The sequence below is a fragment of the Oncorhynchus mykiss genome, chromosome 13, assembly GCF_013265735.2.
Source record: "Oncorhynchus mykiss isolate Arlee chromosome 13, USDA_OmykA_1.1, whole genome shotgun sequence".
Taxonomy (NCBI): domain Eukaryota; kingdom Metazoa; phylum Chordata; class Actinopteri; order Salmoniformes; family Salmonidae; genus Oncorhynchus; species Oncorhynchus mykiss.
Window position 1 is genome coordinate 58,052,699 of NC_048577.1, and position 60,948 is coordinate 58,113,646.

Here is a 60,948-nt window from a genome sequence, read left to right on the forward strand (position 1 = left end):
GGCGGGGAAGCCGACAGCGAGATAAGTCTCAACCACACTCCGCTCCGTCCCACCTGGATGACATCACTCTCTTACACAGGCAGCATCTGAATCCCTCACGGACCGTGGCTTACCACAGGTTCGATTTGATAGGGAACATATTGGGCCATTCTGAGGCTGCTAAACTAATGATCATTTCTAAAAAGACAGCAGAATAATTGTGGTTGGTGATCTGATTATGGTGATGATGTCAAGGTCTCTCATGCCCACACTTTGTTTTGTGATACACATGGCAGGGGTTATTCCTTCCTTCATGAGAGAAATTAAGTTAAGTGACGAATTAAGAATCATTGTTCCAAAACCGAAGCCAACAGAATGATGGAGGTTCCTGATCTGATTATGGTAATGAAGTCAAGGTCTTTTATGTCCACGTCTTTTCTTCTGTCTTGCAACCTTTGACAGGGATTATTGATTTGTTCAAAAGAGAAATGAAGTTATGTTGCTGCTGTCTCCTTGGCACAGATCAAGAGGGAGGTAAAAGTGAAAAATGGATGAGGCAGATATAGAGAGAGGGAGAAGGGAGAGTGGGAGAGAACGAGAGAGAAATAGAGATAGAGAAGAGGGAGAGGGAGATAGAAGGAGAAGTATATAGAGAGAGGAGAAGGAGGAAGAATATGAGGGTATATAACAGTGAGAGGGAGTTAGGCAATGCACTGACAATATTTAAAGGGATCATTGTCCTTCAGTTGAGACAGCTGCTGCTGTTGACACAACCATGCAATCTCCATAGACAAACATTGGAGTCAATTAATCAAAACAATTGTACATCTCGGTGAACTCATTTTTCATTATTGTGTTAAACTGCCCTAGTGGCACCAGTGAATCCAAATGTAATACATTTTGTAAATGATTCCAAAAATCATTTAGAGTGTTACATTCAAAGTTGGTATGGTACACTCTGAACTGGGGCAGTAGTATGCATATAAGTAAGTAAGCATTTCACGGTAAGGTCTACACTTGTTGTATTCGGCGCATGTGACAAATAAAGTTTGATTTGATATCATATTATCTTTATCAACCAGAACACTATTCGATTTCCATTTTCAGTGGAAACAGAATAGTTCCTCTACAAATCCTTTGCCTACCACTCCTCCCCCTTCCCTCCATCTCTTTCTCTCCCTTTCTCAAGAACATGGATGAGGATATTAGTCAATAGCCATCAAGTGTCAAAAAAGAGCTTAAGTCAAGTTAGGAACATTAAACTGAACAAACGTGAGGTTAATTCGCAAGCCTGGGTTTCCCTGGTTGGGGATGTGCACTTGGACCAGAGCTGGGTGCAAATAGTATCAGAAATCTTTCAAATGCTATAGTTGTGCTTGATTGAGCTTACCTGACACAATGGATCTAATAGAATAGTCCCAAAGGTGCGAACCCCACTGTCTTTCCAAGTAGACTCAATCAAAGTATTTTGAAGATTTCAAATCTTACTTGAACCCAGGTTTGATATGGTCCCACTCCCAGGGATTGGGTCAGTATTGAAGTTTACCTTTGACAGAGACCAGAGTCCATCATGTGTGGTGTGGGCGAGCCAGATAAGACTGGGTCGTAAAACGTGCAATTAAGCCAAGAGAGGGAAGGATACACCATAGAAATAGAATGAACAGAACGGGCTTGGAACCTCTAAACTCATGGGTACACTCGCAAAGGCTGCCTGGTATTGTGATGCAATTATTTCCAAGGTAATTATTTCCAAGGTAATTATTTCCAAGGTAATTATTTCTAAGGTAATTATTTCCAAGGTAATTATTTTCAAGGTAATTATTTCCAAGAATGTTAGTTGAAATGTTTTTTTAATTAACCTTCATTTAACTAGGCAAATCAGTTAAGAACAAATTCACAATGACAGCCTAGGAACAGTGGGTTAACTGCCTTGTTCAGGGGCAGAACAACAGATTTTTACCTTGACACCTCGGGGATTTGATCTACCAACCTTTCGGTTATAGGATTAGCATTGAAAACATGACCAGAGGTGGGGAAATCATGTTATAAAGTGGCTGTAGATAACTTTAAAAACGTTTAAATGAATAAAATGACAGTAAAACAGTTCATCTATTTGTTTGCTGAGTAATAGTCTGAAATTCACTTCCGTTGTATTTATTTTCCCCTTTGATGGTGAACTTTCTGTACTGTTACCATTCTCTCCCAGTCATTTTCATTCAGGCGCTGGTGCAATGAATTTGTTTATTTTAGAATGCTTTTGCATTTAATTATTAAGCTATCTTAACCTCTGTTATCTTCAACCTAGCCTATGAGTACACTCGCAATGGCCGCAATCATTGACATGAATGAGGAGGCCCGTTCTATTCACTCTATTTCTATGGGCTACACACCATCATAAACACAGGAGGAGTTTGGCTCGACACAGGCATGCTCTGGTCTCCACAGCATGGGGAAGGAGACTTGGATAAGGCAGGAATGAGAGAAGGTCTTACCTCCCTTGAAATTGTAGTGCTTTACTGGAAGGTCCTTAGTCGGCAGGGGAATGCACAGAGAGACAAAGACGGTAGGAGAGTTAGGAGGAGTGGAGATGTCAATGTGACACAGTGGAGAAAAGAAAGTGACGCAGCAGAACATTACTGGGTGAGCTTCCATGAAGAGGAGAATGTAAGTCTTTAAGAGGCAACAGTAAATGAACACAGTTAATTGAATCAGTGATTCATTCAAATGTGAAATATGTGAGAGAGGAATATGAAAGAGAGAGGAAAAAGAGAAACTTTAGCCAAACAAAAAGTCAAGGAGTGAACAGTCACCCAGAGTCCCTAGATAGGTCCTTCAACAGTATCTCATCATGGTGAACCTGGACCTGAGGTCTCTCACCCTGCCGGTGGGCATCATCCGTATGTTGGAGGTGGTCCTCACCTGTGTCTCCTTCAGTCTGGTGGCCTCGGCAGGCCATGTGCTCTCCACACACTGGGACTGGTGCATGTTCACCTGGTGCTTCTGCTGCTTCTTCTCCCTCTTCATCCTCATCATGGAGTTCACCCGCTTCAGTGCCAAGGTGGGGGATGTTTACTGTCTGGATTTGATGGAATAGATTGGTGGGAGGGGAATTTGTGGCTCACGTGTATCGTAGCTTATGTGTATCTGTCTTATATATTTCTAATGTCTATTTCTATTGTAAAGCAGTAGTAGCAGTTGCACATTTTTCAGGAAAACATATTTTTCAGGAAAACTCTTGGCCCTAGACATAACCTTTCCTCACATCTCCCCTCCTCATCATCTCAAGGTGCCCATCTCCTGGGATGACTTCACCACGGCCTTCGCCGTGCTGGCCGCACTAATGTGTTTCACCTCCTCCGTCATCTACCCCACCTTCTTCACCTGCCCCACCTGCTACCGCCAGATTGCCGCCACCGTCAGCTCCCTACTCTGTTTCGGAGTGTACGTCGGCGAGGTGGTGTTGGCCCGCCTCCGGCCCGGTGGTGAGATCAGTGGCTTCCTGTCCACTGTCCCGGGCCTCCTGAAGATCCTGGAAACTGTGCTGGCCTGTATTATCTTTACGTCGCTGGATCCGGCAAGGTTTCTGTTTCATCCGGGACTGCAGTGGTGCGTGGCGGTTTATTCCCTCTGCTTCATCTTCGCACTCGTCATCATCTTCCTCACCGTCGGTCAGCTGCTGTCGCTCTTCCCCTTCTCGTTTGACAAACTGCTCACGGTCTATAATATTCTGGCCACCATGATGTACATGACTGCCACGGTCATCTGGCCGCTGTATAGTTTCGAGAACAACCCCCGGCCCGTTCCGTGTTCCCCCTGTCCCTGGGACAATCTGGTTGTGGTGACGTTCATGACCGTGATCAACCTGGTGATCTATATTTTGGATACGATCTACTCGATAAAGGTGGTCTTCTTCACATTGGATGAGGAATAGGCCAGATTCTCAGGAACCTTGACTCCAACTTTTCCAGAACCGGTCAATGACTGACACACTATCATATTGCATGGAGAAAATACTGTTTACTGAATAAGAAACTCCAGCACGCTGGTAATCTTGATTCTCCACATATGGTTGAAAAGATCCATTTCATTTCTAGAGAATGAAGAGTTTATTTTCAAATCAATGACTGAGAGCTTGGAAGAAGAACATTTGCAGAACGTTGGCAGAACATTTGCTGATGTCTTTTGCCTCAGACATGTGGAAGATATTTAGTTATTCCTATAACACTGTAAATGAACTCTTATTGCAGATGAGGATTCTACAGGCAAGGACACACTGTTTATCACTTGTAGCTATTAAAGTGTGCAGTAGGAAGCTGAGTTAATGATTGATCGTATCGATTTCATAGAAATTAAAAATACAGAACTTTGGATCCTGATGCAAATACAATATGAATGTCTAATCTGGCAACATGGTATGTATAACCTAAAACCTAGTTCCTTTGGGCCAAAGGCACTAGCAGCAATATAGATTCTGCCAATTGCAAAGGATTTGTGATCTTATATTCATGTTGACCACTTCTTTCTTGGTTGTTAGACATGTTCTCTTGTTGTACTGCTAGTTGGCTCACTAACTGCCAGATAGTTGATTACCTGCTGAAGTGCTATGTGGACTGCACACTATAAACAAATGGTTCTACAGTATATAGTGCCAAATAATAGTAATTTGGCTCATAATGATAGTGTATCCTATTTTGGTACTATATAGAACCCTTTTTTGAAGGTATATTTATATACCTAGGTATATATTTATTCTGGTTAGACATATACTGTTAAAATTCCATAGGTGTCGTTGAATCAGGTGTGATAGCTCTGGAACAGCTGGGGGGCTCTGAGGAGAGAATTGAGAACTGCTGGTTTAGGTATTTTTAAAAGACTGGAGTTGGAAGGGGACTCAACTCAAGAACTGATCTTTCATTATGATGTTGACCTTTTCTTACAAGCCCATAGAATAGGGAGAGGTAATCAGATAAAGTTTGTGTACAGGACAGGGGACCTTCTCCATTGAAGTGTACCATCTTTCAGATGCAGACATAGGGTGCATTCAAAATGTTCAGTAGTGCACTATATAGGGAATAGGGTGCCATTTCGGAAGCATCCATAGACATTTCATTCTGTCTGCTTTTGAATGGGCTTGACGATTATATCCTCAAATTCATGAAAACACAGTCATGTAAGATATATAAAAACTGATATTCGTGTTTGTGGATTAATTTACTTCTGCTAGATGCCTTTCATTAACCTCTATGGGATCGGTGACCCACCCTCAGGACGGTTGAGCTAACGTGCGCTAATGTGATTAGCATGACATTGTAAGTAACAAGAACATTTCCCAGGACATAGACATATCTTATATGGGCTGAAAGCTTAAATTATTGTTAATCTAACTGCACTGTCCAATTTACAGTAGCTATTACAGTGAAATAATACCATGCTATTGTTTGAGTGCACAGTTATGTACTTGAAAATGTATCAATAAACCAGTTAGGCACATTTGGGCAGACTTGATACAACATTTTGAACAGTAATGCAATGGTTCATTTGATCAGTCTAAAACTTTGCACATGCACTGCTGCCGTCTAGTGGCCAAAATCTAAAGGGCGCCTGGACTCCTAAGTTATATGATGGCCTTTCTCTTGCATTTCAAAGTTGATGGGACAAACAAATTTGAAAACTCATGTTTTTTCTTTGTATTATCTTTTACCAGATCTAATGTGTTATATTCTCCTAAATTAATTTCACATTTCCATAAACTTCAAAGTGTTTCCTTTCAAATATGCATATCCTTGCTTCAGGTCCTGAGCTACAGGCAGTTAGATTTGGGTATGTCATTTTAGGCAAAAATTTAAAACAATTTGCCTACAAAATACTTGCACAGCGTATAGCAATGATTGACAACCAAAATCTACGGCAACATGCTAACAATAGAGATGTGTGAATGATTAATGACACACATGAACCTTTGTTCCCTCTCAGCTCACTGTATGATTGAACCAGAGAGTGTTGGACAAGGGCTGTGCAACTCAAACAAATGTTCAGATATATATAGATTGTGTAAAATGTATCATTAAGAAAAGGGAATCGTGTCCGTTCTTGTCAATGTCTATCCGCAACAGTCCTACTGGATCACGTCATTCGTTACACTCCCTGGTGTGATCATGTTAATCATTACCCAAAGGTTGTGTTGATGTGGGTTGCTAGGCTGTGTTGCCATTTGTAGTTTATGACTCAATAACAATAGACCTACGGATCAACGTAACCAACTTGAAAATAGCAGAAGTGATACTGTATTTTGCTCAATAAAAAGAAGTGACAGATTTCACAGTTGTAACTTCTGTCTGCTGAAGCGTGAGCTAAATAGTGGCTCAATCACATGACTGAGAATAAAAAAAGCAGACTCTCATTGTACTTCTGAAAAGTTTCATTAAGTTTGATGTATAAACCAGTCTGGAGCGAAGATAGATTTTAAATATATGTCATTAGAGAGAAAAGGGCTTGTCCTTGCAGCATTGTCTATTGTCAAATAAAAAATGATTTGTCATATGCACAGGATTCAGTGAAATGTAAACAGTACAGTGAAATGCTTGCAAGCTCTCCTGTCAGCTATTGTTGTTCTTCTGAATTGACAAAGACTGAGTTTTTTTCAGTTGTTGCTGTGTTTGAGCCGCTACAGTTAGTTTACATGCAAAATGTTGGGGAAGTGAGGTTTTGTGGTTTGTGCATAATGTGACTGACCGGACTCTACCTTGGATAATTTCTACAGAAGGCTACTCCGAATGACAAAGAGCAGGTAATAGTCCTAGGAAGTAAAAAGTTAGCAAAACTATGAGGTACTTAAGTTGGGACTAAAGACTTATGATTTATGGATACACTTCATTTCTCATAACTATGGACACACTTTCAAGGGGCATACTTGGACATCAGATATGCAAACAAAGTTTAAAATATTTCAAAGAATATGTTCACAGAATCCTGCTGTCTGGCTGGAAAAAGTAATTTTTTACAGATCTATTTCTTTAGAAATACGATCAAGTTCACAATACATGACAGTCAAACAACTGGGCCTGCAGCCAAGGACCAAGGGTCAGTGGCAGCCAATAAATGATGATATCATATATAATCAGACCTGCCTGCAGGCTATTTCAAGAGAGAAATTGAAACTAAATGTGGTGCCATATTTCCTCTGGCCTCTCTTTCTCTCCTCTTTGGTCTGTCCTTTCTCTCCTCTTTGATCTGTCCTTTCTCTCCTCTTTGATCTGTCCTTTCTCTCCTCTTTGGTCTGTCTTTTCTCTCCTCTTTGATCTGTCCTTTCTCTCCTCTTTGGTCTGTCCTTTCTCTCCTCTTTGGTCTGTCCTTTCTCTCCTCTTTGGTCTGTCCTTTCTCTCCTCTTTGGTCTGTCCTTATCTCCTCTTTGGTCTGTCCTTTCTCTCCTCTTTGGTCTGTCCTTTCTCTCCTCTTTGGTCTGTCCTTTCTCTCCTCTTTGGTCTGTCCTTTCTCTTCTCTTTGGTCTGCCCTTTCTCTCCTCTTTGGTCTGTCCTTTCTCTCCTCTTCGGTCTGTCCTTTCTCTCCTCTTTGGTCTGTCCTTTCTCTCCTCTTTGGTCCGTCCTTTCTCTCCTCTTTGGTCTATCCTTTCTCTCCTCTTCGGTCTGTCCTTTCGCTCCTTTTTGGTCTGTCCTTTCTCTCCTCTTTGGTCTGTCCTTTCTCTCCTTTTTGGTTCGTCATTTCGCTCCTCTTTGGTCCTGAGCACACTTGTCAATGGAAACTTTGATTCATGTATACATTACACTGTGAACAGCAGCTCTGATACCTCCATGGGACCAGGTTGATGCAAATAAATCAGCTTCGTGTCCGGAATTCTCTTTGTCTGTCTGGGACGTTGGGTGTGGGGGAGGCAGGTGTGCAAAGAAAAAACCTAGCATCTCCAAAAAGTCCATTTGCAGTTGTTTTCAGATCTAATACCATTGAGTCTTGGAAGTTGACACTGTGTTTCGGATGTTTTTAATTGATCCTTGAGCCATAAAACATTTACAACATATGCATGGCAATGACTACTTTCAATTTATGTAAAATAATCCAAATTGACAAAAATGTAGATAGAAGGGTTTTCAGGGCAGCCCTTGGTGTGTAGGGATAGACTTATGCTGGGGCATTTTACATGGGTAAGGGAGTTGCCTGAACCTTTGGACACAAAGGAGGTCATAGGTTGAGAGAAAACTGACTGTCCCTTGCTGCCTGGGACTGACTGTCCCTTGCTGCCTGTGTGTTCTGAGTGAACCTGTCCAGCATAATCAAGGTTGGGGAGGAATGGATTACATGTAATCTGTTACATATAATCCATATGCACATACAGTGTAGGAAAGTATTCACTTTTCCACAGTATTCACTTTTACAGCCTTATTCTAAAATTGATTCAATTGTTTCCCCCTCATCAATCTACACACAATACTCCATAATGACAAAGCAAAAACAGGTAAAATAATTTTTTTGCAACATTATATATGTATAAAAAAAACATAAATATCACCGTTATCATAAGTATTCAGACCTTTTACTCAGTACTTAGTTGAAGCACCTTTGGCAGCGATTACAGCCTCAAGTCTTTTTGCGTATGACACTACAAGCTTGGCACACCTGTATCTGGGGAGTTTCTCCCATTCTTCTCTGCAGATCCTCTTGGCTCTGTGGGTCATTGTCCTGTTGGAAGGTGAACCTTTGCCCCAGTCTGAGGTCCTGAGCGCTCTGGAGCAGGTTTTCATCAAGGATCTCTCTGTACTTTGCTCCGTTCATCTTTCCCTCGATCCTGACTATTTTCCCAGTCCCCACACCATGATGCTGCCACCACCATGCTTTACCGTAGGGATGGTGCCAGGTTTTCTCCAGGCGTGACGCTTGGCATTCAGGTCAAAGAGTTCAATCTTGGTTGCATCAGACCAGAGAATCTTGTTTCTCATCGTCTTAGAGTCCTTTAGGTGCCTTTTGGCAAACTTCAAGCGGGCTGACATTTGCCTTTTACTGAGGAGTGGCTTCCGTTTGGCCACTCTACCTTTAAGGCCTGATTGGTGGAATGCTGCAGAGATGGTTGTCCTTCTGGAAGGTTCTCCCATCACCACAGAGGAACTCTGGAGCTCTGTCAGAGTAACCATCGGGTTCTTGGTCACCTCCCTGACCAAGGCCCTTCTCCCCCGATTGCTCAGTTTGGCCGGGCGACCAGCTCTAGGAAGAGTCTTGGTGGTTCCAAACTTCTTCCATTTAAGAATGATGGAGGCCACTGTGTTCTTGGGGACCTTCAATGCTGCATAAATGTTTTCATACCCTTCCCCAGATCTCGACACAATCCTGTCTCGGAGCTCTACGAATAATTCCTTTGGCCTCACGGCTTGTGTTTTGCTCTGACATGCACAGTCAACTGTGGGACCTTACACAGACAGTGTGCCTTTCTAAATCATGTCCAATCAATTGAATTTACCACCGGTGTACTCCAATCAAGTTGTAGAAACATCTCAAGAATGATCAATGGAAACAGGATGCACCTGAGCTCAATTTCAAGTCTCATAGCAAAGGGTCTGAATGATTATGTAAATAAGGTATTTCTAAAAACCTGTTTTCGTTTGTCATTATGGGTTATTGTGTGTAGATTGATGAGGAAACGTTTTTATTTAATCTATTTTAGAAAACGGCTGTAATGTAACAAAATGTGGAAAAAGTCAAAGGGTCTGAATATTTTCTGAGTGCACTGTATGCACATATTACATGTAACAGATTACAGAAAAACTGTAACTGTAATCTGTCACGTTATCAGCTAAATTATTGTAATCAGATTACAAATACTTTTGAAAAACTAGAAGATTTCTTCTAGGATTACTTTAAAATTCAGAAACGATGTCTCTGAAAACATACATTATGACACCTTTCTGTTTTCTCGATGATACTCAAATCATCATTGAAAAAAGGTGCAAAATTAAGTTTGGTTCCGCCTGAGCGAGTCTGACCACAAGTCAGAGACCACTATGATGACTCACCAAATGCATTTTATAGATTGTTTCAACACCATTGTGCCCACCATCACTATGCTAAGGACCCTGGGATTAAAAACCTCCCTCTGCAACTGGATCCTGGACTTCCTGATCAGCTGCCCCCAGGTGGTGAGGGTAGGCAACAAAACATCCGCCATGCTGATTCTCAACACAGGGCTGATCGTGGACTACAGGAAGGCCCGATCCACATCGATGGGGCTGTTGTGGAGCAGATTGTGAGCTTCAAGTTCCTCGGTGTCCACAACACTAAGGAACTATCATGGTCCACACACTTCAACACAGTCGTGAAGAGGGCACGACCACACCTCTTCCCCCTCATAAGGCTGAAAAGATTCAGCATGGGCCCTCAGATCCTCAACAAGTTATATAGCTGCGCCATTGACAGCATCTTGCCTGGCTGCATCACCGCTTGGTATGGCAACTGCTTGGCATCCGACCGCAAGACGCTACAGAGGGTAGTGCGTAGGGCCCAGACATCACTGGGGCCGATATCCCTGCCACCCAGGACCTCTTACCAAGCGGTGTAAATGAAGGTCCTAAAATTGTCAAAGACTCCTGCCACCGAAGTTATAGACTTTTCTCTCTGCTACTGCATGGCAAGCGGTACAATGCTTACATGTGGTTTCCAAAGCATGTGACAAGTAACATTTTATTTGATTCATTTAGCTATTTGCGCCTTAAAGATTTTGGTTGTTTTGTATGGCTGTTCACAAATGTACAGTATGTGTGTATTTTAACCTAATAATGGTTGAATTGAAGAACATTAAGCTGCCTATCAATCATTGCTTTTGCGACCAGTGGACAGCCAGTGAAAACAGTGCAACAACTTCATAGTGAAGATCCCAGCCTATGGAACACAAGGTTGAGTCAATTCCTCCCTTCTAAACTCCTCCATGGTATTGTGCTCCACACACTGTCAGAAACAAGTTTCATTGACAAAGACCACGAGTGTGGCTTTTATTGCTCAATCTAATGAATGCTGATTCAAAAATAATGTCCCTAGGCCTAATGGACACATGCTCAAACTCACACATGCACTTTTGATAGATTTAAAGTGTCACCAACAAAAATGTAAACAATAGGCCGATAACAAATGTGGGATTCATTTTTCACAAGCAAATATAACTTTTTGGTAGTTCTCAAAGCCTGCCATTCCATGAGAGTAGAATTTATTTTTCAACAAAGCAATTAGCCCAATCAGTCAATCAAGGGGTATTAAATAAGGCTTTATTTTCTATAGTAAAGATATACCCTAATATAACCTACATAACCCGTAAGGAAAAATGCAACATCAATTTAAGGTCAGCTATGTAAACTCTAACATTGATTTATCCTGCAAAATATGTTGTTCAATTGATAATATTCATTTTTCTCTTCTTCGAATATCTCAAGGGGAAAGTAATCTGAAAGTAACTGAAAGTAATCAGATTACGTTACTGAGTTTGGGTAATCCAAAAGTTACGTTACTGATTACAATTTTGGACAGGTAACTAATAATTGTAACGGATAACATTTATACAGTAACCTACCCAACCCTGAGCATAATCAAATAGTTGTTGACTTTACCTCCCTGGAATTATAGCGGAAGAGGCTGTGTTGGTGTCCTCCAATGACTTAAGAGTTTGAGAGCCAGCTATGCAGCAGAGAGGTGGTCTTGCTTTGCAAGAAGAATGATTTTAATCCTGTTTACATGGACACATCTGAAATCAGCCTACCTGATGGAACTTAAATAAATGCACAAAATGATTTCCAAGATGCATATTTTCAGTTTTTCTGAACTCACTTCACTCACCCATAAGAGTGGGGCTTGTGCTGCTGGAACACCACTTACGCTGTTAACATGTCCTAATAAATGGAAAGACTGCTTAGAAAACCAGATATTTTAATCGGCGTATGCTTACTTCCATTTTGACCTGACTATTGCCATACGCTTCCTATTGCCATAATCAAATTATTATTGTGCCTGTAAACATGCTCATTGCTACATTATTAATGTCTCAGAGCACCATGGAATTCTAATTAGTCATGACATGTTTTTTAACAATCAAATCACTTGCCCTCTGGTGGATGAATGACCACCTCTGCTTCGTACTTGTAACTTCCTTGGACAAACGTTCAATAATGCAGCCAGCAGCTTGCTACAAGACTGGTTGTGAGTGTTCTCTCAGCCTTACCCATTCTGTGGTGATTCACCCACCAAGCCAAGGATAGTGTTTTATTCCAGCCCCGCCTGCAGGGACAGGGAGGAGGATCTATCATGGCTCCTGAGATCCTAAATTCACCACTAATGAGAGAAAGTACTTTTATAGAACTAATGACCAACAGAGGAACGAGGAGTGACTCACACTGTGCTGTATTGAGACAGACTTGTTACTGAGTTATTATTTGCTTGTGCGTTCATGATTGCATGGTTGGGTTTTGGTCAGGACTTAATAACCGTCCTTGGATTGGTTTTGATGTGATGACTGATGGCTGGTCATGTGGTCCTTTGTGATTTGCGATAGAGGCAATTATTTTCTCCATCCCACCTCCATCTGTCTGGTAGTTATAAGAGGTGGTGACAGTGCGGTCTCTCACACTGTGTGTGTTCACCCATGTTTATCTGTGACTGTGTTTTTCCTGCACGCACATGTGTGTATGTGTGTATTAGTGTGTGTGCACAGCAGTGTGTGTGTGTGTGTGTGTGTGTGTGTGTGTGTGTGTGTGTGTGTGTGTGTCTTTATTTGATAGAAGTCAGTTATTATTGTTTATATATATATACAAATCATGGAATGGCTAACATTTTAATATATATTTATACAATATATAATTCCACAATTTGTATTTAACCTTTAACTAGGCAAGTCATTTAAGAACAAATTCGTATTTACAATGACGACCTACCCAGCCAAACATTTTAATATATATTTATACATTGTATATATATATATTAAAATGTTACCCATTCCATGATTTGTATTACAATTTCAGATGACTTCACACAGTTAAGATAGAGGTCAGTTATACACAGAGGTTTGCTGTACAGACGTGCTTTGTTCTAGAGGTCTGAGTGGGTCCTGCAGTCATCCCTTAACTCTGTTCTTCTGCAGGTAGTTGATGGGCTCCAGCCATATCATTGCCAGCTGTCTGCTTCCCCAGGACCTACCAACCCAAGGCAAGACCTGCAGACTAGGGGCCTGACACTGGGTCTGGGGTCTGGGGGGAGATGGGGAGAGCTGGAGGTATGGAGCTACTGCAGATGTAGAGGGGTGGAATTAGTGTGTTATATATATATATATACATGTATATATATATATATATAAATTATATATATATACATATGTATATACATGTATATATATATATATCATTTATATATCTTATTTAACCTTTATTTAACTACGCAAGTCATTTAAGAACAAATTTGTATTTACAATGACGGCCTACCCAGCCAAACGGCCTACCCAGCCAAACCCAATATATATATATATATATATATAAATATATATATCATATATATACATACATACACACAAACAAACGTACTGCTTAAAGGGACATACACAAAATATGCATACTTGTGTCTGCAAGACCTATGTCTACTTGCGCACACGCACGCACGCACACACACACACACACACACACATACACACACATATGCACATAAACGCACACATACGCACACAGAGCAGTGGTTCCCAGGAAATGCTTTTCCTTTGTGATGAAGGTGAACCACAAACGCTAACATCTGTTAACATTCATCCCGGACGAGCCCCCATATGTTACGACACCAGTAACTAGCCCAATGATTTTATTTTGCTGCACTCGTCTGGGGGTCTTAGGCCTAGCTACATGGTATGTAACCTGATGTGATGTGTGCATAAATGTGTGAGGTAAGCGTATGCGACCAGGTGTTGAATGCATGTACCCAGGAGACAACAACCTTGCCTCAGGTCCAGAGCCAGCTCCTTCTTGACCTCTTGGTTGGCCAGTCCAAGTGGATTATTATTTGTTCGGATGGTGACAAAAATAAACATACACAAAGGAAAACTACAAACATGCATTCCCCATACTAAAGTCTCAAAGCCAAAGCCAAAGCTTATGGCCACCAAACCAGCCAGCAGCCTCATGGCCACCAAACAAACCAGCAGCATCATGGCCACCAAACAAACCAGCAGCATCATGGCCACCAAGCAAACCTGCAGCCTCATGGCCACCAAACAAACCTGCAGCCTCATGGCCACCAAACAAACCTGCAGCATCATGGTCACCAAACAAACCTGGAGCATCATGGCCACCAAACAAACCTGCAGCCTCATGGCCACCAAACAAACCAGCAGCCTCATGGTCAAAAAACAAACCAGCAGCCTCATGGCCACCAAACAAACCTGCATCCTCATGGCCACCAAACAAACCTACAGCCTCATGGCCACCAAACAAACCAGCAGCCTCATGGCCAAAAAACAAACCAGCATCCTCATGGCCACCAAACAAACCTGCAGCCTCATGGCCACCAAACAAACCAGCATCCTCATGGCCACCAAACAAACCAGCAGCCTCATGGCCACCAAACAGACCTGCAGCCTCTTGGCCACCAAACAAACCTGCAGCCTCATGGCCACCAAACAAACCAGCAGCCTCATGGCCAAAAAACAGACCAGCAGCCTCATGGCCACCGAACAAACCAGCAGCCTCATGGCCACCAAACAAACCAGCATCCTCATGGCCACCAAACAAACCAGCAGCCTCATGGCCACCAAACAGACCTGCAGCCTCATGGCCACCAAACAAACATGCAGCCTCATGGCCACCAAACAAACCTGCAGCCTGGGGATGCAGTGTGGAAGTGGTAGTCATGGATCTCCTAACATGAACCTTAGTTAGTATCATAACAATAAGGGACAACCAGGACTACGAGTCTACCTCCTCTCTTATAAGATATTATTTCTCCAGGATCCCCAGGATAGGAGAGCCATTCATCCATGAAGCACCTGAGCCGCGGTGGGCGAATTAATCGATGCCCTTCGACAGACTGATATATTACTCAGTGTCACATGACGTCATCTTCATTTGGACAGATCCACTGTGTGAGACAGACAGCATTGTGGCATTCAGGATGTGAGTAACCTGTCAATCAACACCCTGTCAATCAAGATGTTGTCGAACCTACTTTTATTGACAGATGAGGTGTCTTTAACAAATTATTATTTGCTACCCACACACACACATTCAGAACCAATTGTACTTGCATGCATGCACACGCAGGCACGCACACACATATACACACATGAACACACACACTTGCCTCATGGAAGGTTATTTGTGGCACCTTTCTCTGGCAGCCTGTCTCTATGCAGGCCACATTATGCCGGAAGATAAGGGGAGGCAAGGGACCCAAATCCAAGCTGACGCTGCTACTTCTGAAGTGTCAACTAATAATGAGAGGTCTTTTTTTGGGTAACCCCTGTCACACTAATCTTGGCACCACAAACCAAATGTCATGTGGCCAGCTAGACCACTGTCATACCCACCCAATATCAACATAAACCACTGACACATTTCAAAATGTAACTGATAATCACATTGAATAATTATTCTAAAACAATAGATTATTATTTCCTAGATAGTTGTCCTTGAAGGCTGAAGAACAAACCTGTTATTTTCGATGGACACATATTCAAGTGATTATCCTAATTACGGTTCAATTACAAAGCTGTCACTCAAATGTCTAAGGATGAAGGGGCAGAACATTCTTATAGAATATAATATTTTAATAATGTGTATATTCTAACTATAATTGGGTTTATAAAAAGCCTTTAGATGACTATTTTGAACAAGTTCATAGCTAATAGTGCTTAACTGACAGCTAATGTAATTTACATTTCAGATGATGACTGATTGATTAAAATGACCAATTAATGATCAATTCATGAATTAATTTGGCTCTCCAAGAAAGGAGGAAAACACTCTGTAAAGTAAAGTAATTATCTCATTAATTCATTGTTAAGGGCTTGTCTAGGCTCTCTGATTGAATCTCCACTCTGTGAAAAGTCCATCTTTTAAATTGGAAACTTGTGAGAAGTACCACTCCACATAATGAAAACAATGAAATATGGCCTGAAGGACTACAGTAGTACCATTACTTATAAGTGATGAAAAGGGAGATCTTCAGTACCCTAGATCTACCATGGAAGAGTAAGGAAAACGAGACTCACACAAGTGTAGCTGAAAGTCTGAATATATTGAATTCTGTATGTCTGCATGCGCCACTAGACACATCTATACACTGCAGAGACAACAGAGCCTACCACAACCAGCTACATAAAGACTATGAGGAAAGTGTTCATTTTTCAAAACAGCCACTTCCTCACCAGTTGCTTCCTTCATGTTTAATCAGTCAGCTCTTTGTCTTTGGGTATAGAGCTTAGAGGTTGGCCTTTTCACAGAGGGTTCTACCTGGAACCAATAAGGCTTCTCCAAAGAGTTCTGCAATGGGGACAGCCAAAGAAACTCTTTTAGGTTCTACAGTCGTGGCCAAAAGTTTTGAGAATGACACAAACATTCATTTTCACAAAGTCTGCTGCGTCAGTTTGTATGATGGCAATTTGCATATACTCCAGAATGTTATGAAGAGTGATCAGATGAATTGCAATTAATTGAAAAGTCCCTCTTGGCCATGCAAATGAACTAAATCCCCCAAAAACATTTCCACTGCATTTCAGCACTGCCACAAAAGGACCAGCTGACATGTCAGTGATTCTCTCGTTAACACAGGTGTGAGTGTTGACGAAGACAAGGCTGGAGATCACTCCGTCATGCTGATTGAGGTCGAACAACAGACTGGAAGCTTCGAAAGGAGGGTGGTGCTTGGAATCATTGTTCTTCCTCTGTCAACCATGGTTGCATGCAAGGAAACACGTGCTGTCATCATTGTTTTGCATAAAAAGGGCTTCACAGGCAACGATATTGCTGCCAGTAAGATTGCACCTAAATCAACCATTTATCAGATCATCAAGAACTTCAAGAAGAGCGGTTCAATTGTTGTGAAGAAGGCTTCGGGGCGCCTAAGAAAGTCCAGCAAGCGCCAGGATCGTCTCCTAAAGTTGATTCAGCTGCGGGATCGGAGCACCACCACTACAGAGCTTGCTCAGGAATGGCAGCAGGCAGGTGTGAGTGCATCTGCACACACAGTGAGGCGAAGACTTTTGCAGCAAAAAAGCCACTTCTCTCCAGGAAAAACATCAGGGACAGACTGATATTCTGCAAAAGGTACAGGGATTGGACTGCTGAGGACTGGGGTAAAGTAATTTTCTCTGATGAATCCCCTTTCCGATTGTTTGGGGCATCCGGAAAAAAGCTTGTCCGGAGAAGACAAGGTGAACGCTACCATCAGTCCTGTGTCATGCCAACAGTAAAGCATCCTGAGACCATTCATGTGTGTGGTTGTTTCCCAGCCAAGGGAGTGGGCTCACTCACAATTTTGCCTAAGAACACAGCTATGAATAAAGAATGATACCACCACATCCTCTGAGAGCAACTTCTCCCAACCATCCAGGAACAGTTTGGTGATGAACAATGCCTTTTCCAGCATGATGGAGCACCTTGCCTTAAGGCAAAAGTGATAACTAAGTGGCTCGAAACAAAACATCGATATTTTGGGTCCATGGCAAGGAAACTCCACCGACCTTAATCTCATTGAGAACCTGTAGTCAAGCCTCAAGAGGCGGGTGGACAAACAAAACCCCACAATTTCTGACAAACTCCAAGCATTGATTATGCAAGAATGGGCTGCCCTCAGTCAGGATGTGGCCCAGAAGTTAATTGACAGTATGCCAGGGCGGATTGCAGAGGTCTTGAAAAAGAAGGGTCAACACTGCAAATATTGACTCTTTGCACTTCATGTAATTGTCAATTTAAGCCGTTGACACTTATGAAATGCTTGTAATTATACTTCAGTATTCCATAGCAACATCTGACAACAATATCTAAAGACACTGAAGCAGCAAACTTTGTGGAAATTAATATTTGTGTCATTCTCAAAAATTTGGCCACGACTGTAAATAGCACCTTTGTGTATTCTCTCTGGCAGTTCAATTTATCCAATGAGTTTTTCACAGCTAATCTCCAACAACCACTACCTCTACCCAGCCCAGCTTCATCTCCATCCATAGGCCCTGGCATTGGACATGTATTCCTAATATGGACACCCATATCAGTGGATGTTTAGGAGGGCTTTGTCAATCAGAAAGAATGCAACTCATTTTCTGTCTTTATTTACTCCCTTCCCAGAGGAGTAGAGAGCAAGGACAGCACTGACCCTGCCCAAACCCTCTTCTTGTCCTCCTATCCTCGTCTCCTTTCCTAGTGGGTCCATTGTCGTCACTGGTCTGCTCCGTGCTCCAACCAATTGGCTGCTGTTTCTGTGAATAACAAGCACAGAGATGTATTATTTTTGTATCTTTCGTTCTTGCGTTCCAACTTGCAAACTGTCTGAAATTGAAACACCAAATAGACGTCTTACTTTTCCATATCAAATCCACCAACAGTAGCAAAGGAGAATACTATTATTTCTGTATCTGTATTCTTCAGTCAGAGTTATGACTAGTAGTGGAGGGCTACACTGAACATCCATAAGCCAACGAAGATAGAAGACGTGGGTTAAAATACTATTTGAAATCCTTTCAAATACTATAGCTGTGCTTGATTGAACTTGCCTGGAGCAATAGAATAGTCTCAAAATTGCAAACCTCGCCCATCTGGCAGTCCAGGCACAATAGAACACACAAATTATTTGAAAGATTTCAAGTAGTATTTGAACCCAGGTCTGGAAGATCGTATCTGTTCTGAGTTTCTGCTGTGTGTTTATTGGTCACAGAGGGATTAGACTTGTAATTACCAGACTGATTACCGCTGCGTAGGGAAAAGCCATGTAAGTTCGCGAGACCAGGCGGCTTGCGAGGCTGGGATTAGACAACATGGCTGAGAGAACACAGTTGATCAGGGGGAACCAGGAAAGACAAAGCTCAGAGGAGAGATTTCAGGAATATAATGTTGTGATGAAGAGAGGAAGGCTAGGGGAGAGCAGCTGATAGTGATGTGGCACATTTGGAAACAAAGACGATAAACTATTATTTTACAGCATCTGGTGGATGGAGAGGAAAGTGGGTGTTGTGGAAGCAATATTACACAGAGATAGCTAGAGAGGGAGAATGAAAGAGAGAAGGAAACAGACAGAGAGAGAAGGGCAAAGACAAAGAAACCCAGAGAGAGGGAGATAACCATTATAGAAAGAGAAAAATGGAAGACAGAGAAAAAAAATGGGAGAGAGAGGGAGAGAGATTGAGAGGGAAAGAGCAAAAGAAAGAAAAGGTACTACGTGTAACAATGTAACACACTATTGTCTATTGTCAAATTGACTGGGGCCAGCAAATCTGGGGCCAGCAAATCTCTTGTTGTCAAATTGACTGGGGCCAGCAAATCTCTTGTTGTCAAATTGACTGGGGCCAGCAAATCTCTTGTTGTCAAATTGACTGGGGCCAGCAAATCTCTTGTTGTCAAATTGACTGGGGCCAGCAAATCTCTTGTTGTCAAATTGACTGGGGCCAGCAAATCTCTTGTTGTCAAATTGACTGGGGCCAGCAAATCTCTTGTTGTCAAATTGACTGGTCCGTTGTTGATTGAACTCATAGCTTCTTTAAGTTTGGACAGGTCACCATACTCTCATCTCTTTGAGTGACGCATGTTCAGAGAGTGGACATAGACAATGTTGTCACACTAAGTCAAGTGAGGTGCCATGCGTCATAGGAGTCGTCAACCCCAAAGGTCTTTCCTCACCCTGTTAACGTTCACCACCGCCCACAGGCTTTAGAATAGTGCTATTTCTCTGTCTTTTTATGGAGTTTTTAGCTCTACCCCTCCTTCCCTGCCTCTGTCCTCTATATATCTCTTCCTCTATTTTATGTTTTTTGCTCCCTCTCTCCTTACATTCCTCCCTCTCCTCTCCTTGTCTCTAGGGAGCCATCAATTCAGATGCTGTTGAACACTTCTCCCTCTCCATGTCTCTCACTCTCTCTTTCTCCATCTCCATCTCTCTTTCAATTCAATGTCATTTCATTGCCAAAGCAAGTGAAATTAACAATAATTAAAACTGAGAAGAAACAAATGTAACAACATCAACAAAAAACTATTAACAGTAAACATTGCAGTCAAAAAGGTTTCAAAAAGATAAAGACATTTCAAGTGTTATATCATCAGTTATGTACAGTATTTTAGCAATGTGCAAATAGTTGTAGTACGAATAATAGTACAAATAGTACTACAAATACCACCAATACTTATAAACAGATAAATATTGGTGATATTTACAATGTTGTTTGTACTCCACTTGTTGCCCTTTTCCCATGGCAACAAGCCACACATCTTGCCACTGTGATTGCACATGGTGGTATTTTGTCTAACAGATGTGGGAGTTTATCAATGCTGGATTTGTTTTCAAATTCCTTGTGGGTCTGTGAAATCTGTGGGAAGTATGTGTCTCTAATGTGGTCATACATTGGCAGGAGGTCAGGAAGTGCAGCTCAGTTTCCACCTCATTTTGTGAACAGTGGAGACATATCCTGTCTTCTCTTGAGAGCCAGGTCTGCCTATGGCGACGTCTCTCAATAGCAAGGCTATGCTCACTGAGTCTGTACATAGTCAATGATTTTCTTAATTTGTGGTCAGTCACAGTGGTCAGATATTTTGCCACTGTGTAGTCACTGCTCAGGGCCAAATAGCATTCCAATTTGTTTGGCTGATTCTTTCCTACTACTGTCATTTAGTTATATTTTTGCCTTCTCACAGTTTGGTTGGGTCAGTTTGTGTTTGTGAACAGAGCCCCAGAACCAGCTGGCTGAGGGGACTCTGGGTTCATCTCTCTGTAGGTGAGGGCTTTGTGGTGGAATGTGTGGACATTGCTTCCTTTTAGGAGGTTGTAGAGTTGAACCGGTCTTTTCTGGATGTTGATAACTAGCAGGTATAGTCATCATTCTGCTCTGCATACATTGTTTGGGGTTTTGCGTTGAACACAAAGTATATTTTGTCTGAATTCTGCATGCAGATTCTCAATTGGGTTTTTGTCCCATTTTGTTAATTCTTGGTTGGTGAGTGGACCCAGACAATCTTTGTGTGCTCTAGGGCAATAGTCTCTCTCTCTCTATCTCTCTCTGTGTCTCTCACAGAGAGCGTCAAGAGATTTATGTCAAATATATCAAGAGATTTCCTTTGCCCACGAACACAACTCAGAGGAGTTACTTCAGCCTCAACTTACCCAGGAAAACTGTCTATTGCTCTAAATCAGGTCCCTGTTAGTAGAGAGAGAGAGGCCATGTTCACAATCTGTCCTGCCTACTACTTACAAAAATGACATACTGTATACTAATTGTACTACATACTATTTTAGAACGTACTGTTTAGTAAAAACAAATGAAGTAAGCAACACATATTACCACACTAGGCTCATACATACTGAGAATGCATCATCTAATGGGCAATTACGTTGATTCCCAGCATTAGTTCATTTTAGAACAGTGCATCCACTTATCTGATTATCAGCTTTAGTCAAACCCGTGGGTCTGGAAAGATCATTCTCTTCTTCAATAGTGTGCAGAAAATTCTACTAGATGAACAACCGAAATGAGTATGACATCCTGGCATTTAAAGCAAACTCAATTGTAAAAAATGTGCATACCGAAAATGCCTACTATTTAGAACACAGGTATTCAGGACACGGTCAGAGCGAGGGAGAGGGAGAGGGAGGGAGAGAGAGAGAGAGAGAGAGATAGAGAGAGAGGGAGAGGGAGAGGGAGGAGAGATGGAGAGGGAGAGGGAGGGAGAGGGAGAGGGAGAGAGAGAGAGAGAGAGGGAGAGGGAGGGAGGGAGGGAGAGAGAGGGAGAGGGAGAGGGAGGGAGGAGAGAGGGAGGGAGAGGGAGGGAGAGGGTGGGAGGGAGCGGGAGGGAGGGAGAGAGAGAGAGAGAGAGAGGGAGAGGGAGGAAGGGAGAGGGAGAGGGAGAGGGAGAGGGAGAGGGAGGGAGAGAGGGAGGGAGGGAGAGGGAGAGCGAGAGCGAGAGCGAGAGCGAGGGAGAGGGAGAGGGAGAGGGAGAGGGAGAGGGAGAGAGAGAGAGAGAACCAGAGAGAGAAAGGGAACGAGAGAGACAGGAAGAGAGAAATGTACAGTCACTCTAACCTATAATAGTCCTTAGTAAGTGGTGACACGTAGCTATAGTGGTCCCTTGACAGGTGCTACACATTGCCACAGCCTGGAGGCTGCCCCGGGGCACTGGGCAATCTCATGGTGGTTAGCGGCCCGTCTCAGGGCTACGGGACGCTGCCCCGGGGCACTGGGTAATCTCATGGTGGTTAGCGGCCCGTCTAAGGGCTACGGGAGGCTGATGGGGGCAGTTGGGGATGGTGGATTGAGAAGTAAGGAAAAGGGGGATTTGAAGACCTGGAATGGAGAGAATAGGGCAGTGAGGAGGAGGAGAGGAGAGGGAAGGAAAGGACAGGGAGAGGTAGGCATATGTCTACAAGAAGGTATAAGGTAGTGAGAAGGAGGGGAAGAGAGGACAGTTTACCTCCTGGGTAAATCTGGGCAATGGAGGTGGACTCTTAGACATATCAGTTCATTCATCAGAGTGACAGCTATAAGGTGACTAGTCGGCCATCTTGAGTCAGATTGTCTCAGGAGACATCGTTCCCACTTCCCAGGAAATCACTGTCACATAACTTCACCCTCCCTTTCCTCCCTCTCTCTCTCTCCCTCCCTCAGCCCTCTTTCATCCCCCTTTCCTCCCTCCCTCTCTCCCTCCCTCAGCCCTCTTCATCCCCCTTTCCTCCCTCCCTCTCCCTCTCTCCCTCCCTCAGCCCTCCCTCAGCCCTCTTTCATCCCCCTTTCCTCCCTCTCTCTCCCTCCCTCAGCCCTCGTTCATCCCCCTTTCCTCCCTCTCTTCCTCCCTCAGCCCTCTTCACCCCCTTTCCTCCCCTCTCTCTCCCTCCCTCAGCCCTCTTCACCCCCTTTCCTCCCCCTCTCTCTCCCTCCCTCAGCCCTCTTCATCCCCCTTTCCTCCCTCTCTTTACCTTGCCAAAGCAAGTGAAATAGATAATAAACTAAAGTGAAATAAACAATAAAATTAACCTTAAACATTACACTCACAAAAGTTCCAAAATAATAAAGATAATTCAAATGTCATATTATATCTATATACAGTGTTGTAATGATGTGCAAAATTTGCACCATTGTAAATACAACCTGTATGTCACACCCTGGTCAAAGTATTTTGTGTTTATCTTTATTTATTTGGTCAGGCCAGGGTGTGGCATGGGTTTTTGTATGTGGTGTGTATGTGTGGGGATTGTAGCTAGTGGGGTGTTCTAGCTAAGTCTATGGCTGTCTGAAGTGGTTCTCAATCAGAGGCAGGTGTTTATCGTTGTCTCTGATTGGGAACCATATTTAGGCAGCCATATTCTTTGAGTTTGTCGTGGGTGATTGTCCTTAGTGTCCTGATGTCATTAGTGTCCTGATGTCATTGTTCTGTGTTAGGATACACAAGTATAGGCTGTTTCGGTTTTCATTAAGTTTATTGTTTTGGTAGTGTTTGTGTTTAGTGTGTTACTTCATTAAACATGGATTGCAATAGACACGCCGCATTTTGGTCCGACTCTCCTTCTCATCAAGAAAACCGTTACAGAATCACCCACCACAAAGGGACCAAGCAGCGTGTCAACAGGCAGGAACAGCCCAAAGTGGAGTACAGTATGGACTATACTTCTTGGGAGGAGATAGACAGGTGGGCGGTCGACCCAGGGAGAGTGCCGGAGCCCGCCTGGGATTCGATGGAGCAGTGCGCGGAAGGATATAGGAGAATGGAGTTTGCGAAGCAAGCAAGGCGGCGCGGACGGAGGCCCCATAGTCAGCCCCAAAAATTTCTTGGGGGGGGGCTCAGGGAGAGTGTGGCAGAGTCAGGAGCCAGACCTGAGCCAACTCTCCCTGTTTATCGTGAGGAGCCAAGGAGGAGACCAGAACCAGAGCCGGTGTTGGAGGTGAGCGAAACAGAGACTGTGAAGGAGTTAATGGGGAAATTGGAGGAGAGAGAAATGAGGGAGTTGCTGTGTTGGTGTTTTAAACATGGAATTCGCCCGACGGAGCGTGTCGGGGATTTGATGGTACCTGGGTCAGCGCTCCATACTCGTCCTGAGGTGCGTGTTAGTCGGCTGGTTAAGATGGTGCCAGTCTCACGTACCAGGCCTCCTGTGCACCTCCCTAGCCTTGCACGTCCTGTGCCAGCACCGCTCTCAAGATCTCCAGTACGCCTTCACGGTCTAACCCATCCTGTGCCACCTCCACACCCCAGCCCTCCGGTAGCAGCTCCCCGCACCAGGCTTCCTGTGCGTGTCCTCGGCCCAGTACCACCAGTGCCAGCACCACGCATCAGGCCTATAGTGCGCCTCGCCTGTCCAGCGCTGTCGGAGCCCTCCTCCTCTCCAGCGCTGTCGGAGTCTCCCGCCTGTTTAGCGCTTTTAGAGCCTTCCTTCTCTACAGCGCTGCCGGAGTCTCCCGCCTGTTCAGAGTTGCCAGTTAGCATAGAGCTGCCAGTTAGCATAGAGCTGCCAGTTAGCATAGAGCTGCCAGTTAGCATAGAGCTGCCAGTTAGCATAGAGCTGCCAGTTAGCATAGAGCTGCCAGTTAGCATAGAGCTGCCAGTCTGCAAGGAGCTGCCAGTCTGCAAGGAGCTGCCAGTCTGCATAGAGCTGCCAGTCTGTAAGGAGCTGCCAGTCTGCAAGGAGCCGCCAGAGCTGCCTGTCTGCAGGATGCCGCCAAAGCTGCCAGTCTGCAAGGAGCCGCCAGAGCTGCCAGTCTGCAAGGAGCCGCCAGAGCTGCCAGTCTGCATGGAGCAGCCAGGGCCGCCAGTCAGCATGGAGCAGCCAGGGCCGCCAGTCAGCATGGAGCAGCCAGGGCCGCCAGTCAGCATGGAGCAGCCAGGGCCGCCAGTCAGCATGGAGCAGCCAGGGCCGCCAGTCAGCATGGAGCAGCCAGGGCCGCCAGTCAGCATGGAGCAGCCAGTCAGCATGGAGCAGCCAGAGCAGCCAGTCAGCATGGAGCAGCCAGAGCTGCCAGTCAGCATGGAGCAGCCAGTCAGCATGGAGCAGCCAGAGCTGCCAGTCATCATGGAGCAGCCAATCAGCATGGAGCAGCCAGAGCAGCCAGTCGACCAGACTCTTCCAGATCTGCCAGTCGACCAGACTCTTCCAGATCTGCCAGTCGACCAGACTCTTCCAGATCTGCCAGTCGACCAGACTCTTCCAGATCTGCCAGTCGACCAGACTCTTCCAGATCTGCCAGTCGACCAGACTCTTCCAGATCTGCCAGTCGACCAGACTCTTCCAGATCTGCCAGTCGACCAGACTCTTCCAGATCTGCCAGTCGACCAGACTCTTCCAGATCCGCCAGTCGACCAGACTCTTCCAGATCCGCCAGTCGACCAGACTCTTCCAGATCCGCCAGTCGACCAGACTCTTCCAGATCCGCCAGTCGACCAGAATCTTCCAGATCTGCCAGTCAGCCAGGATCTGCCAGTCAGCCAGGATCTGCCGAAACCACCAGCCAGCCAGGTAGATTCATCAACCTGCCTGAGCTTCCTCTCACTCCTGAGCTTCCTCTCACTCCTGAGCTTCCCCTCAGTCCCGAGCTGCCTCAGTCCCGAGCTGCCCCTCAGTCCCGATCTGCTCCTCAGTCCAGTGGGGTTCTGGGTGAGGACTACTAGGCCATGGTCGGCGGCGAGGGTGGACTATCCAGGGACGCGAGGAGAAGGGACTAAGACATTGATTGAGTGGGGTCCACGTCCCGCGCCGGAGCCGCCACCATGGACAGACGCCCACCCGGACCCTCCCTATTGTTTTGAGGTGCGTTCGGGAGTCCGCACCTTAGGGGGGGGGTTCTGTCACACCCTGGTCAAAGTATTTTGTGTTTATCTTTATTTATTTGGTCAGGCCAGGGTGTGGCATGGGTTTTTGTATGTGGTGTGTATGTGTGGGGATTGTAGCTAGTGGGGTGTTCTAGCTAAGTCTATGGCTGTCTGAAGTGGTTCTCAATCAGAGGCAGGTGTTTATCGTTGTCTCTGATTGGGAACCATATTTAGGCAGCCATATTCTTTGAGTTTGTCGTGGGTGATTGTCCTTAGTGTCCTGATGTCATTAGTGTCCTGATGTCATTGTTCTGTGTTAGGATACACAAGTATAGGCTGTTTCGGTTTTCATTAAGTTTATTGTTTTGGTAGTGTTTGTGTTTAGTGTGTTACTTCATTAAACATGGATTGCAATAGACACGCCGCATTTTGGTCCGACTCTCCTTCTCATCAAGAAAACCGTTACACTGTATTTGTTTATTTATTTTCCCTTTTGTAATTGAACTATTTAATAGTTAAAGTACAACGGGGAAAATAAATAAACATAAATATAGGTTGTATTTACAATGGTGTTTGTTCTTCACTTGTTGCTCTTTTCTTGTGGCAACAGGTCACAATGCTGCTGTGATTGCACACTGTTGTATTTCACCCAATAGATATGTGAGTTTCTCTCTCTCTCTCTCTCTCTCTCTCTCTCGCTGTCTGCTTTGTGATATTTTTAAAGTTGAAAGTCAAACACTGCAACTGCCACAGGATTACAAAGGATACTTTACATGTCATCATATAATTGGCTGTGTATGACCCAGGCCATTGCATTGTTATTTGGCTGCGTTTGCACAGGCAGCCCAAAACGGGTCTTTTGTCCAATCACATCAGATCTTTTCACATCAGATCTTTCTCAGAGCTGATCTGATTGGTCAAAATACCAATTAATGAAAAAAGTACCAGAATTTGGCTGCCTGTCTAAATACAGCCTTACTTTCTCTCTCTTTTTCTCTCTGTTTCCTATACACGCTGAGTGCACAAAACATTCAGAACACATTCCTAATATTGAGTTACACCCCCTTTCACCCTCAGAACAGCCTGAATTCATCGGGGCATAGACTCTACAAGGTGTGGAAAGCGTTCCACAGGGATGCTGGCCCTTGTTGACGCCAATGCTTCCCACAGTTCTGCCAATTTGTCTGAAAGTCCTTTGGGTGGTGGACCGTTCTTGATACACACGGGAAACTGTTGAGCGTGTAAAACTCAGCAGCGTTGCAGTTCTTGAGAAACCGGTGCACCTGGCATCTACCACCATACCCTGTTCAAAGACACTACAATGTTTTTTCTTGTCCATTCAACCTCTGAATGGCACACATACAGTACACAATCCATGTCTCACTTAAAAACCCTTCTTTAACCTGGCCAGTCATGGAAAGAGCAGGCGTTCCTAAAGTTTTGTACACTTAGTGTAGTCTTCCATATAATACAAATAACCCAAGGGCATACTAAACAATAACACAAGGCAATGTTAAAACACAGGAAAATACAAAAACACATCCCAGTAGTATAGGCAGGAAGTTGAGGGATGAGTCAAATATATAAACCGGTTTCTCATGGTCCTGTTCCTGCCAAGTCCAGACATATGAACATAATCAGTACAACTTTGGCCACATGGGATTGATAGATAGGCAATACTTAAACAGTGATGGAGGGTAGAGGTCAATCCCAGTCCTCTGAGAGAAGAAGAGGAGGGAGAAGGAATAAAGGAGGAGCGAGGAGTTGGAAAAAAACATTCTATTATGTTTTGTTTTGGAGTTCCTTGAAGTTGCTGTTGTTTTGTGTTAAAGTAAAATGTTAGAAAGGAAGGATAATCTCACATGTATGTGCTATGGTTTTGTGTTTTGCATTGTGTGTGTTTTGTGTTTCTGTTGTATATTTTCTGTTGTTGTTGGTGACTGTCATACATTCAAATTATAGAAGTAAAATCTTTGAAAAGAAGGATAATCACATGTATGTGCTATGCCAATAAAAATGCAGCCTGAGTGCCAGTCTGTTTGTGCTATCATGCCAGCTCATTGTCATTTAATGGCTGCATTTACACAGGCAGCCCAATTCTGATATCTTTTCCACTAATTGGTCCACTAAGACCAATTAGTGAAAATAAGATCAGAATTGGGAGGCCTATGTGAAAGCAGCCATTAAGTCAAATATAGACCAGTTTTTCATGGTACTCTTCCTGACATTTCCATTGTTGGTTCACCACAGAGGTTTGAAGTAAACCCAGACATATGAACATAATCAGTAAAACTTTGACCGCAAGGGGCCACAAGCATAAATCAACTGATGGGGGCTGTAGGTCAGTGTTTCCCAATCCTGGTCCCGGCCATGAGGACCATAAGGGGTGAATATTTTTGTTTTTACCATAGCACTAACACATTGAAACAAGTAATCAACTCATCATAAAGCCTTTTATCATTTCATAAAAGGCTGTGTTGGTGATAGGGCAAAAACTAAAATGGTTGGTTCCCCGGGACCAGAGTTTGTCATTTGAGAAACAACTGGTGCATGTGCTTTATAAGGATTTCAACTTGTATGTGATTTGTCTAGGCCCTACTGCAACAGAGACAGTAGTGGTTATACCAAGATGGATCATCTGTGGTTGTGGTTATTTCCTCTGGAAGGACTGGGATACTGTATGTCTTCCAGGGGAAACTTGATAGGTTTCTGTGCATCTGGATCCCCGTGGTTTGGTATATGCAGTGTTGAGAGGGGTTGGCTGACCTGTAAGAAAAGAAGACGAGGGACAAGGGAGGAAAGGAAGATTTTTCTTCTTCGTTTTCTAGTATGTTTTTGGAGTTCCTTGACATCGTTGCTGTTGTGTTGTACATTGTGCTTGTGTTGTATGTTTTCTGTTGTTGTTGGTGACTGTCACGTGTTTTAAATGATAAAAGTCAAATGTTTGAAAGGAAGGATAGTCTCACATTCATGTGTAAAAAAGTCATAGAAATTTAGCATGAGTGTCAATCTGTTTGTTCCGTCATGACAACTCCTTATCACTCATTATCATGGCAAACATGTTTGTCTTGACAATGAGCAATGGGGTTGGGACCAGGCTAATGCCCACATTCCACCCTGGCAATGATCTCTACTTAGGCCACAAGGGTGTGATAGAGGACCATAATCAATCATCTAATGGAGGGTATGAGTCAGTGTTTCCCAATCCTGGTCGTGTGACCCCATGGGGTGGATAGTTCTGCTTTTGCCCTCGGACTAACACATTTTATGGTTCAACTCATCATCAAGCCTGATTATTTCAATCAGGTGTGTTGGTGATAGGGAAAAAATTATCATTTTGGGTTCCCAGGAAAATAAAGTGTAATTTGGGAAACAATTATGTATTTTTTTTTAACTAGGCAAGTCAGTTAAGAACAAATACTTATTTACAATGACAGCCTAGGAACAGTGGGTTAACTGCCTTGTTCAGGGGAGGAACGACAGATTTTTACCTTATCAGGATTCATGTAGCAACCTTCCGCTTACTAGTCCAACGCTCTAAACACTACCTGCCACCCCATGTATGTGCGTAAAGGGTATTCAGACATGTTTGGCTTGACAAGCACACACACATAACTTGGACCAGGCTAATAGAAATTACTGGAATACATGTCCATGCAATATTGTATGTCTCAAACAAGATGAAAAGACCCCATGCTGGTAGAGGAATCAATTTTCTATCATCTTAGTTCATTAGTGTCTGACACCCAAACCATACAACCATTCATCTGTCAACATAAAACAACGTGAAAGCATTCCAAGCCAGAAATCACAGCCGTGGGTTTATCCTATGGGGAGAGAGTCTCAAATAATGAACTCTGTATTAGGAACATAGCCAATATAGTGATATAAACATCTTCCCTCTCAAATTAATGTCTTGAACCATATATCAATCCAAGTGAAGAATAATTTTTTTTTTATAGAATTCTGGATAGTCCTAGCCTAATTAAAAAACATATACATTTTAACAAAAGATTAAAAAAAAAAAAAAGGTAAGTCTGATAGTTGGAAAGGTGTAAATAAAGTTAATGATGCTAAAAACAGCTGCTGTGCAAAGATTTCATCAGTCAGCTTGGTCTCATAGAATAGACGTAACACAGTAAACGGAGATCAGAGTAACTCAATTTGTATGATATGTTACATTTGGTATAGTGACGTATATAACACGAATGTCTAGCACCCCAAAGGTTGCGCGTTCGAATCTCATCATGGATTTTGGCACTTACTACTTTACAACTACTTAGCATGTTAGCTAACCCTTCCTCTAACCATAACACTTTAACCTAATGCCTAACCTTAACCCTAACCTTAACCACCTAGCTAACGTTAGCAACAACAAGTTGGAATTCGTAACATATCATATGCATTGCAAATTCACAACATATTGTACGAATTGCAATTCTTAACATATCATATGAATTGTAATTCATAACATATCATACGAAATTGATGATAGATATCCACAAATGTATAAATACCATACCAAATGTTACATATCATTCTAATTTGAACATCCACGATTGTCCTTTACTATGTTACGTCTAACCCTGAGTCCAGGTTGCATCAGTCCTATTGCCTTAGCTTGTGAAACAGGTGAGTACTGTATGTATGGCTTTATGGTGGATCAGTAGCTATTGGTGAGAGACCTGCTCAGAAGCATAGTGACGTTGTCACGCTATTGTGATATATAAATACCAGCGCAGCAGCCAGCCTCCCTCTCCAAAAGGACTAGCCGAAAAGCTCCAGATGAATTAACTGCATTCCCACCTTCAAATGAATTCTGCACCCTGCAGAGCTGGAGCTTGCTGTTTTACTTTGCTAACAGTAAACGACACATTCATCACAATCAAACAAGATACTTTGATTTGATAAGAAAATGTATCTTAGTTTACATAACAATAATGATTAGATTGTGGGCGTTTTGAGATCAGCAAAGATGCAAAAACGGATTATTGAGTGTGTGCTGCTCCCGCTTGGAATTGAGACGAGGACTTGTTGACTTGATCGTTGTGTAACATAGTCAACTTCTTCAAAACATTTCGTTGCTTTGATACACGTCTTTAACAGCACCACGTCGATAAAGGCGCGCGTCTGAAGTGGAAAATATATGGAAATGCGCACTGCGCGAATGGCTAAACTCGGACGTGCCATGGACAGTGTATGAAACGCTCAGGTAAGTCTTTCAATAGAAATGAATAAAGTGAGCAAATATGTTAGTTTTTTCCATGGGAATTATTAAAACAAGATTAAAGTTACATTGTTTAATATGTCCCTAAGCAATGTAATATTAGGTTTGAATTATTGGTGTGCTTGGTGAAAACAAGACTACTCTAACACTTACAGAGGAGCTACTGTACACCTGGATGGCGCGTACCCAAACTGTGAACAGGACGTTAGTGCAGTAATTTGACACGCTACACCAGAGAGGGAAACAGATGCGTGGGTGGAAGCAGAATCAGTAGTACTAGATCTCTTCTGCAAGGAATCTCTTGATTTGGGGTCCAATGTGTGTATATGACGACAACCATATTTCTCATTACATCAAAAATAAAGTTGAGTAAAAATTCTACAACCATCTGCAGTCAATTCATTAACCTCATTCATTAATCAACAATTGAACAGTTGCTGGCTAGCTGCAGTGGTGGCCTGCCCATTTGGGTGTTAGGGGCAGAACCCCACATGTGATTGGTCAAATTGTAAAAATAAATCAATAATAATAATAATATATTTATATATATATATACAAATATATATATATTATATAATTCATGATTATGTTTTAAATGTTTCATAAAATTGTGGCAAATGTGTACACTTTCCTGTTTTAAAAATATATTGTTCAAAACAAGTGGTTACTACTCTGCTCCTCATCGACTCAGCAGCAGCAGCTCCGTGGGCACATAGGCCGTGCGAACATTGCTTGGATTGTTCTGCCACCTATTTGATATGAGGGAGAACTGCCCCAATGAAATCACAGAATTTTATAGCATACATTTTTACAGCGCTAAATAAATGGACCACCCTGGAGCGCTCAAATGTTCACTCAGTCAGAACTTCCGGGTCTGCTCGAGTCTTCCTCCCAATGAGTCTCTCGCACCAGACAGCTTACTTCTGCTTGAGACTAGATCTGCTCTATCAGGTACAGATGACGCTAAAGCAAAAAGCTAATTGTATTTAACTTGTAAATAATCATAACAGTCATGGAAGCCTGGGACCTGATCAACCGTACATCTACATCCAACAAGAGTGGAAGGACAGAGGGATACACTAGCTAGAACCTTCTCATCTCAGATCTGGTTGGGCAAAAAAGCATGACTGTGGCTGGTCAATTGTATTGTTTTCCCCATGGTGTTTATCAGGCGACATGTTGTGTTGACTTACACAGCGTAAATCTGGGTTTATCACAAAGCATGATCAAATTAATTAGCTTGTTATAGTAACTTTGAGAAACATTGTGAAATAGTTTGGTAGTGTCATGACATAAGGCGAGACACAGGAGGCAGATGGTTGGAGTCTTACAATGTTTATTAATCCAAAAGGAGTAGGCAAGACAGTAGGCAAGACAGTAGGCAAGACAATGGTCATGGACAGGCAAAAGGTCAAAACCAGATCAGAGTCCAGGAGGTACAGAGTGGCAGACAGGCTTGTGGTCAAAGTCCAGAAACAGGCAAGGGTCAAAACCAGGAGGACTAGAAAAAGGAGAAATGCAAAAAGCAGGAGAACGGGAAAAACGCGGGTTGACTTGGAAACATTCAAGACGAACTGGTACAGAGAGACAGGAAACACAGGGATAAATACAGTGGGAAAATCAGCTGCACCTGGAAGGGGTGGAGACAATCACAAGGACAGGTGAAACAGATCAGGGCATGACAGGTAGATTTTTGGGTCAATTGAACTCTTTATCTACCTTTGATAAGCAGATAGCTAGCTATAGCTAGCTGGTAGCTTGTTAGCTATTTAGCTCCCATGTCAATTTCAAGTCTTTCTAAACTAATATCTGACTAACTTGGAAATAGGAAGTTATTTCAGAATGAAAGTTAACTTGCTAGCACATCATGCTTTGTGACATTATGTTAGCCATCCCCAGTTAGATAATGTGTTTTCACTTATAGCATCTGCATGCTTGTTGCATTCTCCCTGGGGCACTTGTTCATTTGTGAGCTGGCTGCTCATTCTAAATAGAACCCCACCCCTGGGTTTCAACCAATCACAGCCGCCACTAGCTAGCTGTCTGTACTTTGAAGGCCAGAACAAATGCACATCAATTGATTTTGTTGACAAAACATACCTGGTTCTCCGAGGACGGTTGCTACAGCATTCCATGCTTTTTCTTTGGACAAAGCGTCCTTGTATTTGGGGTTGCTGGGGTCGTACAGCAAAGGGTGCTTCTCAACTTCGATGATCAAACGGGTGGCATCCATTTTGACAACTTTGTCCTGTCAAATTAGAATAACTTCTAAGGAGGGTTGGGGGAGGGTCTACTCTACAGCATCCTCTGCCTCAAAAGATGATACAAGGTAGACCATCAGCTCTGCACTGCCTTTCGGTTCATCAGCTGGTTTGAATGTTTAAATGTTTCTAATAAACCTATTGCTACTATACATATAACCTACCTCCAGTTATGAACTAGGAAGACAATCAATCAAATGTATTTATAAAGCCCTCCTTACATCAGCTGATGTCACAAAGTGCTGTACAGAAACCCAGCTTAAAACCCCAAACAGCAAGTAATGCAGATGTAGAAGCACCTTAAACTACAGTTTTATTTTTATGTGATTTTCATACAGGTAGCCTTCGACTATTGTCACGTCCGTCATATAGAGGAGACCAAGGCAGAGCATGACGAGAATACATTCTTCTTTAAATGAACAAAGAACACTTAACAAACTATACAAAACGAAATGAACAACAAGTGTCGCCACAGGCAACTATACATAGACATAACGACACAGGCAACTATCCAAGGAATATGGCTACCTAAATATGGTCCCCAATCAGAGACAACGATAAACAGCTGCCTCTGATTGAGAACCAATCTAGGCAACCATAGACATATATACACCTAGACTAGAAAACCCCATAGACATACAAAAACCCCTAGACAATACAAAAACTACACAAACCACCCTCGTCACACCCTGACCTAACCAAATAATATAGAAAACAAAGATAACTAAGGTCAGTGCATGACAACTATTGTGTTGATGTAACCTACTACTATTATTCATGTTTCTATTACATTTTCACTATGAAGCTGAGTGAATATGTTTTTTAAGTGTCCAAAAAAGATTTAGGCACTTTGTATGGTGTTTACGCATGTGGATCTGAGAAAAATAGACTCCAAACCTAATTTTAGGTTGCTGCTACAGCAGCTGCACAACACCTAGGCTTTATGCACGTGCTGATATAGTAAGTAACATTGACTACAGAATGACTCTTATCAACTCCGTATCAAGCAAGTCTCACGGAAATCCACGCGTGGCATAGCTAGCCGTTACATACTCTTATTATTATTAGTGTGCTTGCTGAAGGCAAGACCACTCTAGATCTCTTACATAATAATATAAATAATATTTTGGTTGGCATAAATTAACGTGAATGAGAACAATTGTAATACATTGGTAGGTATTCAACATTGTCCTGCTCCTAAGCCAATTAAGCTACAAGAACAACTTTAAAATGTTCAGGCTATCCTAACTACAACATTCTATAAAACCTTTCTAAACTACATTACATAAATAAATGTATTTGCATAAATTTGCATAACACTTAATGGATTCAATGCCAGCCATACGAACAAAGTGGTGGACATTTTAAAAGCTACCGCTCTTTAACCATTTCAGCTACAAACATTAAAACAACTTTAAAAATGTCAAAACTTTATAAATGATAACTATTGACATTTGCATAAATTACCCATCTAAAATAGTAGTAAATCTTGAACCGCTCAAGCTAGAAACACCAAACCAACGTTTACATATTTAGGCTATCAATAAATCAATCAATCAATCAATCAATCTTTCAATCTAGCTACTTTTTCAACTGTAACCGGTCACTACGGTTCCTACTGCAGTCACTAGCACTACCATAAATACTTCAAGACAAGCTAGCAAGCACACACATCTTCTTTAGGAAATGTACTTTTCTAGTATGTATGTGTTATTCTTTTCACATGGCTGAACCAACTTTATATGTATTATACAATTGTAAAATGTGAACAATTCACAGCATTAACATTTTTGCCTGCAGGCTTTTGCATTGATATGCAGCATTGCCTGTGTCTAGTTTTTTTATTGGTTCAATGACTGACTGTGAAACTATCTGACTTGACGTTAGGTATTTGCCCAGCGTCACTTATCATAGCATTTTACTGTGACTGAAGTCACCCGGAGATGAGCTGATTTATTGCCAGGACATCCATGTCCTTAAAGATAAGAATGTTCCAATGTGGTTAGCTAAAAATGTCATAAGATAGTTCACAAGGCCATCATCCAGAGTTTCAAATGAACAGATATGCCACTTTTCCAGTTTGTTCTTGTTGCAGGGCTCGTTGACAGGAATTAGAATTTGACTATAGAAAACCATGCCTTTGTTATGTGTGACATGACAATTGGAGAGAAAGAAGATTACACAGGCAGCCAAATTCTGATCTTTTGCCCAATTATTGTCAAAAGAGCTGATCTGATTGGTCAAAAGACCAATGAGCAGCTAAATATCCGAATTGGGCTGCCTGTGTAAATGTAGCCAAGGAAGAGGTATGGAAAGAATGTCACCATGCAGGTTTGCAGATAGTTACCACGTTTCCATCCAACCATTTTTCTGTGTAAAAGGTAAGTGGTATGTAGGAGGGCATTTTCATCTCCATGTGGATTTCCACAATGATCACATAACCTTTCACATGTCAAATCATGTGGTTTTGGAACACTTCATAAGTGATGATATTTCACATTAACCTTCACATGTGAATTAAAATGTTCACATAATGCACTGCAAGCAAAAATGTGTCGTTAGGATGTCCCTGGAACATCCTGAAATAGCCACAGTGTTCTCAACTTACAAATGTGATGTACATGATTACATTGTGTATGTATATTTATACAGTCATTATTAGTCAACATGTTCTCACCCGGGATTTGGACTCATAACTTCTTAGTTCCCGGTATTCTGATTCTCCTGCTATGCCACCATGGCTGTATGAATAACTGAGTTCACCTGTACACTGAGTTCACCTGTACACTGAGTTCACCTGTACACTGAGTTCACTTCCGACACTTTGGACTTCAAAGTAAATCTCAGCGTTGTATGAAGAAAAACTATTTGATTTATCATAGTGATTCAGGAGTAACGTTTAAACATAATAACATTAGACAACTATACCAAAAAAAAGCTCTAATTGCTGAAATAAGTAAATAGAATCAATGATGAGAGAATAGTCAGATGAACTGATAAATAAAATAGCAGTGCAGATGACACTCTTTTGCTAAGTGCAGAGATGTTTTATAGGTACTGAATCTGATGGGCCTTCTGAGAAGGTTACAGGCTTTGTGGTGCAGCAGAAACATCAGCATACCCAGGTGGGGTCATGTTGAAAAGTCACTACTACGTGATCATGCCAAATGTAATCATATTGTCAATGATACAAGATTTGTACACCATTTTAGCTGAACAGCATACCACTAACTTAAAACCTCCATTTCATTACTTTTCTTACAACAACAAAAAATCACATGAAGAGAATAACATGTTTTCACTCATTTCAATTTTCACGTGAAAATTAAATGAGCATTTTTACATGTGAAAACTTAACTTTCACATGTGGAATTGCATTTTCACATGTCAAAAACTGTCACTTGAAAAACTAACTTGCACTTTAACGGGAAAAACTTTAAAAAGTTGTCACATAGTTTCATGGTATGAAATTTTACATCCCCATGTTGTCACATTTATTTAACATGAGATCATGTTTTCATATGTGTAGTTTCATGTTGTCACATGTTTCTTTTCCATGTTGTCACATGTTATCACATTAACGTCACATAAGATCACATATGAAATCTGGTTTTTCCTGTAAGGGTACTGCAGTCACTATCACTACTATAACGTATTTCAAAACTATAAATACTTTAAGACAAGCTATCAAGCACACAAATGTTCTTTAGGAAATGTACTTTTGTAGTTTGTCTATTTCTTCCACTCACTCTAAGCACTTAAACCGCTTACGCATTCAACACTAAACAACAGCCCCAACTTCGATTGCTTGAGATTTTCCCCCTTCTATTTATACCTTTTCTACTACAACATTTCTTAAGTGCATTTCACCACATGCATTTCAATGGCAATACAAGTGCCTGTAACACTTTATTTTAAGGGTCCATAATAAACCATTTAAAAGGCATTTAAAAGGCATTTGCTGACCATTTATTAATCATTACTCCCACTTTTGTAAACGTTAGTAAGCTAATTATTCACACGTATAAATATTTCCTTTAACATCCTGTGTTGTGTGCTTATTCTTTTACCAGGTACTACAGAATGTCTACCAATGGCAGGCCCATCTTTTTTACACTGGTCACTCCAAACATGTATGGAATATTTATGTACATAGCACTCACTTTAGATGAAAGAATGCACAAATACTTCACTTGATTAGTAAATGGTTTATTCATGTGGGAGTAATGCTTAATAAATGGTGAACAAACAATTTAAAAATGGCTAATAAATGGTTTATTGCAGACCCTTAAACTACCACTTGAATGGTCAAACCTTAATGCTACTCCTCTTGAACCGTTTAAGCTATCAAAACCAAACAAATGTTGAAATATGCAGACTGAAACAATATAATAATTGCGCACAGCTTTTTGATACTATTTCTACTTTTCGAACCAGAAACATTTTAAATGTGCATTACAATGGTAACATTAAGAAGCCAGCATACATCCAAATGAGGAAAAAATATATTACCCTTCAGAAATACTTGTAATAGGCCTTTGATTATTGATTAACATTTTTTTTTAAAGTAAGGGCAGATTGCATCATCTGTGGATCTATTGAGGGGGTATGCAAATTGGAGTGGGTCTAGCGTTTCCGGATGAAGGAGTTGATATGAGCCATCACTGGCCTTTCAAAGCGGTAGTCATTTAGGCAGGTTACCTACGCTTTCTTGGGCACAGGGACTTTGATTGTTTTGTCTGAAATGGCAAAATGTATCAACTTGACCAATCCACATTTTGTATTTTGCCCTCAAAAACATATATTTTTTAAAAGATCCAATGTTTTGTGGATTTTCTATGTAACTTTATTTTAGTAATATATTGTTGTCCTTTATGGCTTAACTTGGAGACATAACCAGGGTTTAAATTGGACCCAATCCGCCAGGTAACACTCCAAATGAATGGCTCAGAAATAAGAAATAATCATTTTTAACACACTTTAATTATTATACTCAGATAGGCTAAGTTGCCTTTTTACAGAATGGCGTTACAGAATTTGCACTTCCAAATGTGGAAACATTGCTACTGCAGCATGCTAACAACACCTTTTCACATGTGAGGTGAATAACACTATTTCACCATCACACGTGAAAGGGAGATTTTCACCTGTGGAGTTTTCGTACATGTGAAAATGCAAATGTGATTTTTACATGATTGTTTTTTACGTGTCTTGGTGTGGGCTCTGGAGTGGAACAGCGGTCTAATGCACTGCATCACAGTGCTATAGGTGTCATTACAGACCCTGGTTCGATTCCAGGCTGTATCACATCCGGCTGTGATTGGAAGTCCGATAGGATGGCACACAATTTGATTTTAAAATGTTGAACTGCATATCTAAAATTCACATGTTGAAGTGAAACAGCTAATTTCACATGTGCAACTGCAACTCACATGGAAAGTTGGTGTTAACACGTGAACTCCACATTTTATACATGTGAAAATATGGTTTCACGTGAAATTTAAGCTCAACATTTGAAAATGCGATTTTCACATGTGAAACTGCAAATTTTACTTCCTTTTTTGTAAAGGGAGTATGCAACAGAAATATCAAAGAATCCCACTGTTGAATAGTTGAACTATTCAATTGTTCAGCCTATAATATATTCCTCTGGAAGGCGTATTCAAATTGCGAGTGCTGCACAGGGAGAGAAATATGTATGTCCTGTCACTCACTGTACAACATTCTTAATGCAGTGGCAGGAAAACACACCTTTGTAAGCAGTTTTGATGGTCACTGTTAGAAGAGGAGAATCACTTGTCTTTCTACTGTTACTACAGATGTAGGATATTCATTTCACCTGTATTGTCACAGCAAAATAATCCTGCAGCAACAGGATTTGAATATTTAGTCCATTGGCTGCGTGCCAATGGAATGTTCTTTTTTTGGGGGGGGGCATTCAAGTCATTAATGTGTTGCTAACTTGTAACAAGATAGCCTAATGTTTATACTTTAGAGGTTGTGATCTAGCTAATGATTAGCCTAATGTTTATACTTTAGAGGTTTGTGATCTAGCCAATGATTAGCCTAATGTTTATACTTTAGAGGTTTGTGATCTAGCCAATGATTTGCCTAATGTTTATACTTTAGAGTTTGTGATCTAGCTAATGATTAGCCTAATGTTTATACTTTAGAGGTTTGTGATCTAGCTAATGATTAGCCTAATGTTTATACTTTAGAGGTTGTGATTTGGCTAATGATTAGCCTAATGTTTATACTTTAGAGGTTGTGATCTAGCTAATGATTTGCCTAATGTTTATACTTTAGAGGTTTGTGATCTAGCTAATGATTCGCCTAATGTGTATACTTTAGAGGTTGTGATCTAGCTAATGATTAGCCTAATGTGTATACTTTAGAGGTTGTGATCTAGCTAATGATTAGCCTAATGTTTATACTTTAGAGGTTGTGATCTAGCTAATGATTAGCCTAATGTTTATACTTTAGAGGTTGTGATCTAGCTAATGATTAGCCTAATGTGTATACTTTAGAGGTTGTGATCTAGCTAATGATTAGCCTAATGTTTATACTTTAGAGGTTGTGATCTAGCTAATGATTAGCCTAATGTTTATACTTTAGAGGTTTGTGATCTAGCTAATGCTTAGCCTAATATTTATACTTTAGAGGTTGTGATCTAGCTAATGATTAGCCAAATGGGGTAAATGCAGATGGGTAACCCTCAGGCTGTTTATTTAAAGACACTATGTTGCATCAAATGGGCTACATCAGGCGATAATGATAACCCCTGCCTGATAGTATTGTCCAATATGTTATTGGGCTCATTTCTGGAGGGGGAAAGTATATTTTAAATGTCAGCATAATTTTATTTTCATTCATTTTGGAGCAGAGTGCCCCTTTAAAAAGTAACCAGAACTGACTTTCTCACAGTTACTAACTTTCTCCCCAAAAAGTGTAGGTCCCCCCATGACCTACAGTATGATGTGATAAGTGTTGCTGTCAGTATTGTTGTCAGGAGGTTTAGGCACCTCCTAAATCCCAATTTGACCTTACTTCTTTAACATCAAATGAATGAACGTAATTGCAGTATTCTGACCTCATAAACCACCATGTTTTAGTTTGTTGTTGAAATATATACATTTGAGTTGTTTTGATGTTGGAAGGTAAACAATCTCTCTAAATTGTCTATCAAATATGAATGTGGTTCCATGTCTCAGTTTGGCAAACCTTTAAGCCCTATGTTGCATTTTTGCAGCACTTACAAATCTAACTCTAGCTCTGGCTCAGAATGTTTGTTTCTGAAATGTATATATTTTTTTACATAATCACTACATCTTAGAGAAGATAGGAAAAAATATTTAGTTTAATGTAGTTGCATGGATGGCTTACAACATATGCTTGTTTGGTGGACTGGTGCAGTCTTAGACGAGTGGACAGGTTTCTGATGTTTCAGAGTTTACTGATGCCACAATAATCATACAGACACACGACACATACTGCTCAGAGATACATCTGGGTCTAAGGAGATGCAATAGGTAGTGTTTGTCATGATGTTTGAGTTTAGGACCTGTACACAATGCAATTTTTTGGAAGCATTGCATTTGTTCAACCATGGGTCTTAAGGGTTAAGCTATGAACTTCAATCCAATGTTGAAATGTGCAGACTGACTCAACTCAGATGGCTTGCATACGGCTTGTTGATACTATTTATACATTTTGGATTTATAACCATTTAACATTTGCACAAATTAACATGGGTTTGAATGAGAAGCATACGAATACAGTGGTAGCTATTCAAAACGGTCCTGCTCCTTGGCTACAAGACCAACTTTAAGATGCTTAGGCTGTCCTAACTTCAAGTTCTCGAAAACCTTTAGAAACTATAATGACAAAACATTAGGAAAACACTCACTTCCCATGACATAGACTGACCAGGTGAATCCATGACATAGACTGACCAGGTGAATCCATGACATAGACTGACCAGGTGAATCCATGACATAGACTGACCAGGTGAATCCATGGCATAGACTGACCAGGTGAATCCATGACATAGACTGACCAGGTGAATCCATGACATAGACTGACCAGGTGAATCCATGACATAGACTGACCAGGTGAATCAATGACATAGACTGACCAGGTGAATCCATGACATAGACTGACCAGGTGAATCCATGACATAGACTGACCAGGTGAATCCATGACATAGACTGACCAGGTGAATCCATGACATAGACTGACCAGGTGAATCCATGGCATAGACTGACCAGGTGAATCCATGACATAGACTGACCAGGTGAATCCATGACATAGACTGACCAGGTGAATCCATGACATAGACTGACCAGGTGAATCCATGGCATAGACTGACCAGGTGAATCCATGGCATAGACTGACCAGGTGAATCCATGGCATAGACTGACCAGGTGAATCCATGACATAGACTGACCAGGTGAATCCATGACATAGACTGACCAGGTGAATCCATGACATAGACTGACCAGGTGAATCCATGACATAGACTGACCAGGTGAATTCAAGTGAAAGCTATGATCGTTTATTGATGTCACTTGTTAAATCCACTTCAATCAGTGTGGATGAAGAGGAGTAGACGGGTTAAAGAAGGATTTTTAAGCCTTGAGTCAATTGAGACATGGATTGTGTATGTGTGCCATTCAGAGGGTGAATGAGCAAGACAAAAGATTCAAGTGCCTTTGAACGGGGTATGGTAGTAGGTGCCAGGAGGGGGGGGGGGAGGGGGGGGGGGGGTGCAACTCAATATTAGGAAGGTGTTCCTAATGTTTGGTATACTCTATGTATATAGATATAATGCTAATAAACTTGAAGCATTTCAGCTACAAATACCACTTTAAGATTTTAAAAACGTTAAATTATACAGAGTGGCTAAAGATACTGAGATTTCTGCGCATGTGCAGGATCGAGTCCTTTCAGCTGTTGCCTTAGTGCTCACTCATTTCGTGACTCCCCTGCCGCTTGTTCAAACAAACTTAGTTCATTGTCTGTTGTAACAGTAATCAAAGCAAACATGAGAACGACACAACATGCAGTCTAGCAATTTCATGTTCTTTTTTCAGGAGAGGAGTTGGCCTACATGCAGCTATTTAGGCAAGCTAGATATACACAGCATATCAAAAAGCAAGCCACAGACAGGCAGTAAGTAGCAATTCGATGTGCAAGCATTTTCTATAGGGAGACAGAGTTCTTATTTTAGCAACTGGCTATATGGCAGCATAACTATAAAGATTACATCATCACAAAAAACGCTTTTAGTTTTTCCCCAATGCAATGTGTAGACTGTGTCTTCCCTGCGCAACGGCAATATCCGTTACAACAGACAGATAGCCTTCATATATATATATACACACACACACACACACACAGAGAGGACAAAACATTAGGAACACCTGCTCTTTCACTGACAGACTGACCAGGTGAATCCAGGTGAAAGATATGATCCTTTATTGATGTCACTTGTTAAATCCACTTCAATCAGTGTAGATGAAGGGGAGTAGACAGGTTAAAGAAGGATTATTAAGCCTTGAGACAATTGAGACATGGATTGTGTATGTGTGCCATTCAGATGTTTTGTACCCTCAGTGTTTATATTTTTTGAATGTTTGTTCAAGTCGCCAACAGGTTTTTATTTCAGCTGTTCAGAAATATGAGGCAGAGACATAGGTAACATCATCATCTCGGTCAAAGTGGTTGAGGCTTCAGAAGAGGGTGACTAAAGCATCAAGTAAAGAGACAGACTTGAATGTGTATATTAAATAACACATGAGCAGAACATGATTCTGATTATTCGTTTCGGGAAAAAAGTTTCCAGAACATGAATGTACTGTGAGCATTTTGTTGGATGGTGTATACCATGTGTAAATAGGATACCATGTGTAAATAGGATACCATGTGTAAATAGGATACCATGTGTAAATAGGATACCATGTGTAAATAGGATACCATGTGTATTCTGGAAATAGGATAAAAAAACTTGACATTTTAAACTTGACCTGTACAAGCTAGAGACACCAAACCAACTTTCACATTTTCAGTCTATCCTATCCTATCAACCATAAATACTTCAAGACAAGCTAGAAAGCACACACATTGTCTTAGGAAGAGTCCTTTTCTATTTCTTTTAACTGCAATAATGAGTTTTTCACTACTGTGGGCTTATGCCAATCATGGACATTTCTTAGCTTTTTCCAACATCTTTTTTCCAACATCATTACTGTCACTGTGTGATATACTGTTATTAATCTGCATAAGAAATTAGGTTTATAAGAAATTAAAGTCAACCCACTGGCAGTTTATCTTCAATGTGTCCATTATGAATATTTTATGGACAGACTACGTAAACATTAAAAAAACGAATTACGTGAGATTTTAGTTCTGGGTAAACCGAGATTGGTCCTTTATAGATCGCAAAGTGTAAAGGGGCAATCTGCAGTTCAAAATATTACAAAGTAGCCACCCCGCAACATGTATTGGTAAACAGCTGAGGGGCGGGGCTTGAGTAATGTAACCACTCACAAATTCATAGACAAAGCTATGGATGCAAGGACTTACCATCCATGAGATTGAAATGATAGTTTTACCATGTTTTAAAGCTATAGTGGTTGTTTACATGGACTTTGTTTACAAACATTGACGTAAAACAAGCTTATATTTTGTCTTCTGATGGGTTCCTACAGTTGAACTAAACTCATGGGGCTTTGATAAAGTATATCATCCAAGAATCAATGGCTATATATCAATCATTTAACGGTCCAAAACTGGATGTAGTAACTGCGGATTGCGTCTGTAAATGGCACAAACACAAGTTATTAAACAAAGTCATGTTATGTTGACTTTATTTTCTGTATAGATTTGAATATTATACAACCAATTTTTGGGCACTGGAAAGTGACATTTTTCATGAGTGAAAATAGAAACTGTCATGATTTTGCGCTAATAGAGTCAGACAATTATGTCCTTACAGTAGTTTTGATTTAGATTGACAGAAATGTCAAACCGATTTATGCAACTTCACCTCCATGCCACATGCAATTGTTTCTAGTCACAACACTAGGCTGTTGAATGGACGTCATTCCAATGTTTTGGACTGCGGTTCAATGAATCCCCACATCAGACCACTTATTGGCGCAACAGGTTTCAGGAGCTAGGGCTAGGGGTTTACTCAGAAACACTGACCCATCTTCAACAATAACATGTCAACCCTTGACCTAGCTTTGACCGAGTCTGCAATCAGATACACCCAGCATTGTCCAGGACTTGCACGCCATTGACAGACTAGCCAGATTGTTACGTCCATTTTTACCTTAGAACTGGTTAAATTTTTCCAGCCCCATCCTTCAGCTATTTACCAAGTCAGTTGCAGGGTGACCACTTTGGTTACATTTCTCCAGCCCCATCCTTCAGCTATTTACCAAGTCAGTTGCAGGGTGACCACTTTGGTTACATTTCTCCAGCCCCATCCTTCAGCTATTTACCAAGTCAGTGGCAGGGTGACCACTTTGGTTACATTTCTCCAGCCCCATCCTTCAGCTATTTACCAAGTCAGTGGCAGGGTGACCACTTTGGTTACATTTCTCCAGCCCCATCCTTCAGCTATTTACCAAGTCAGTGGCAGGGTGACCACTTTGGTTACATTTCTCCAGCCCCATCCTTCAGCTATTTACCAAGTCAGTGGCAGGGTGACCACTTTGGTTACATTTCTCCAGCCCCATCCTTCAGCTATTTACCAAGTCAGTGGCAGGGTGACCACTTTGGTTACATTTCTCCAGCCCCATCCTTCAGCTATTTACCAAGTCAGTGGCAGGGTGACCACTTTGGTTACATTTCTCCAGCCCCATCCTTCAGCTATTTACAAAGTCAGTGGCAGGTTGACCACTTTGGTTACATTTCTCCAGCCCCATCCTTCAGCTATTTACCAAGTCAGTGGCAGGGTGACCACTTTGGTTACATTTCTCCAGCCCCATCCTTCAGCTATTTACCAAGTCAGTGGCAGGGTGACCACTTTGGTTACATTTCTCCAGCCCCATCCTTCAGCTATTTACCAAGTCAGTGGCAGGGTGACCACTTTGGTTACATTTCTCCAGCCCCATCCTTCAGCTATTTACCAAGTCAGTGGCAGGGTGACCACTTTGGTTACATTTCTCCAGCCCCATCCTTCAGCTATTTACCAAGTCAGTGGCAGGGTGACCACTTTGGTTACATTTCTCCAGCCCCATCCTTCAGCTATTTACCAAGTCAGTGGCAGGGTGACCACTTTGGTTACATTTCTCCAGCCCCATCCTTCAGCTATTTACCAAGTCAGTGGCAGGGTGACCACTTTGGTTACATTTGTCCAGCCCCATCATTCAGCTATTTACCAAGTCAGTGGCAGGTTGACCACTTTGGTTACATTTCTCCAGCCCCATCCTTCAGCTATTTACCAAGTCAGTGGCAGGGTGACCACTTTGGTTACATTTATCCAGCCCCATCCTTCAGCTATTTACCAAGTCAGTGGCAGGGTGACCACTTTGGTTACATTTCTCCAGCCCCATCCTTCAGCTATTTACCAAGTCAGTGGCAGGGTGACCACTTTGGTTACATTTCTCCAGCCCCATCATTCAGCTATTTACCAAGTCAGTGGCAGGGTGACCACTTTGGTTACATTTCTCCAGCCCCATCCTTCAGCTATTTACCAAGTCAGTGGCAGGGTGACCATTTTGGTTACATTTCTCCAACCCCATCCTTCAGCTATTTACCAAGTCAGTTGCAGGGTGACCACTTTGGTTACATTTCTCCAGCCCCATCCTTCAGCTATTTACCAAGTCAGTGGCAGGGTGACCACTTTGGTTACATTTCTCCAGCCCCATCCTTCAGCTATTTACCAAGTCAGTGGCAGGGTGACCACTTTGGTTACATTTCTCCAGCCCCATCCTTCAGCTATTTACCAAGTCAGTGGCAGGGTGACTGCTTTGTAGCAAAGCGGCATGAGGAATACGTGGAAGAAGTGCATGGATGTATGCCTGCCTGAGGTAGTCCATGCAAATGTGCTGTTTTTCTGATGAAGTACAGAGTGAACAGTGTCAATATGGGCCCCCTGCCCAGAGAATGTCCATGTGCTGTTGTGGGTGAACAAAGTGGAGTGGTGAAGCAGTATAGTGGAAAAGGTGAAATATCACACTATTACATAACAAAAACATTGAAACATCACTCAACCTCTCACCCATAAGATGGTTTTCATAGACAAATGTCAGAATGACTAATGATGTTCAATTCTATTCTAATTTATTCTATATTCTTCTTCTATTGTGTTCTTTTCAAAATGTCCATTAGAATGTCTATTAGAATGTCTATTTTCCATCCTCAATAACTGACAGTTCTATTTTTATTTTCAGCCTTATGGGCCATTTCCTGATTCATCTCCCTGACCTCCAACCCCACCCCCACCTCCCCGCTATGAATCCCCAAGACTGCACCTCCATCCCTGGGGATTTCAACCTCTCCTCCTCCTCCAGGGGCTACTCCACGGTCACCAACCTCTTCATGAATGAGTCCGGCGAGAGCGCTCCCTTCCAGGACAGCAGCACCATTATCACCGCAGTAATCTCTATGACTGTATTCATGGTGGGCCTCCTGGGCAACACGCTGGCCATCTACGTGGTCCTGCGCTATGCCAAGATGAAGACTGTCACCAACATGTACCTTCTGAACTTAGCCCTGGCAGATGAATTGTACATCTTAGGACTTCCCTTCCTGACCACCCAGAACGTGCTCTCTTATTGGCCGTTTGGGCAGTTTCTGTGCCGCGTGGTCATGACGGTAGACTCCATCAACCAGTTCACCAGCACCTTCTGCCTGACCGTGATGAGCATTGACCGCTACCTGGCCGTGGTGCACCCCATTCGGAGCGTCAAGTGGCGGCAACCGAAGGTGGCTAAGATCATAAACGGGCTGGTGTGGGTGGTGTCGTTCGTGGTGGTGCTGCCGGTCACCATCTACTCAGATGTTCAGGACCGCTTCAACTCGTGCAACATGAGCTGGCCTGATCCCCAGGAGCTGTGGTCAACGGTCTTCATCCTCTACACGGCCATCTTGGGCTTCTTCGTCCCCCTGCTGATCATCTGCCTCTGCTACCTGCTCATCATCATCAAGGTATAGTTGGGTTGTACTCTAACCCACATCCTCTTCAGTCTTATGTTGTTCATTGTTTGTTCATTGTTTAAGGCTCCTTCCATTTGTTTTAGACCCCATTCCATTTGTTTGAGACCCCATTCCATTTGTTTGAGGATCCATTCCATTTGTTTGAGACCCCATTCCATTTGTTTGAGGATCCATTCCATTTGTTTGAGGATCCATTCCATTTGTTTGAGACCCCATACCATTTGTTTGAGACCCCATTAGAATTTCTATTAAAATGTCTATTTTCCATCCTCAATAACTGACAGTTACATTTTTATTTTCAGCCTTATGGGCCATTCCATTTGTTTGAGACCCCATTCCATTTGTTTGAGACCCCATTCCATTTGTTTGAGGCTCCCATTCCATTTGTTTGAGACCCCATTCCATTTGTTTGAGACCCCATTCCATTTGTTTGAGACCCCATTCCATTTGTTTGAGACCCCATTCCATTTGCTTGAGGATTCATTTGTTTGAGACCCCATTCCATTTGTTTGAGACCCCATTCCATTTGTTTGAGGATTCATTCCATTTGTTTGAGACCCCATTCCATTTGTTTGAGACCCCATTCCATTTGTTTGAGACCCAATTCCATTTGTTTGAGACCCCATTCCATTTGTTTGAGACCCCATTCCATTTGTTTGAGACCCCATTCCATTTGTTTGAGGATCCATTCCATTTGTTTGAGACCACATTCCATTTGTTTGAGACCCCATTCCATTTGTTTGAGACCCCATTCCATTTGTTTGAGACCCCATTCCATTTGTTTGAAGCCCCCTTCCATTTGTTTGAGGGTGCCTTCCATTTGTTTGAGACCCCATTCCATTTGTTTGAGACCCCATTCCATTTGTTTGAGACCCCATTCCATTTGTTTGAGGATCCATTCCATTTGTTTGAGACCCCATTCCATTTGTTTGAGACCCCATTCCATTTGTTTGAGACCCCATTCCATTTGTTTGAAGCCCCCTTCCATTTGTTTGAGGGTGCCTTCCATTTGTTTGAGGCTCCAATGCATTTGAGTCCTTAATCCCTTCTTCTCACTGTCCCAAACTGAATTCTAATGGTTCTTAGGTTTGTTTCTATTTCCAAACCCAATGGACCAGTGCCTTAGACCCTGGCCTGGGCCTAAAACCTCTCCAAACCACTATAAATCCTCTCAATATAGTGATCTTCAAAGGTGTCCATGTCCAAAGCTATTCCTTCACAAAGTCACAGACCAAAAACCTCCCATTCATTACAGGTGAAGTCTGCCGGGGCCAGAGCGGGCCTGACCAGGCGGCGCCGCTCCGAACGCAAAGTCACCCGCATGGTGGTCATCATCGTGGTGGTCTTTGTCATCTGCTGGCTGCCCTTCTTCACCACCAACATAGTCAACCTCGTCTTCATCATACCAGAGAACAGTGTCACCGCCGGCGTCTACTTCTTCCTGGTCATCATGACCTACGTCAACTCCTGTGCCAACCCGCTCCTCTACGGCTTCCTGTCTGACAACTTCAAGCAGAGCTTCAGGAAGGTCCTGTGTCTCCACAAGGCGAACGGGGTTGGGGTGGGGGACGGAGGAGACATGGGGAGTGGAGGGGGACGTCCCATATCCCCTAGGCTGGAGAGGGTGGAGACGACGCAGCAGCATGACCCGCTCTTCACCCCCCGGATCATGGACTTCAACAATGGACACATGACGCAGAACAACCAAGTAGGTAAATCTATAGAAATAAAACAACTAGAACGGACATTCGCAATAAAGTGAACGTTCTGTGATGGGTGGACTACTAATTCTATGGGTCAATATTCTACCCAAGAACTGTGAATGGCTGTCAGGTATCAATTATTTTGGTCAGTCTGCCAAAGATAATCTTGAAGGCTGTCCGTTTCATTCATTGGTAGTCAACCGCAGTATACAATATAACTAGATTCACAGCCAATTTATATGTAATTTATATTTATCTAAATGATAGTACTTGATAGTTTTTTTCACCTGCAGAGCATCTTAAGAAGTAGAATAGATTAATAAGCACTTACTACACAGGGCGTTTACCCTTCTCCTTGGCCCACAACTGCTTTACAGCATAGAGGGTGAGAGGAGCTGAAAAATCACTCTGGAAGCCTAACATAGTAAACCCTCCTGATCAGAAGCTTTGACGCTGAGGGGATTCAGTGTACTGTGTGCTGATAGTTAGTTACACCCACTAGTACTGTAAATGGGTACCACTGATTTCTCCTCTACGGTTGATGCCTCCAGTGTATTTCATATTTTTAAAATTCTGAGTGCTATGCATTTCGCTAGTATTTTTCCATCACAACATTGACGTGTAAGGGCCCTCCAGATTTTTAGATAGACTGGGTCTTTATATTTGCCATCTAGTTTTGTTTTAATAATAGAGAAATCAGACCTTCCTGCTGAGTACCTGACAGACTACCATTTCTATAGGAGTAGTTAAAACAAACAATGGCGCTTTTAGTATTTAAAAAAGGCTTGATATACCTCACCCGGTATGCCATCAAGCCCTGGGGTTTTTCCAGACTAAAATGATTTAATAGCATCAAAAAGTTCTTCCTCTGTAATTTGATCTTTCTGTACATTTGTTCATTTTCTATTTTTTATATTATTTGGAAAGAATTCCTTTTAAAATACCATTTGGAGAATCATAGATTCTTCAGTAACGAGTTTCTGCAAATTATTTTTGTTAGTGTTCCTGTATTGGAGATTCAAAATGTTGTGCATTTTTCTCCATATTCCATCCAGTTTGCTTTATTTTTGTAATAGATTACATTAGATCATTCTTGAATAAGTTATTTTTGTTGTTCCTCTAACTTATTTTGTATCTCTGTAGTATCGTTTTTATTGCTATCTACCTGTACTATTAGTTAATGTATATCCCTTGTTAGTCTTGGCTCTTTTGCCAGAAACTGCTTTGTTATTATTGAATTGAATGACCCCTGAAGGTACATTTAAAGGTATCCCAAACAATAAGGGAATTTGCTGAACCTATACTATACTGGAAAAATTCAGTTATAAATGATTTTGTCTTAGTTAAAAATAAGTTGTCCTCCCGTAAACTTTGATGAAATTACCAATATCCCCATCCACATGGAAAATATATAAGAGTTATGTGAATGCCAATTAGATGATGATCTGATCACATTCTGTTTCCTATTAAAACTTTTTTTGCAAGAGAGAAAGAGACAAGAAAGTAGTCAAGACGACTAGCTTGATTAAGTCTCCTCCATGTATATCTCACTAGGTCGGGGTTTTTTCATCTCCAAATATCCACTATTTCTAATGTGTCCATAATATTAGTGATTTCCTTAGGGGCACGGTGATGATAGTTTGTAGATTACCTTTACGGTCCATTGAGATATTCAAAAGGATCCACCTTCCTTGCGAATCATTCCTGACTATTTGCACATTCAAATCTAGATTTTTGTTCATTTATATCACACCTTTTGAGTTCCTGTCATGTTCATCGTATGAAGGAGACCAAGGCGCAGCGTGAATAGAGTTACACATATTTTTTATGAACTGAAACTCACCAAAACAAAACAACAAAACAACAACCAAACAAAACGTGAAGCTACTAGTGGGCACAAAGGCACCTAACTGTAGACAAGATCCCACACCAAAAAGTGGGAAAAAAGGCCTGCCTAGATATGATCCCCAATCAGAGACAACGATAAACAGCTGTCTCTGATTGGGTACCATATCAGGACAACATAGACATACAAAAACCCCTAGACATACAACAACCCTAGGCATACAAACCCCCTAGACATACAAAAACCCTAGACATACAAACCCCCTACACATACAAAAACCCTAGACATACAAAAGCCTAAGGCATACAAAATACCCTAGACATAGTCACACCTTGACCTAACCAAAATATATAGAAAACAGAAATATCTAAGGTCAGGGCGTGACTCTGTCTGTGAAGTAGTTGGTGAACCAGGCGAGGCAGTCATTTGAGAAACCAAGGCTGTTGAGTCTGCCGTGGTGATTGACAGAGTCGGAGGCCCTGGCCAGGTTGATTTATATAGCTGCACAGTATTGTCTCTTATCGATGGCGATTGTCTCTTATAACTGGCTATACTTATTTCACCCCTTACCATAACTAGATACTATTCTCAGTCTAAATTTACCATATTTTAGTGCTTGTAAAGTTACTGCCATCCGAGGAATTATGACGGTCAAAAGTAAAACTAGAAATGTCTGATATTAAGAATTCTATAAATAGGTTCTAGCAATATTTGTTTTATTCCCTTGCCTGTTTGCCTGTGAGCCAATGCCACTATTCTGATATCTTTCCCTTGCTTGTTGTAAACATATATAAACTTGTCGACAAATACATAAAAAACATAAACAATAAACACATTAAATTAGAAACCAGTTATCAACAATAGAGAGAGAGGGAGAGAAGAGAAGAGAAAGGAGAGAGAAAGAGAGAGTGAAAGAAGAGAGCGAGATCAGGTGTGTGTGTGTGTGTGTGTGTGTGTGTATAAGTCTGTATGTGTAAGCGAGCATGTAATTGAGTACGTGTGTTCATATCCATTTCATAATGTTCAGATATTTTTACAGTCCCCATGCTTTCTTTTTTTGTAACCTGAATTACCTGTAGAATGTAGTACAGCCATGGTGTCATCCATGTCCTTGTTCAGTCGTGGCTGATAATATACACTACCGGTCTAAAGTTTTCTTTATTTTGACTATTTTCTACATTGTAAAATAGTAGTGAAGACATCAAAACTATGAAATAACACATATGGAATTATGTAGTAAAAAAAAAGTGTTATATTTTTGAGATTCTTCAAATAGACACTCTTTTCCTTGATGACAGATTTGCACACTCTTGGCGTTCTCCCCACCAAGCTTCATGAGGTACTCACCTGGAAAGCATTTCATTTAACAGGTGTGCCTTCTTAAAAGTTAATTTGTGGAATTTATTTCCTTCTTAATGCTTAATGCCAATCAGATGTGTTGTGACAAGGTAGGGGGTTAAACAGAAGATAGCCCTTTTTGGTAATAGACCAAGTCCATATTATGGCAAGTTTATCTCAAAACAGCAAAGAGAAATGACAGTCCATCATTACTTTAAGACACTAAGGTCAGTCAATCTGGAAAATTTCAAGAACTTTGAAAGTTTCTTCAAGTTCAGTCACAAAAAAAACAAGTTACCAGCCTCAGAAATTGCAGCCCAAATAAAGTTCAAGTAATAGTAATAGTAATAGACACATCAAATTGCTGCAAAGAAACCACTACTAAAGGACACCAATAACAAGAAGAGACTTGCTTGAACCAAGAAACACAAGCAATGGACATTAGACCAGTGGAAATGTTGAGATTTTTGGTTCCAACCGCCGTGTCTTTGTGACTCGCGGTGTGGATGAACGGATGATCTCTGCATGTGTATTTCCCACCGTAAAGCATGGAAGAGGAGGTGTTATGGTGTGGGGGTGGTTTGCTGGTGACACTGTATGTGATTTATTTAGAATTCAAGGTACACTTAACCAGCATGGCTACCACAGCATTCTGCAGCGATACACCATCCCATCTGGTTGGGCTTAGTGGGACTATCATTTGTTTTTCAACAGGACAATGACCCAACACACCTCCAGGCTGTGTAAGGGCTATTTGACCAAGAAGGAGAGTGATGGAGTGCTGCATCAGATGACCTGGCCTCCACAATCCCCCAACCTCATCCAAATTGAGATGGTTTGGGATGAGTCGGACCGCAGAATGAAGGAAAAGCATCCAACAAGTGCTCACCATATGTGGGAACAGTCTTCAAGACTGTTGGACAAGCATTCCAGGTGAAGTTGGTTGAGAGAATGCCAAGGTGTGCAAAGCTGTCATGAAGGCAAAGTGTGAAGGCAAAGTGTGAAGGCAAAGTGTAGCTATTTGAAGAATGTTAAATGTAATACTTTTTTGGTTACTACATGATTCCATTTGTGTTATTTCATAGTCTTGATGTCTTCACTGTTATTCTATAATGTAGAAAATAGTAAAAAAGAAAGAAAAGCCCTTGAATGAGTTGGTGTTCTAAAACCTTTGACCGGTAGTGTACATCTAGCTGTCTTTTGTAGGCACCGAACGGCAGCTGCGGGTAGGGTTAAGGGGGAGAGGTGTGTGTCTCTTAACATCAGCAGGTGCACACTATCTAATGTTAAGGAAATCAAATCAAATCAAATGTATTTATATAGCCCTTCGTACATCAGCTGATATCTCAAAGTGCTGTACAGAAACCCAGCCTAAAACCCCAAACAGCAGGTGTAGAAGCACGGTGGCTATGAAAAACTCCCTAGAAAGGCCATAACCTAGGAAGAAACCTAGAGAGGAACCAGGCTATGTGGGGTGGCCAGTCCTCTTCTGGCTGTGCCGGGTGGAGATTATAACAGAACATGGCCAAGATGTTCAAATGGAAGTCTTCAGGTTTTGCTTTCCTGAGTTAGAATACCTCACAATAAACTGCAGACCATATTATTATATTTTTCGTACATGTCTATTTATCACCACAAACCGAGGCTGGCACTAAGACCGGGCTCAACAAGACAATGCACATCCAGAGGATTCGCTCCTAGCGACCAGTGATTTGAATGTAGGCAAACTCCAATCTGTCTTACCTCCTTTTTAGCAGCATGTCAGTCGTGCAACTAGATGCGAAAAAACTCTAGATCACCATTACTCCACACACAAAAATGCATACAGAGCTCTCCCTTGCCCTCCATTTGGCAACTCTAAACATAACTCTATCGTCCTGATTCTTACTTACCCTTAACCCTTTATTCCTTGTGTTATTATTTATCTTTTTTTCTCCCAGCATTGTTGGGAAGGGGCCGTAAGTCATCATTTCACTGTTAGTCTACACCTGTTGTTTACGATGCATGTGGCAAATACATTTTCATTGGATTTGATTCAACACCAAGCTCAGAGCCTTGGGTCTGGACACCACCTCTGCAACTGGATCCTGGACATCCTGACGGGCAGACGACAAGCTGTCAGGATTGACAAGCCAATCTCCAGCACACTGACTCTTAACACAAGGGCCCCCCAGGGGTGTGTCCTGAGTCCTCTGCTGTAGGTCTATTAACCAACAACGGCGAATCAGCCTATAGGGAGAAAGTAAGTTAACTGGCATTGTGATGCCAGGACAACAACCTTTCCTCAACATCAGCAAAACAAAGGAGTTGATTGTTGACTTCAGGAAGCAGAGGGGGGAACATGCCTGATCCACATCAATGGGACTACAGTAGAGTAATGTTCCTTGCTGTCCACATCACCAAGGACATGACATGGACCAACAACACCATCACAACACCGTCTCTACTTCCTAAGGCGGCTGAAGAAATTCAAAATAGTACTGCTGACCTGTTGCATCACGGCCTGGCACGGGAATTGCTTCATCCACGACTGCAAGGTCCTCCAGCTGTTGGTGAAGAAGGCCCAGTACATCACTGGGACCGTGTTCCCACCCATCCAGGACATCTACTCAAAACGTTGCCTGGGGGCGGGCAGTAGCATCATCAAGGAACCCACAAACACCCCAGTCACTCCTTTACCGTCGGGCAGATGGTATCGGAGCATGAGGTCTGATAGCTACAGACTCAGACACAGTTTCTATCTACAAGCCATCAGACTGCTGAACAACTGGTCTGACCACCTCCACTGACTCTGCACACCTTAGCACATATGCACTCACTTAATCACTCACACAACCTCACAGATATGCAGTCATCCACACACACGCACACACAATCACACACATTTATGCTACACACACATCACAACTGCTGCTACCAGACTCTTATTATCATTGTTAAATACTGCACAATTTATACACTTGCCCACCAATCGCCCCTTCCCCAAAACACGTGTAAATATTGGACTATAAACTGTGCCTTCATATATTATACTTATGCATAAAGAGAAATTCTATTGTACTGAGCCATTTACTTTATATTTGAATTCTTATCTTTTATCATGTCTTACTGTTACAGTTCGAAGATTAAAAACAAATCGTGACTGACGGAGGAATGGGCGGGGATGGGTGGGCTAACGGACGAATGGGGGGGACGGATGGACGGACGGGGGGCGAAGGGGGAGTGTGCTGGTCGTGCTGGTCGTTGTTTGTAATGTCTAAATGTATCTCTTGCTGTCTTTGCAGTGTGTTCAAATTGAGACTTGTGCCAACATGACGACGGAGCTTCTGCCCTTAGAGAGCCCAGTGATTGATCAGTCTACGCTATGATGAGGCCTGATAGGTCAGTCTACGCTATGATGAGGCCTGATTGGTCAGTCTACGCTTTGATAATCCCTGATTGGTCTGTCTACGCTTTGATGAGCCCTGATTGGTGAGTCTACACTTTGATAAGCCCTGACTGGTTAGTCTATGCTTTGATGAGCCAAGCCACCTCCCTCTCCATCACGATAAACAATCCATCATTGGGAGCCCTCCCACTGTCAACCCATGTAGCTCTTGACCAATGACCTGTTTCGGACGATACAGGAAGAAGAGGTACATGGGACTTCAAAGAACACTTCCTGTTCTGACACTACACTGAACGATTTCTGCGATGACACCTCTCCTGTTTGTCAGTATAAACAGACATTTACAGCGCATTGCACCACTGAAAGGGGCTGGGGGGAGGACGGCTCATAATAAGGGCTGGAACGGAGCGAATGGCATGACATCAAACACATGGAAACCATGTTCAATGTATTTTATACCATTCCACTGATTCCGCTCCAGCCATTACCACAAGCCCGTCCTCCTCAATGACGGTGCCACCAACCGCCTGTGCATTGCACCAGCTTGGTTTCATAGAACCAGCAAGAGCATATTCTTCCATGTACTTTATAGATTCCTTACATATACTATAAGGAAAGACTATTTTTTAGACTGTGAATGGGTAGAAACTTGCCCTAGAAAATGAACCTGAGTATTCCCTTCACTTTATATGAACTGGATCATTTGATTTCATCAGAAATGTTGTGAATTGAAATGGATTGTCGTCTTTGTGAGCTTGGAACTTTCTGTGTGTAGGTATGTACTGGGCCTTCATCACTATGTAGGTAAGGCCATGACGGGAACGTACTACACACACTGTCTATGACCCTTGTCCATTTGTCACTATGATCACCTGTAACAAGTCCCAAAGGCTCATAATTCCCACCTGTGGACTCATGGATGGTTTCTGCTCTGGACAAAGTTAGTTCAAGCTGGGATGACCAATGAAATGGTACTAGAGGAAACCTGCAATGTGGAAACGAACACTGTCCCCGAACAGAGAGAATGATGATAATGATGATGTCAATCAAATAGAGGAATCTGGCGTACAGTACTCACTGTATCTATGGCATAATGTTATAACGGAGGATCCTATTCATATTATTGATGAATTATTGTTATTTGTTGGGTATTATTGTTATAAACTTGGGTAGTTGTTCCAAGTGTTTTGGTTATTTTAATGTGTTTATTTGTGATTAATGGATCCCCTTGACCTTTTATTGGAGATTGAAGCACTGGTGCAACTTCATTGTGCTTGACCTTACCTGAGGTCATGTTCTTTAGGCACCATACAGAATAAAACGGACTGAAACAGGGAGGGACTACCTCCTAGACTAATGTCCAGTAAGAGACACAGATTTTAATTTCACCTTTTGAATTGTTTTCCCTTGCATGCCCTACTGAACAATCTGCGTACAACAGCATAGTCGTCGCTGTCTGATGAAAAGCACTAACCTCCAAAACACATTTCTTCAGGAAATGGAAGAAATTACCATATTGTCCCATTATTGAACATACAATTCTGAAACTTCAGGAGCTATTTTGAATACACTTTCTTGGTCTAGAGTCATTAAATGTTCAGAGTACATTGAAGGGAGTTACTGCTTTCAAATTTTTTTTAAAATGTAAATGGCAAAAATGTTGTTTTCATCAGACAGCGACTCAATGATTAATCTGCTGTACACACACACTGTATTTTATGGATTAGCTTTAACTGTATTGAGTTCAATGAACACACAATCCACACGGGCTGTCTTACAGTCATGTATGACAGGTTCAAGATTTATACAGTAAGTTATTATCTGTGTACTCTACTCTGGGATTACACCGTGGTCAAGTAAATGTAAAAAAAAGTTGCTGTTACTTATGCTAATTATTTTAAATAATACCATAGCATTATTGCTAATGTGTACCATCTGGACATGTGTTCAACATGTTTCATTTCAGTGTTATTGTTTTAATAAAATGACAAAAATACAATTGGTTCGATCAATATGCATGTAGTTCGAGTACCAGTCTTTTTAGCTAACATTCCACTCCTTGTACCAGTCTTTTTAGCTAACATTCCACTCCTTGTACCAGTCTTTTTAGCTAACATTCCACTCCTTGTACCAGTCTTTTTCGCTAACATTCCACTCCTTGTACCAGTCTTTTTAGCTAACATTCCACTCCTTGTACCAGTCTTTTTAGCTAACATTCCACTCCTTGTACCAGTCTTTTTAGCTAACATTCCACTCCTTGTACCAGTCTTTTTAGCTAACATTCCACTCCTTGTACCAGTCTTTTTCGCTAACATTCCACTCCTTGTACCAGTCTTTTTAGCTAACATTCCACTCCTTGTACCAGTCTTTTTCGCTAACATTCCACTCCTTGTACCAGTCTTTTTAGCTAACATTCCACTCCTTTGGAAAACAACAGGAGTGGCAAGGAGTAGAATGTAAAAGCTGAACAGATACTGCGACCAGGCTAATATGCATGGTCTTTGGATGGATGTCGCTCCCCATGTCTCTGTCTGTCTTTCTTTCTTTCTTTCTTTCTTTCTTTCTTTCTATATGCCCTTCTTTCATCTCCTATCCTCCCATGATCCCTCCCTCTCACCAACCGTCCTTGGTGCTTTCTCTTTCTCTTCCTCTTCACCCGTATCTCCAGTGTGTTTACAGGCAACGTGTCCCAGTGGCTTACTACTGCAGGTGCATGCAGGTGTATGGGTGAAAACAACAAGCTCCCCTTTAAACCGCTAGGCCCTAGGCTACACCTAACCGCTTGACTGGCATGTTTTCCACCCCTCAATGTCAGGGGAAAGGACAGAAGGAGAACAGTAGGGTATTTGAAGGTCTGTTCTCAAATCTTCCTATATAAGTTAGCTAGCCATCACATGGACCGTTGAATGAAGCTCACGGTGTGTTGATGAGCTTTGTTGTGTAGTCTTACTTCAAATCTGTTGGTAACAATGGCTATGTTTTGAGACTTATCTCAATTAGGTCAACGTTATAGCTTCAACAAAAGGTCCAATGCGGCACACACTGCCATAGTGCTGCAGTTTTAACCTTCTCCAATTATACAAACAAATGGTGGATTTTAAAAGTGTAATACTTTTTAATAATACAATAATAGTAAAAATAAGTTTAAATATACCAAGTAGGCAACAGCTCCATCCATTTCTGCTTCCAGGAGAGCAAGGGATTATTTATAACTGCGGTATTGTCCGACACAGACCCCGTGGGTCTTAAGAGGTCGCAGGTGGGGGGGAATTGCTTTTTCCACCCATAAATGTTTATTCAATAGGAAATAAACAAACCTGCAATTACATTTGTGCTTGGGTGATGTCAAGCCCGGCTTGCCTCTAGTGATAAATCTGTAGCCTCCATACTCTGGCTTGAACAGTAATGAGACTTATGAGGTCTCAGAGGAAGATGTAACGTTGTGGAGAAGAGGAGAGAGGAAGACATAAGGCAAAAGACAAAATAATATTTTAGGGTTTTAATTGGTTTACAGATGTTGATGGTTTTTTATTGACGCTTCTTGAAATACGGTAACATTAGACTGCACTGTACGGCATTCTACAGCTAAGTCTTGAAGTGAGTTGATGCATTTTGAAATACAATACAATCAATATGTAGGCCATTCTATTCATTTTTATTTATTTAACCTTTATTTAACCAGGTTAGTCCCATTGAGATAAAACATATCTTTATCTCAATGAGATTTACCTGGTTGACTAAAGGTTAAATAAATTAAACATAAAATAGCCTACATATTGATTGTATTGTATTTCAAACTCATCAACTCATCCCAAGACTTAGCTGTAGAATGCCGTAGCCCAGAGGGGCCAGACAGGCACCCTTTCCCAGAGAAAGAACATTTTCAGTAGGGAAGAGCTTCTCTGTTATGAATAATACTTCTCTTCTCTTTCAGAAGGGAAGAGCTTCTCTGTTATAAATGACCACACATACTTTTCTTCTCTTTCAGAAGGGAAGAGCTTCTCTGTTATGAATGACCACACATACTTCTCTTCTCTTTCAGAAGGGAAGAGCTTCTCTGTTATGAATGACCACACATACTTCTCTCTAACACACATGGCTCCTTTCTTCTTTTTTTTGTGTTTTTTTGTTGTTGAATTTGACCCCTTTTTCTCCCCAATTTCGTGGTATCCAATTGTTTAGTAGCTACTATCTTGTCTCACCACTACAACTCCCGTACGGGCTCGGGAGAGACGAAGGTTGAAAGTCATGCGTCCTCCAATACACAACCCAACCAAGCCGCACTGCTTCTTAACACAGCGCGCATCCAACCCGGAAGCCCGCCGCACCAATGTGTCGGAGGAAACACCGTGCACCTGGCAACCTTGGTTAGCGTGCACTGCGCCCGGCCCGCCACAGGAGTCGCTGGTGCGCGATGAGACAAGGATATCCCTACCGGCCAAGCCCTCCTTAACCTGGACGACGCTAGGCCAATTGTGCGTGGCCCCACGGACCTCCCGGTCGCGGACTGTTGCGACAGAGCCTGGGCGCGAACCCAGAGTCTCTGGTGGCACAGCTGGCAGTACAGCGCCCTTAACCACTGCGCCACCCGGGCTCGCATGCGTGCGCACACACACACATACAAAAACACACCAACCTCTAAAACACACTCTTTAGGAAAGTCTGTCACCCAGTCAGAGACAATTAGTGGCTTCCAATAAATCAATATCTCGTTTTCAAGTGGTTGCGATAATATTGTAACTCACACAACACTGACATCAATTTCCTGGGAGATTCGTTTCTGGGAGGCGGAAACTAAATTACACCTTTTTATAGATTCATGAAGACCCCTTGAACTTGTGTTGCTGTTGATTACATAAAAGTTAAATAAAACCAAATTGATAACACATACAATGTGCTGAACTTTCTATCAATTTTGTTTTATGGGGTTGTGGGTAATGGACCCCCATCCTTGATGCACCAAATGTCATGACAACCCTTCAGCAGCCCACCGGCAACCCACTGCTTTATAGAGTGGCTCTGATGCTTATTGATGCTCGATGTAGACTAGACAAAATGACTGTGAGATGCTGTCTGGGTCTCTCCACT

General features: G+C 42.0%; 2 protein-coding genes across 3 annotated transcripts; both read left to right on the forward strand.

The window, feature by feature from the left end:
• The first annotated feature begins 2,326 nt into the window (after window positions 1–2,326).
• Window positions 2,327–5,345, forward strand: LOC110486927 (myeloid-associated differentiation marker homolog). The gene is made up of 2 exons (XM_021558795.2): window positions 2,327–3,037; window positions 3,266–5,345. Exons 1-2 carry the CDS (start codon window positions 2,828–2,830, stop codon window positions 3,908–3,910), a joined length of 855 nt encoding a protein of 284 aa, XP_021414470.2. The 5' UTR covers window positions 2,327–2,827; the 3' UTR covers window positions 3,911–5,345.
• A 25,218-nt stretch (window positions 5,346–30,563) lies between these two features.
• Window positions 30,564–57,496, forward strand: LOC110485250 (somatostatin receptor type 5). 2 transcript variants are annotated; one of them, XR_005035614.1, is made up of 5 exons: window positions 30,564–31,140; window positions 46,820–47,576; window positions 48,841–49,293; window positions 55,757–55,943; window positions 56,099–57,496. XR_005035614.1 is itself a non-coding variant. In XM_036941685.1 (4 exons), the coding sequence occupies exons 2-4, from the start codon at window positions 46,824–46,826 to the stop codon at window positions 55,838–55,840; spliced, it is 1,290 nt and encodes a 429-aa protein (XP_036797580.1). In that variant the 5' UTR covers window positions 30,564–31,140; window positions 46,820–46,823; the 3' UTR covers window positions 55,841–57,496. The 2 variants fall into 2 exon arrangements, 1 of the variants encoding a protein (XP_036797580.1); XM_036941685.1 differs by having other exon boundaries at window positions 55,757–57,496.
• Window positions 57,497–60,948: the final 3,452 nt, after the last annotated feature.

What these genes read in the sequence shown, in the direction of transcription:
- LOC110486927 (XM_021558795.2), top strand. Translation starts at nt 2,828, where the DNA reads ATGGTGAACCTGGACCTGAGGTCTCTCACCCTGCCGGTGGGCATCATC. An exon ending in TCACCCGCTTCAGTGCCAAG is followed by an intron (nt 3,038 to 3,265) that starts GTGGGGGATGTT and finishes CATCATCTCAAG; the next exon opens with GTGCCCATCTCCTGGGATGA.
- LOC110485250 (XM_036941685.1), top strand. Translation starts at nt 46,824, where the DNA reads ATGGGCCATTTCCTGATTCATCTCCCTGACCTCCAACCCCACCCCCAC. An exon ending in ACCTGCTCATCATCATCAAG is followed by an intron (nt 47,577 to 48,840) that starts GTATAGTTGGGT and finishes CATTCATTACAG; the next exon opens with GTGAAGTCTGCCGGGGCCAG. An exon ending in ACATGACGCAGAACAACCAA is followed by an intron (nt 49,294 to 55,756) that starts GTAGGTAAATCT and finishes CTGTCTTTGCAG; the next exon opens with TGTGTTCAAATTGAGACTTG.